Source organism: Malus sylvestris, chromosome 2, assembly GCF_916048215.2.
Source record: "Malus sylvestris chromosome 2, drMalSylv7.2, whole genome shotgun sequence".
In the NCBI taxonomy this organism is placed as follows: domain Eukaryota; kingdom Viridiplantae; phylum Streptophyta; class Magnoliopsida; order Rosales; family Rosaceae; genus Malus; species Malus sylvestris.
The window spans coordinates 25,757,019-25,829,107 of NC_062261.1; the positions used below are offsets into that span (position 1 = coordinate 25,757,019).

The following is a 72,089-nucleotide window of genomic DNA, read 5'->3' on the forward strand; positions in this document are numbered from 1 at the left end:
GTATAGAATTGGGTGGACAACGCGTCTCATGATTTGGCTTTGCATATGTATATAATTTACGTACTCTGGCATTGTGTCCGAGGATGACAATGAATAATTAGGAACATGAAGAATCTAATTTCTTTGTTGGACCTAAAAAAAAAAAATAAAAGTAACATGAGGGGACAAGGAAAAAGACAGTGATTACCCATGACATGAAGAATCTAACGATATTTAAGAGACAGATTAATTATTTCACTAATTAGTTAACCACAAAATCATCAACCAATTGGTTTATGGATATTCACACGTACATTTTTATCTTTTACAAATATTTATTAATTTTGTTGTTATTGCTCTTTTTCAATTTATTGGATTCATGAACTACAAATTAAAAAAATATGTAAAAGTAAAAATATGCTTGTGGATCAGACTACCCTATATATATAGTACGTTTACAAAGAGAAAGGAATCAATCTCATTTCTTTGTTTTGTTGATCAAAAGTTGGAATGAGATGCATAGAATGCTTTTGCTGAATTAATGAGTAGACACTTGTATGCTTTTGATGCATGCATGCTTTCCTCTTTTGTAATGGAGAGATCTAGACTCTGGAGAGAGTAAAAGCTCATCGATTGTACATAAAAGGAATGATGGTGGATGTCACTTCCCCATGTGTGTTATGATATGCATGGGTGCGTGGCATGTTGTGCTCATAAGTAATAAGAAATAACTTCTCTCTATGTTGTAAAACTATACAACGAGCCAATTATAATATAATATGAATAAGATTTTAATATGAATTGTTCGGACTGTTCAATTTAGGGATGAAGATTTATTTTGGTAATTACTATTTATTAAAGGTAATTACTGTTCATTTAGAGAGATCCATTTTGGCAGTTATTAATTATTAAAGGCAATTATTGTTCACTTAGAGGAACTTTTATCTACAATAAGGAGGTAGGAGAGTAGGCTAAGCTATACAATGGGCTAGCAATAATGTGGTTTAAATTTGTCTTTAGCGAGAATCGAATATAAAACCTCACACTTACAAATAAAAAGAAATATCACTTAAATTGTATTACTAAGTGGCGGTGACATGTTAGATTGTGTCACAAGTGACGTCTAAGAAATGTATTGTCTTTACATTTGAATTTGAAATCAATTGTTGAGCTTAAAACATTGAAAATTTAAATTTTTTTGTTTTATAAAAATAATAATTCTAAGAATGAATGACCATAGATTCTTGGTATTAGGTGAAGGAGAGAGAGACTAAGAACGTGTTAATAGCACTGATTCACGAAACATAAAGGATTTCTAAGCACTTATTGGTGTGAAATCATCATACAACCCCACATGCAAAACTTTTTTTGTTTTAGCCAAGAAAATGAAAGGTATCTTTTATGAAACGTGAGCAAACCAAATTAGATAAATTTAATGCAATTTTAGATAGCTAATGTGGTTGATGATAGTGTTTGACGAATTTGTTTTAACCTTAAATAATATACTTTTTTTTTAACAAATGATATTATCTACAGGGAAAGAGTGTGAATTTAGCCTTACAATGAGTTAATTCGCATTTGACAAGAATCGAATCTAAGACTTCTCACTTAACAATAAAGAGAAATACCACTAAACATAGTACTAAGTAACAACTTTAAACGATACACTTTTGTTTTAGATCAATTAGAACTTACAATATTAAAAATACATTATATTTATCCTAATTAATAAAAATTCATTATATGGTTTAGCTAGAATCTCTTACCTGTTAGTGTAAATATCTCGTTATATTAAGCAAGAGGTCAACATATAGCAACTCCTTTCTCAATTTTTTAAATATTTTAAAATAGGTTAACCCAACTTCAAACTCTATTACTGTTTTTTCGTTTTATAATAATGTGGACCATCGATATGATGGAGTATTGGGGTCGATAGAAAATCTCATTGACTGAAGGCTGATTGCATTTGTCGTGTCATTCGTGAAGAATTGTAAAGGGATGAGGATCCCATCCGGATCCAAATGATAGGGATCTTAGGGATCTTCACATTTTAACCGTTTATCGTATATCGTACGATCAGAAATAATTTGAATTTTATTATTTAAAATTAAACATAAATAGTATCTGACGAAAACTAACCGCACAATATACGACGAACGGTTAGGATGTGAGGATCCCTAGGATCCCCACCATTTGGATCCGGATGGGATCCTCATCCATTGTAAAGGTTCTGAATTGTTGAAACGTGGTGGGTAGCAGATCAGGTAAGCCAATTAGTGTCTAATTCAACTAAATGTTGGTCGTGAGATTGAGGAGACAATATTGGACTAAATTGCGTATTGGGCCATACAAAAACGTATGTCAAAAGCATGTGTCCTCGGACCTTAATCATATATATTAAAAACTTGGCTATTTTGGATGACAGATTAAGATAAGTGAGTATAGAATGAATCACAAAATGTTAGATACGAACGACTAAAAATGCACTATATGAGCATTACAAGCAAATTCCTACTTGGAATGAGTGATTTACAAACTCCTCATATTCCAGTGGCGTCATAAAATTGGAAATTTGAAACCCACATGTATGCTGCATCATCAGACTAAGACTTTTTGACAAAATTAAAAGCAAGAACTAATAGCTTACGTTTTGTTAAATCAAGGACCTCAATTAATAGATTTTAGATTCAAAATCTAAACTAGAGCAAAGTTTATGGACTAATTCTCTAAATTCTCAATGCCACAAAGAGGCTTGAGAGGAAGGTTTGCGAGCGTGCTTAAGACCTACTTCAATGGTTGGGTTAAAGTTCATAATTTGAGTTTTAAACAAGCCCCCCCCCCCTGCCCGCCCGCCCGCCCGCGGGAGCCCAAGCACAAAGCTCGCCTGTGTAGGAGACACCAATTTAGTCAGCAAGGGTCTACGGTGAACAGCTGCCTAAAAGAAAAACCGACTAGAAGTCCAAGGACCTGGTACAAAGGCCAAGTAGAAGGTCGTTTTCCTCCATATGGTCAAGCAAAGAACAGATCTTTTCAGCTAGCAAGGCAAAGAAAGGGTAAAAAGCCAGTTTTGTGCCTATAGTCTTTCATTTCTCTGGTAACAATCTGATCTCCAGTCAGTGGTAGTAAAGGAAGGCTTTCTGTCTGATCAGCGTGGGCAAGCAAGTAGGTAATATTCGTACAGGTTTATCATATGAAACCATAGAAGGAATTCAATCACTACTAATTGGTATCTTTATTTATGCATTAATGACGATAGATGCATTCGCCATAGTCATACAATTCTTCATTTTTTTTTCCTTTATATCCCCCTGTGCATTTGTGCTTAAGGATATGGTAGGTTGTGTATTTTTTCATGTTCTTTCATGCGGTGCATATATGTAAAATGAGGTAATTTAGTGATTTGAATTTTTCATTATTTATCAAAATTTAATATTTTTAGGTTAAAATGTTTATTTTAATTTTAATAATCTACATAAAATTTTATTTAAAAAAAATTACCAAAAAAGGCCAAATATCATTAAAGGATAAAAACTGTTTCTAAGCTAAAATCTAAATTTTCTGAACTAAAAATTTAGGTTTTAATCCCAACCACAAGAGTTGGTCTAAGTGACCTCATACATAAAAAAGTGGGGACTAATTTAGAACTCTTTTACCCACACATCAATCACTTCAAGCCCACGCAACTAGACTCGGCTTTTGAGAAGAGTTTCTAATTTGTTCTCAATTGACAAATATTAAAATGCAAGAGCAGGATAGGTAAAATTAGAAAAGTCGGATGTTATATACTGTTTTGTGCAATGTGTTGGATCCAAATCTATCAAACAATAGACGGAAAATTATGCAGTGCAACACATATCAACAAACACCTAAGAGAATTTCACATAAACAATTTAGCCATCTGTACAAGCAGTCAAACGTAATGCGATCGTAGCAGATTGTTTTGAGGATACGTACAATACAGCAATAGTCTAAATGGCAGCATCTTAACTTCCAACGCCAATCTATGACAACGACCGAGTGCATATACGATACCCTGAAATTCCAAAAATTAGATTCAGTACGTTTATAAATAACATGCTGCAGGCGGAAATCCCGCAAAAAATCCAGTTCATAACCAAACAGCAGTCCAGCATCTCTAGATCAGTCTTTTAAAGCATCATATACTATCATTGACGATGCGCCACACAAAGTGTTTTCCTTTGGAGAGTACATTTCCATGAGCAACTTGAAACAGGTAGCGGAACAGACTTATCAATGAACTTTTAAAACCCGACTGGCAAAAATATGTTTTTATAGAAATACTAATATAATAAGTCGTCGACTGCTACACAGTTTAGTGGGAGAACAGTTTGAACAATCCCAGCATTACTTCACTCATACTGGAGAACAATAAAATCCTTTTACTAGTCTAGATTTACCTCTGCAAAGTTGCTAACTGCTGGAGCTGCCGAGATCAAAGTCCATCGTATAATCATATTCGATAGTTGGAATTACAGAGGCAACAAATTTCAAGAATAAGAATAGGTACCTACAACACAGAAATTTACAATGATAAGAATGTTGTCCATTAACTATTCAAGGTACTGGTCCAGTAAAACATGGCATAAGCGTTACTGTACGATGCATATCTGACAACTAATAGGTGGGAATATCCCAACTGGAACATGACATGTAAGGAAACTTATAAAGGTCGTACCCAGTGCACAAGGCTCCCGCTTTACGCAAGGTCTGGGAGAGGTGAATGTCGGCTAGCCTTACCCCCATTTATGGAGAGGCTGCTCCCAAGTCTCGAACCCGAGACCTACCGCTCATGGGCGAAGGCACATGTAAGGAAACTTATAATAGAGAAAAAGATTCCTCCATCAATTAATGTCTCAAAAAATTGATAATTTAGATTAAAACATCGTCAATTGATAAGCCACGTCCCTAGTGATTCAGCTACATCCCAGCATCAATACAGTCAAGGTTTGCAAATGGCTCAAAACACGCACTAGTGAACACGTGTTCATTGACATATTCACGTAACATGGAGGAAAACTCCAAGATTGATGATGCACTACTATAAGACATTTTTATTGGGAAATTAAAATTGCAACTATCCAACAAGCTCAATTTAGCCCTGGGTGATAACCTAATTAAATAAAATCATCATATGATAACAATTAGCCTAAGAGTGTATAAATGCATACAAAATGGGTGAGGCAAGAGAGAAAAGTACTTATCAACTTCTGGTTCCACTCCACGTGACATTAGCACATCAATAATTTTTTTCATCACAGCCCCATGTCGGCATGGATGTACAGATGCATGCTTTCCAGACAAGTGGGGATGATCCTCAATAGTTACCTGTGTCCAAATAATCAACCGTCAAACACAATCATCCGAAGTTTTTCCTTTTCTTCTCACAATTACAATTTACACATAGAAAACTTCTCTGCCTTGAAAGAAGTACAAGAAATAAAAACTAAAACAAGAAAGAAAAACACAACAATCTGGATGAAGCCTTCATCACTTTCCGGAGTTCGAATGGACTATCTAGGGAAGTTGAGGATTAAATAACAAATTCATAGCCTCAAAAATGTAACTTCAATAAATCATGGCTTTACAAGCATAATCAACAAACATTGTGCCTTGTGATGTGAGGTACCACCCCCTCTTGATGTGGCCTCTTCAAGGCACGGTTTCACATTAATGACAATCAAAATAGAGTCAAGTAGAGACGACAAAGAACCATGAAATATACTCCACCCCCTCTCCACCTTTTGAATTTATGTATAGGTATAACTGTATATCCATGAACAAATAATTTGGAATCCATGGAAGACAGATTCTAATTCTACAAGCAAGGAATAATCTGATTCCGAGACATCAACTCACAGTTTTGCGTGCATGATCTTGACTGACATCTTCAAGTACGAGCTCTGCTTGTAAAAGCATCCTTGACTAAGAACATTACAAAGGAGTAATCAGTCCTACAAGTCTATATCAATGAAAATTAAATTTCAGAGAACAAACAACCAGACAAATTCAGATTCCCACACAAATATAAAATGAACTAAGTCTTAAAAACCTGTAACCATAAAAATAAAATAAAAATAAAAATAAAAAATCATCGTACATTTTAACAAGCAATAAGCCAGATCCCAAGGTGAAGGTATGCCCAGGATTGGGGAAACATACAGAATCAGTTACCTCAACACAGCTAGAACAGAAACAAGCCACTGGAACTTTTTTAACATTCATTATTTACTTCTTATCTTTATCTTCTTAGGATGAACTGGATCTTCTTTAATTATTTAAATCTCAACTGTACTAAAAGAGATACCAAGCCTAACCCTATTGATCACCAAGAGCCATAGAAAACAAGGAGAGGAATGAGTTTCTTGCAAAACATGTATATATTATTTACCCACATTTAAAAGCAATATATCCCTTATGGTGTGAGCAAGCAAAAAGGTGAATACAAACCAAAGTGAGCCCATAAAGTTAATATGGGCGTAACTGGCTTTTATGCATCCTTTACTACTCAAGCTTGATGTTGGCTTAGGGACACTCCAGCTAGGCTATCAGCTCATTTAGTTGGCAATTTTGTCTCTCTTCTGGAACAACGTGGTCTCCAACAACTACATTTGCTATATCTGCACTATTTTGCAATATCTACCACTGTTCTTTTTCTTAATTTCCCAGTGGTCTTCTTGACCACTTGTTTTTCTCTTTGTTGTTTTATTGTCATTTTCAATAACATAGTCTCTTTCTCAAACAAAACATAAAAATAAAACAAAAATTCAGGCACATGATCATAGAAAACAGCACTCTGTGTTTATTACATTGGAGTATGTGTTTGGCTCTATAAGTCAAGCTAGGAACCACCATCTGAAATTAAACGTTTTTGTTTCTTGTGAATTGGGTGACTGCTGTTTCTTGAGATGATTGTTCTCCCTTAGTTGTCCCTTAATGTTAGTTGGATGCCAACAATTTTTGTATATTTGGTGATAGCTTATTCACCCCTATTGTAATTTCGACCTCTTTCAGAAGTCTTTCTTATTCACTTATTTTCATAAGCTCAAAATTCAGGCTCCAGCTTGATAAATTGGGATGGAGAATATTCTGAACATGCAAAACTTTAATTGCCTCAAGTTGAATACCAATGACATAAATTCTTGACAATCATAGAACCATTCAGAAAAAATAATTGCTAGTTACTGAAACTAACCTCATCATACCCAGTAAGCCACACTCGAGGAGTCTGGTAATATTTATCATATCTGTAAGTGAGCAACATAAATAAAGTCATTGATGCCAACTTTAAATAAACTACACAGACCAACAAACTGAAGTGATCTTAAATTGCCTTATAATTTAACTATCCTGAAAGCCATACTTCATTATCATAGAATTTGAAATGAAAAACAACTGTTTCTCCAAAAAGAAATCTGCTACTAAGTTTAAAATAAGGAAAATGTTGGGCCTGGTAAAAAGTTAAAAGAGAACAACAATCTTACGTGATGCTGACATCATATGTTCGGGTTCGTAAAATATTGTCATCGTCAGGTTCATGAGCAATAAGATATGTTCCCTGCAATATAACCCCCATACATGATATACTAAATCGATGGAGCATCATTTTCGTGGTCTATACACATCATAGCAATGAGGGTTTAAAGAGATAAGAACTATCTTTTCACACCAACTAAACACTTACAGGATCAATCTCAATGTTGTCAGCTTCTTCAAAGTCAGCCATGTCCGGAATATCATCTTCATCTTCCACTCCAACATGCGAGGGGACCGATTTCACATCCCTATTCTTGCTGATTTCTAAACTTTCAATGGAGGGTAAGTTTTCCACCTCACCACTTGTATCTTAAAAAGACAAGAAACAGTCTGAGTAAACGGTTCTGCGAAATTATTGATGTTCACTTTTAACGGAAGTAACCTACCCTTTGGCTTCCCATGGGTTGCCAACCAGCCATCATTATCTTCATTATCAAGAAGAACTTCCATACCAGCAGCTTCATACTCCTCTTCCAAATATGCAGCCCTTCGTAAGCACGGCACTGAATAAAAATAAACAAATTATCCAAAAAGGTACGGGGAACAAGTAATAGCAGCAGTTTCATAGAGCTTAGATGTGAAGCACAAAAAGAGGCAAGTGTCTTCACACATGCACAAATTGAGAGCAGCACACGAGCGGACACACAATAATGGGCAGTTAGGCCATATGATTCTTAACTCAGTGAAGATTATGAAAACTAATTGGCTTGCTTGAGCTAAGTTTTTAACTTTTTGGAAGACAAAAATTTCCCTTCTTTGGTTTTCTTTCATTTACAAAAACCGTGTAGAGGACCGCTAGATAGGTGACTGTTAATGGTCAACTACGATCAATGCTATATAGGTGACTGTTAATGGTCCATTATGATCAATGATTAAAACGAAAAGGAAAAGAGGGAAAAAGCACACACTATCTTTACCTCTTATGTTTGAACATTATATTCAATGCACGAAAAGGATTGTAAATATATAGCGCAATTTGATGTCACTGTACCATTTCTAGTAATCAAATACTGTTTCTCCGATGGTAAGTACGCCTTCCTCTTGCTCGGCTCGCCAGATTCCCTAACACAACACGAATCGAACACAAAATCCAAACCGGAAAGTAAGATAACAACTTAAAACCTTGTTTTCGAAACAAGAACAAAATGCGAAGAAAAAAACACCAACAAAAAAAATAGAATGAAATTAACAAGAATTATAGACAGAATTTATCATCTTTCTGTAACTTCATCTGATTAAACAATGAATCAAACCTCGAATTTCAGAGAATTTGAGAGAAATAATAAATAAAAAAATGGAAATTGAAAATAAAATTTAAAAAAAAATTGAGAGAAAAAAAAAGGGAATTTGGATACCAGGACCAGGTGGGGCACTTAGAGACGAGGTTATCGCCAGCTGTGACGAACTCGGAGACGCTGAGAACGCCTTTTTCTTTGAAGGCGGAGACGGTGCGGGGACCTGTGATTTTCTCCACCGTTCCTTTGAACGCCTCGTGCAGCTTCTGTGACAGAACCATCTCCGCCCCCTTTTTACTTTCTTTTTCTCTTTTTTCCCTTGGAAAATAATCGAACTCGCTGCTTTGCTCAAGCTTCAGCGTTCGGCGTCCGGCAACAGAGGGAGAGGGAGAGGGAGAGGGAGAGTATTGGGGGAGAAGAAGGAGAAGAGATTGCGTGCGTGGTTGTGCCGTCTATTCGTGCGTGGGAAGTATTTACGACACCGTATATATAGGGGTAGTTTGGGAGTGCGGTGGTTAAAAAAAAAGCATCTATGAAAAAAAGTTGTGAGGGTTTTAGGTGTTTGTTAAACTAAAATAAAATGGCTTATTTTGGAAGCTGCTGTGAGAATAAGCTGAAATCAAAAGAAAAAGCTGAAGCTGCTATTTGCAGCTTTGGAAAACTGGCTTTTTTTCAAAGCACACGGAGATACAGTGCTTCTTTAATGAAAAGACTCACTATCAGACTACTTTTTTTTTCCAAAAGCACTTTTACAAAAAAGTTTACCAAACACTCTACTGATTTATTTCACAGCCGCTTATTCTCACAGCAGTTTTTTTTCAAAGCACAGCAATACCAAACCAGCCCATAATAGAATGGAAGGGATTTCCTCTATTTATATTTTTCTAATTTTAAATTCTGAATCAATACCATCAATTATGCATGTATTCATTTTTTTGAGTACCGCATGTTATTTTTTATACAAACGATTATTGATATATACGCTAATTTGACTTTGCTCGTAACTCAAAAATCATCATTTTATTGTCTGAAACTCAAAGTTCGTTCCACTTTATTCTTGGAAACTCGATTTTGATCTCATTGTGCTCTCCGAAACTTGAAAGCCATTTATATAAAACTCAAAATTCGCTTCATATTACTTTAGATTTGTTAACTTCTTATATAAGTTTAATTTGAATGCGGCAGGCTAATCGATTTCTTTTTTATTTTTTTTATCTCTTCAATTTCTTTTAAATTTAATATTATTTTATTGTTAAATGTTAACGCGTAATGAAGATTTATTATCAAATCTATTGCACATGTGACATAGTATTATTGTGTGTTTGCTCTCATAGATGTTTCAGGAAGGGACCTATAAGTTGCAAGGAGGAGAGAGAATTCATAAGTCAAAGTGGAATGACGAATTTTGAGTTTCAAAAAGTAAAATTATGACTTTTGAGTTACAGAAAGTAAAGTGAAATCAAAATAAAGTTAAGCTTATTCCTAACTAACTGAGCTACTAATCTCTTGCCATGGAGGGATTTTCCAAAGCAAGTGATGTAAGAGACGAGAGATTTTAACCCACCAAACCCTCGCTTATAGTTACTTGAGTTACAAGTGTCTTATATAGATCAGATATAGGTTACAAGTACAATGTAATGACGAGAAATATGAATAAACGAAAAACGTAAATTTAACTGCCAGGAGAAGAATTTAAAGAAAGCAACGTATGAGTAACATAGATATGATCTTTTGTCTTGCCATTTTCACAGAGTTTCTAACATGCCCTTTGAAATAGGGATGTGTTATCCACACACCCCATTTTACTTCTCACACACCCCTTGATAATTAACGTCCGTTGATCTTCTTCAATTCATCCGATCCGACGGCCGAAAATTAAAAAAGTGTGTGAGAAGTAAAGTGGGGTGTGTGGATATCACACCCCTTGAAATATATCTCAAGTGCATAAGCGAATAGAGTAAGGCAACCACAGATTCAACGTTTTATGCTACCGTCCCTTGTGATGAGATTTTTTTTATTTTTTTATTTTTTTAAAGACAAGCTCAGGTGTTGCATTCAATTGGATTTTTTTAGATATTTTAATAGATTTATAAATTCAAGATTTTGATGGAGTTTAATTGATTTTTAGAAATTATATCTAAATTTTTGAGTGAATTCCCTCAAATTCTCATGGAAAGAGATGAGATTTGAGAACGCTTAAAATTCAAATTTCTTCGAATTTTTCAAAATTTTTAAAATCCTTTAAAATCAATTTCTAATTGGATACACCTAGAATGTTATAATTTTTTTTATTAAAAAAAAATCTTGATTGAATACACCTACACTTTCAAAGAATCACTAATCTTGATTGAATATCCCTGAATTTGTGAAAAGAATTTAAATCTCTTAAAATTCTCATTGAATACACCCCCTAGTTTTGTACTAGGGATGAGTTAAAGTGGGCTACCCTAACTACAAGGACAATTGATAACTTGCAATCAGTTTTCTAAAAGGCTTTACTCTAGGCACTATGTAGCTGGTCACTGTCATGATTAATTCCTAGGCGTTTAAAAAAATCAAAAAGGGCGCCACAACTAGCCTATGCCTTACCTAGCATGTCTAGGTGGATATAAGTGTGCTAGGGAGCTACATCAGTCTAGGCAGGCTAGGTGGTTTTTGACTTTTTTGTTTTATTTAAGAAAATGGTTTAGTGTTGTCACTCGTAATCACTTAGAGAAGAAATAGATAATTTTTATTTTATATTTTATGTTGTTAATAAATTGTAAGTGATTTGTTGGATATTTAGATAGATACTCATCATATGTTAGTTCTCCATGTTTTCAATATATTTTAGTACTATACAGTGTTTATATATTATCTTACAAATATATTATATCCTAAATTTAATTAAAATAAAATAACAACGTCTAGACCTCACCTCGTCTCCTAAACGCAAGACCCCTAACCGCCCACCCGACTTGTGCTACCGCCTAGAACCTTGCTTGCAATGCAATCTGAATTTACTAGAGGTTTGTTCAATTTTGTCAACTCATCAGTTTAATCCCTTATATTTCAAACTCAATTTAATTTGCTTTCGTCATTAATGTTGTCCTTGCCGTTCAACTCTGTTAAAAAATCCGTTAATATTAATCTCTGCTAATCGTTCTAAACTTCCGAATGAATTTTCGATTGAAAGTAATTTCCGGACTGCTCTTTTTTCATCTGCATGCCTCCATTGTTGTCCCCTATGTACCATGACCTCCTTTGACTTAGGATGGTGCCATCCGCACACCCCTTGTTAATTTTTATCCCTTGATCATCTTCAATTCATTTGATCTGACGGCAAAAAATTAAGGGATGTATGAAAGATAAAAATGGTGTATGAATAGCACCAGTATTGATTTATTCAATCAAATACCAAGTGCAAAAAGTGCATGGAAAAGAAAATGCAAAAATCACTCCGCTCTCCGAAGGCTTGAGGCTTGAACCGAACGTACAAAGAAGAAATGGTGAACAATAAGAAAATTTAATGAACAAACCCAAGACCGTCATTGCATTTATATAGCCAAATGAACAATCAACCTCAACAACATTTACATACCAACTGCTTTGAGCAAATGTCAAATTCAACTGCAAAAACAAGGCAAGGCTACTTTTGAGACCTCCCAAAACTAAAATCTGTACAGCCAGAGAGCTCGGATTACAGCTGCATCTCTTTTCAGCAGAAACGAAACCCTCGGGTATAAATAAACACCGACCACCGGTACAAATAGGAGGACTTCAATTCCCCGACACAATCTGACGATAAGGTGAAAGATTATAGGGCTCCAACCAGTTAAAAAGGTCAAAACCAAAAAGAGTTTATACTGCACTGAAAAACTGAGTCATATTAACATCCTAGAAGCAGAACCAGCAAAACTAAGGTTGTTTGTACTGATCGATGAGCGGAAGGGCGAGCTACTCTTCTAAACAAGGCTTTTCTAATTTTTACTAATATAAGAATTACATTTGAAGCTGCAGGAATCCATAATTCAAGTCTCGGTTTATTTGCACTGTCTTGCATGCACGATGCACGTCTCATAAAAGTCTCATAGAAGTTTCAACTCTGTCTCCTTTTAGATGTATACGGGTTTTACATCATTAGGCCCAAAGCTCATGAAACACCTCGGGCACTTCCTCTGTCGAGTTTCAAGTACTTTTTTCACACAAGGGTTGCAGAACAAGTGATAGCATTTTGTAATGACAACCTAGCATTGAGATAAAGAAAAGAAACTAAGTGCTGTGCCACAGACACCAAAATAACAATGATGACAATGTTGAATATGGTAACATGAAATTTCTATGACCGACTGACCACTGATAAGCATCTGAATTTTAACAATTCCACTTTCAAAAGATAAGGACGGTGGAAGAGGAAATAAATAGCAAAAATATTTAAAACCACAAATGAAAATTAATGCGTTACATTTTACGTACAAGTTGCCTTCGCTTAAAATTAAATCCACAGTTTGCAATGCTTCATGTATCATTCAACGCCCTTATTCTTTACTTTCTACCAAAATTTTTGAAAATCAATTTTCTATTGTTTGCCATTATGAAATTTCAACCTGAAGTCAGACCGACCTTCACATTTTCCTAGTTGCTCCACATATTAACCTGACTAGGATCTGATATTTGGACATTTTCAGCTCCAAATATTGATATTTAGTCATTTTCACCACCAAAAATCTAAGAATTGTTGAAATGAAAACACTAAATAAAGAATAAATAGAAGATGATTCAGCTAATACCTGTTTTGTCCTGTCAAGGCAGACATCACACTTCAGTATCTCCTTGTATTCTCCAAGTTCCTGTTGAAGCCTTTCAACAATTGATGAACCCTCTGTCTGTGCTCGAAGCCGTGAAGCCTTCCTTTTTAAAACTTCCAATTCCTCCTCTTTTCTTCTCTTTTCAAACCTATTGAACAACAAAATACGAGTTGACACCACCAATATAAAAAGATTGGCAGGAATGGGAGCAGAACATCCACTATACCTTTCCCTCTCAAGTTCCAACTGCAGATCTGACAGACCATTGTGACTTTTCTCAACTTTAGATTGTGATGCGTCTAACGCCTCCCATAACTGCTGAGATTGCCTTCGGACTTCTAACACTCTCTTTCGAGTATTTTCCAACGTAATTTGTTTTTGCAACTTATCTTCTGCTACTTTCTGAATATGATTTTTGCATATTTTCAACTGTAAAGGAAGAATCGAACAATTAGTTTAACTTAACTCCACATGCATTTATACTAAAGTTTTACAGAAGATTAAAATATACCTGTTCTTCAATTCGAGCTGCTTTCATGTTGTAGAAATTAAGAGAATGATTGCCTAGTTGAATCTCCCTCTCCATTTTGCGTTTGTCCATGAGTACAGCATTCTGCTGTTGTCTTGCTCTTACCCCCTCTAAAACAAGCTGCAAGGAGAGCCACAAATAAAACCAAATATTAGAACATATTTATAATCATTCAACAATTTAGCATGCCGCATGTGGACTGATGCCTGTGAGTTTATCTTTTTTCCTTTCAGTATTACAGCATGTAAAATATACACCACCTCAGAAACCTTCAGACATAAGAAAATGGCGAGTCAATCACCTTAATGTTATAGTCATCTCTCTCAGTAATTTGCTGCAGTAGATGTTGGTTTTGAGTTTGCCTATCATCATATGACTGTCCAATAGTCTGAAGAAAAAGCAAAATAAAATGTCAGAACCATCCGATGACAAATGAAAAAAATCTCATCTGCATATAATAATGAAGAGCACTAACCTCAATTTCGGATAAGTATGCCTCATTTTCTTCATTTTTGGATTTCAAAATATCAGAAAGTCTCAAAATATTCCTGATATGCCAAGAGAAGGAAAAATCAAAATTCCTCTAAGTAATAGTCATGTCAAATGGAGAACAAGAAGCAGCCTAAACAATAGTGTACTCGTTACCATAAAAAAACTACACATAATCTATAATTCCTTCATGTTTCAATAACTGTTACAATCTGGTTTTAAGCCCATATGAAGGAGTGTCACACAAGTGTGACAGCAGCAAAAAATTGTTAATCCCATGAGTGGCTTGCAACAATCAATCATTTTTTGAATGAGGGCTGAATTGAATTATGAACAATTATTCCCATGTTTCAAATCAAGTATGATGGTTCAAAGTGAATCATTTTGGCATTTAACAAACATACCAAATCCTTATTTTAGCTCGTTGAGATTCCACTAGTAATAAATATATACAACAACAACAACAACAAAGCCTTTTCCCACTAAGTGGGGTCGGCTATATGAATCCTAGAACGCCATTGCGCTCGGTTTTGTGTCATGTCCTCCGTTAGATCCAAGTACTCTAAGTCTTTTCTTAGAGTCTCTTCCAAAGTTGTCCTAGGTCTTCCTCTACCCCTTCGGCCCTGAACTTCTGTCCCGTAGTCACATCTTCGAACCGGAGCGTCAGTCGGCCTTCTTTGCACATGTTCAAAATCACCGGAGCCGATTTTCTCTCATCTTTCCTACAATTTCGGCTACTCCTACTTTACCTCGGATATCCTCATTCCCAATCTTATCCTTTCTCGTGTGCCCACACATCCCACGAAACATCCTCATCTCCGCTACACCCATTTTGTGTACGTGTTGATGCTTCACCACCCAACATTCTGTGCCATACAACATCGCTAGCCTTATTGCCGTCCTATAAAATTTTCCCTTGAGCTTCAGTGGCCTACGACGGTCACACAACACGCCGGATGCACTCTTTCCATCCAGCTCGTATTCTATGGTTGAGATCTCCATCTAATTCTCCGTTCTCTTGCAAGATAGATCCTAGGTAGCGAAAACGATCGTTTTTTGTGATCTTCGCTAGATTGCTCCGGTCATTAGTGTGGATAAGTATATAAATGGATAGAGATAGGAAAGCAAACACAAGATGTACGTGGTTCACCTAGATTGGCTACGTCCACGGAATAGAAGAGTTCTCATTAATTGTGAAGGGTTTACACAAGTACATAGGTTCAAGCTCTCATTTAGTGAGTACAAGTGAATGATTTAGTACAAATGACATTAGGAAATATTGTGGGAGAATGATCTCGTAATCACGAAACTTCTAAGTATCGGAGTGTGGTGTCGTCTTGACTTGCCTTATCTGTCTCATAGGTAGATGTGGCATCTTCTCTGGAAGTACTCTTCCTCCATCCAGGGGTGGTATCTTTAACTGGTGGAGATGCACAAGGTAATGTATCAATTTCACTTGAAGCTTACTTGTAGTTTCAGGCTTGGTCAAGCGCGATACAAACCATGTAGTAGGAGTCCCCCAAGTCGCCGAGCTAGGGGGTCTGCGGAAAGAGGTGACAGACAAGGTAAGCAATCAGAGCTCCGACTGATTGTTCACCTTCTCCCCATCTTGCAGCAGCATGAAGGATAAAGAGAAGAAAAATGAGAAGAGATGATATGAGATACTTTTGCTTTTGAAGAAGTAACTTTCCACAGGCTTATTCTTGAACTGAGCTGGAGGGTTTTCTGGTTTTCTCCAGAGTATAAGGCCGACTGAAGAATTTGAGGGTCAAAACAAGTCCATCAAATCTAGAGTACGTTCCACCCTGCTGATATGGGATACTTTTGCTTTTGACAGAGTAATGAATGTATCGGCACGTGTGCTGTTACGCTTGTCTCCACATGCTTCCTTGTATCCTTCGCACTTGCCCTATCTGTTCCTCAAGCAGATGCGGAATCTTCCCTGGAAACATAAGATGTTGAAGATGAGTACTCGAGAGCAATGCCAGGTAAGTAATCAGGTAAGGAGTTCCAGGCAGTCAGTTCCTGGCTGGAAGCTTGATTCCAAGTGCTGACTGATTGCTCTCTTTCTCCTTGTCTTGCAGGTAAAAACAAGGCCAAAAGAAAAGACAGGGAAAAAGCATGATATGGGATACTCTTGCTTTTAACCCTGATGATATGAGATATTCTTGCTCTAGTATAGCTTGTTTGCAGAGGTATTATCGGGGGGAAAGAAAGCTGAATATTTCGAAAGGCTTCGTTGGGAGTGCCCTCTCAGATATGATGAAGGGTTGAGCATTTTTGCAGGTCTGCCTGTCCGTTGGGGATGGAGGTCGACATATATAGGAGTCTCCCTAACAACAAGTAGTAATGCTATTCCTTTACCCTGCTTGGTCATAGCACGGTAGTGGGAGCTGCCAGTTTCACATGTTTTAACTCTGTCAGAGCACTTTGAAAAAGTGGTCTGTGGTATCTGGCTCTCGAGATTCGGAGAACGATGCCTTTTCGATTTTTGAGAAAGCAATCATGCTGGGGGTATGACTCTCGAGATTCGGAGAGCAGTGTCTCTTCGATTTTTGAGGAAGTAATCATGTTGGGAGTCTGGCTCTCGAGATTCGGAGGGCGGTGCCTCTTCGATTTTGGAGCAAGCAATCTTGTTGGGAGTGTTGTCTCGAATGTGAGTAAAGGTTGGGCATGTTTGCTAGTCTACCTTGCCACGAAGCACAAAGGTTGACACACAGGGACTTTCCAATTATCCAGCAATGGTACTGTTCCTTTACCCTCTCTTCGATTTTGAGAAAGTAGTCATGTTGGGAGTCTGGCTCTCGAGATTCGGAGGACGGTGCCTCTTCGATTTTGGAGCAAGCAATCTTATTGGGAGTGTTTTCTCGAATGTGAGTAAAGGTTGGGCATGTTTGCTAGTCTACCTTGCCACGAAGCACAGAGGTTGACACACAGGGACTTTCCAATTATCCAGCAGTGGTACTGTTCCTTTACAGTTGTGGGTAATAATATGGTAGCTAGACCTTCAAAATTTATGTGTCTAAACTTTTGTTAGTGCTGTTTCTTTGCTATTCTTTTACCTTTCTTGGTCAGAGCGATGTAGTGGGAGCTGCAAGCTTCACGTGCTCAACTTTGGCAAAGTTATTTGTGGTACCCATGAGCTATTGTTGCGTGTGGGAAGTGGGTGATTGAACAGTAAGATTCATGTGCTTTCTACTTCACCAGAAGTCTTCGACAGAATGCCCATAATTTCTGCAAAGCTGAGTGTGCGTGTGACAGGTGCTGACAAGGCTAGAAAAGTAGGTGCCTCTTCGATTTCTGAGATCGACCCTCGTGGTCTCTGAGCAGCCCAGCTTTTGAGAAAGCGAGCGCCTCTTCGATTGATTCGGAGAACGATGCCTCATCGATTTTTGAAAAAGCAATCATGCTGGGGGTCTGGCTCTCGAGATTCGGGGAGCAGTGTCTCTTCGATTTTTGAGAAAGTAATCATGTTGGGAGTCTGGCTCTCGAGATTCGGAGGGCGGTGCCTCTTCGATTTTGGAGCAAGCAATCTTGTTGGGAGTGTTTTCTCGAATGTGAGTAAAGGTTGGGCATGTTTGCTAGTCTACCTTGCCACGAAGCACAGAGGTTGACACACAGGGACTTTCCAATTATCCAGCAATGGTACTGTTCCTTTACCCTCTCTTCGATTTTTAAGAAAGTAGTCATGTTGGGAGTCTGGCTCTCGAGATTCGGAGGACGGTGCCTCTTCGATTTTGGAGCAAGCAATCTTATTGGGAGTGTTTTCTCGAATGTGAGTAAAGGTTGGGCATGTTTACTAGTCTACCTTGCCACGAAGCACAGAGGTTGACACACAGGGACTTTCCAATTATCCAGCAGTGGTACTGTTCCTTTACCCTTGTGGGTAATAATATGGTAGCTAGACCTTCAAAATTTATGGGTCTAAACTTTGTTAGTGCTGTTTCTTTGCTATTCTTTTACCCTTCTTGGTCAGAGCGATGTAGTGGGAGCTGCAAGCTTCACGTGCTCAACTTTGGCAGAGAACTTTGGCAAAGTTATCTGTGGTACCCATGAGCTATTGTTGCGTGTGGGATGTGGGTAATTGAACAGTAAGATTCATGTGTTTTCTACTTCCCCAGAAGTCTTTGACAGAATGCCCATAATTTCCGCAAAACTGAGTGTGCGTGTGACAGGTGCTGACAAGGCTGGAAAAGGCTGGAAAAGTAGGTGCCTCTTCGATTTCTGATATCGGCCCTCGTGGTCTCTGGGGAGCCCAGCTTTTGAGAAAGCGAGCGCCTCTTCGATTTTTGAGATCGGCCTTCGTGGTCTTTGAGCAGCCCAACTTTTGAGAAAGCAAACGCCTCTTCGATTTCTGAGATCAACCCTCGTGATCTCTAAGCAGCCCAGCTTTTGAGAAAGCAAACGCCTCTTCGATTTCTGAGCAGGCGCCTCTTCGATTTCTGAAGCTTCGTCGAGTGCAGATTTTTATAGGGGCTGGCATTAAGTTCCAAAGCACACTTGAATCTCCACCAGTAGAAGCTTCATTCTTGCACTTCTAAGATCTTGATTTGTCCGACCTCTTCTCTCTTCAACACCTTTGAAAATGTCTGGCCCCTCCGACCGTCGTTTTGACTTGAACCTTGTTGAAGAGGCAGCCCCGCCTTCTCCAGACAACATATGGCGCCCATCCTTCGTCTCCCCTACTGGTCCTCTTACCGTTGGGGATTCCGTGATGAAGAATGATATGACCGCTGCGGTGGTGGCCAGGAACCTTCTCACTCCCAAAGATAACAGACTACTTTCCAAACGGTCTGATGAGTTAGCTGTTAAGGATTCGCTGGCTCTCAGTGTTCAGTGTGCAGGTTCTGTGTCTAATATGGCCCAACGCCTATTTGCTCGAACCCGCCAAGTTGAATCATTGGCGGCTGAAGTGATGAGTCTCAAACAGGAGATTAGAGGGCTCAAGCATGAGAATAAACAGTTGCACCGGCTCGCACATGACTATGCTACAAACATGAAGAGGAAGCTTGACCAGATGAAGGAAACTGATGGTCAGGTTTTACTTGATCATCAGAGATTTGTGGGTTTGTTCCAAAGGCATTTATTGCCTTCGTCTTCTGGGGCTGTACCGCGTAATGAAGCTCCAAATGATCAACCTCTGATGCCTCCTCCTTCTAGGGTTCTGTCCAGTACTGAGGCTCCAAATGATCCCCCTCCGGTGCCTTCTCTTTCTGGGGCTCTACCGACTGCTGAGACTTCTCCTAAGCAACCTTTGTGAAGGCTCCCTCTTGTGTGCTTATTTTGACTCATGTATATGTACATATTTGTAGCTTATCGGGGATATCAATAAATAAGCTTTCCTTCATTTCAACGTATTGTGTTAAATACACCAAAGCCTTCTTCGCTAAGTTCTTTGAATTTTCTTTTGTTAAAGCTTGTATGTTGAAGCTTTCTGAGTGGAGCATGTAGGTTGGGGTAGTGTTCCCTTAATTTCCCGAGTGAGGAAAACTTCTCGGTTGGAGACTTGAAAAATCCAAGTCACTGAGTGGGATCGGCTATATGAATCTTAGAACGCCATTGTGCTCGATCCTGTGTCATGTCCTTCGTTAGATCCAAGTACTCTAAGTCTTTTCTTAGAGTCTCTTCCAAAGTTTTCCTAGGTCTTCCTCTACCCCTTCGGCCCTGAACCTCTGTCCCATAGTCGCATCTTCTAATCGGAACGTCAGTAGGCCTTCTTTGCACATGTCCAAACCACCGTAACCGATTTTCTCTCATCTTTCCTTCAATTTCGGCTACTCCTACTTTATCCCGGATATCCTCATTCCTAATCTTATCCTTTCTCGTGTGCCCACATATCCAACGAAGCATCCTCATCTCCGCTACACCCATTTTGTGTACGTGTTGATGTTTCACCGCCCAACATTCTGTGCCATACAGCATCGCCGGCCTTATTGCCGTCCTATAAAATTTTCCCTTGAGCTTCAGTGGCATACGGCGGTCACACAACACGCCGGATGCACTCTTCCACTTCATCCATCCAGCTTGTATTCTATGGTTGAGATCTCCATCTAATTCTCCGTTCTTTTGCAAGATAGATCCTAGGTAACGAAAACGGTCGCTCTTTGGTATTTCTTGATCTCCGATCCTCACCCCTAACTCGTTTTGGCCTCCATTTGCACTGAACTTGCACTCCATATATTCTGTCTTTGATCGGCTTAGGCGAAGACCTTTAGATTCCAACACTTCTCTCCAAAGGTTAAGCTTTGTATTTACCCCTTCCTGAGTTTCATCTATCAACACTATATCGTCTGCGAAAAGCATACACCAAGGAATATCATCTTGAATATGTCGTGTTAACTCATCCATTACCAACGCAAAAAGGTAAGGACTTAAGGATGAGCCTTGGTGTAATCCTACAGTTATGGGAAAGCTTTCGGTTTGTCCTTCATGAGTTCTTACGGCAGTCTTTGCTCCTTCATACATATCCTTTATAGCTTGGATATATGCTACTCGTACTCCTTTCTTCTCTAAAATCCTCCAAAGAATGTCTCTTGGGACCCTATCATACGCTTTTTCCAAATCTATAAAGACCATGTGTAAATCCTTTTTCCCATCTCTATATCTTTCCATCAATCTTCGTAAGAGATAGATTGCCTCCATGGTTGAGCGCCCTGGCATAAACCCGAATTGGTTGTCCGAAACCCGTGTCTCTTGCCTCAATCTATGCTCAATGACTCTCTCCCAGAGCTTCATTGTATGACTCATTAGCTTAATACCCCTATAGTTCATGCAATTTTGTACGTCGCCCTTATTCTTGTAGATAGGCACCAAAGTGCTCATTCGCCACTCATTTGGCATCTTCTTCGTTTTCAAAATCCTATTGAAAAGGTCAGTGAGCCATGTTATACCTGTCTCTCCCAAAAGTTTCCACACTTCGATTGGTATATCGTCTGGGCCTATTGCTTTTTTATGCTTCATCTTCTTCAAAGCTACAACCACTTCTTCCTTCCGGATTCGACGATAAAAAGAGTAGTTTCTACGCTCTTCTGAGTTACTCAACTCCCCTAAAGAAGCACTCATTTCATGTCCTTCATTGAAAAGATTATGAAAATAACCTCTCCATCTGTCTTTAACCGCGTTCTCTGTAGCAAGAACCTTTCCATCCTCATCCTTGATGCACCTCACTTGGTTTAGGTCCCTTGTCTTCTTTTCCCTTGCTCTAGATAGTTTATAGATATCCAACTCTCCTTCTTTGGTATCTAGTCGTTTATACATATCGTCGTAAGCCGCTAACTTAGCTTCTCTGACAGCTTTCTTCGCCTCTTGCTTCGCTTTTCTATACCTTTCACCATTTTCATCAGTCCTCTCCTTGTATAAGGCTTTACAACATTCCTTCTTAGCCTTCACCTTTGTTTGTACCTCCTCATTCCACCACCAAGATTCCTTTTGGTGTGGGGCAAAGCCCTTGGACTCTCCTAATACCTCTTTTGCTACTTTTCGGATACAACTAGCCATGGAATCCCACATTTGGCTAGCTTCCCCCTCTCTATCCCACACACATTGGGTGATTACCTTCTCTTTGAAAATGGCTTGTTTTTCTTCTTTTAGATTCCACCATCTAGTCCTTGGGCACTTCCAAGTCTTGTTCTTTTGTCTTACTCTTTTGATATGTACATCCATCACCAACAAGCGATGTTGATTAGCCACGCTCTCTCCTGGTATAACTTTGCAATCCTTACAAGTTATACGATCCCCTTTCCTCATTAGAAGAAAATCTATTTGTGTTTTTGACGACCCACTCTTGTAGGTGATCACATGTTCTTCTCTCTTCTTAAAGAAGGTGTTGGCTAAGAAGAGATCATATGCCATTGCAAAATCCAAGATAGCTTCCCCATCCTCGTTTCTCTCCCCAAAACCATGGCCACCATGAAAACCTCCATAGTTGCCTGTCTCCCTGCCCACGTGTCCATTTAAATCTCCTCCTATAAATAACTTCTCCGTCTGAGCAATTCCTTGCACCAAGTCTCCAAGATCTTCCCAAAATTTCTCCTTCGAACTCGTATCCAACCCTACTTGAGGTGCGTACGCACTAATCACATTGATAAGTTCTTGTCCTATTACAATCTTGATTGCCATGATTCTATCTCCTACCCTCTTGACATCTACAACATCTTGTACCAAGGTCTTGTCCACGATTATGCCAACACCGTTTCTCGTTCTATTTGTGCCCGAATACCAAAGTTTAAACCCTGAGTTTTCTAGATCCTTTGCCTTACTACCAACCCACTTAGTTTCTTGTAGGCACATAATATTTATCCTTCTCCTTACCATAACTTCCACTACTTCCATAGATTTTCCCGTTAAGGTTCCTATATTCCACGTTCCTAAACGCATTTTGCTCTCTTGAACTCTACCCTTCTGTCCTAGCTTCTTCACCCTCCCCCGTCTAATAGGATCAAAGTACTTCTTTTGTGTGTCCCGGGTAAAGTTGATAGGAGCATATGCTCCCAAACAACTTTGAGTGGAGTCGTTCGAAAAGAAGTTTCTATGGCCCCCTTGCTCATTTAACACTGCATCCGGGTGCCGATGGAGATACAACGACCCTTGCTCACTTATCACTGTGCTCAGGCCACACAGCGCGCCACTTACGGGTGACGCCCTAGCTTTAGCGCGATTTTGTTCTGGATTCATTTTCATAAGGATTCGACGTGATCATGGAGTGCCGGCTGTCGACTACCTGACGCCCTCCCCCTCCTCCTTTATCCGGGCTTGGGACCGGCCATGTAAGACATAGGCGGAGTTTAGTAATAAATATATAAATAAATAAAAATTAAAGGGAATCATTAGGGAAAGTAACTTAAAGAGAGAGAGCTCTCAAATCGTATTTTGTTAATCAAAATCTTAGAAATTGAAGAGAGATAGAGAGTGGAATTCTTCATCCATGCAACCAGTTAAATTCCAACCATAAGACCAAAGGCTTAGGTTACCTTAGTTACAAAATTAAAAATTAAAAAAAAACCCCTTTAAATATCCTAACATTTCTCTTGTACCAAAAACATGACATTAGCCAAAATTTTATTTTATTTTATTTTATTTTATTTTGAAATTGGGTAATTAACCCAATGCTCCTTTTGCTTGAAGTTGGGTAATTAATCATAAATGCCCATAGCTATTCACAGAGAAGAGAACTATTGTTCTTTTAATGGAGACAAAAAAGATGAGAGTTTTATGGGACTGGTGTAATGGTAATGTTCTGGATGGTTTGTCTAGAAAGAAATATCAGGATGTTTATGCATAAATTTGGAAATTGATTTAAAAAAAAATAAAGGATTGGTTTTGGGAATTGTTTTGGGTCTCGGTTTCTAATGACTTAAAGAGTGCCCTTTCTTGTTGAATGTGACCATTTTCTTTGATTTCTCTAGACTAGAGGGTTATGTGTTTTTTAACTGCATTTCGTATTCTTTGACACATCTTTTAGGTGGAATACTGGTTCAATGTGTCTCTCCTCATTCATACTATCTTTTTTGGCCAGCATCAGAAATAGTGTAACCTTTTGGAAGCTTCAAATTTCTGTCTCAAGTCAGCAATTTTAGCCTCAGCAGCAGCTAGCCTTTGTTGAGAAATGGCCTCAGCTTCATTTGCTGTCTTGACTCGTAATTCCAAGTTGCGTTCATCAAGAGAGGACTTCAAACTTTCAACACGAGCCCATGCCCTGCATTCTGAATCTCTAGATTCCAAGACATCCCTGTGAATAGAAAAAAAAAAAAAAACCACACACAAAGCACATATTACATTTGCACAACAAAAACAACACATGACAAGAAAATCAGCTATCACATTAATTTACGGAACTAAATTAATACAGTTGAGTTATAACACTATTGAATTAAAGACAGCACTATGCGAGTGAACTAGAACATGAGATCTCAAAAATTCACTTGTAATTAATTAAGTAAAACCCCTGCTGCACACTTCACAAAATTTGTAATGATAACAGAAACGATTTAAACCAGAAAATAGAAGCACATTTCAAAAAGCCTTGATACACTGAGTAGATGGTTCAAATGTCATTCTTTGCACCATATGCAAAATTGAAGTTGTGAATAACTAAATAACCAAAAATTAGTAAATGCGCCTCACCTTGAATCAGTCAACTCATTTCTATACATTTCCAAAATCAGATTTAACTCTGAGTCACATTCCTTTAAATCTTGGACCTACACCAAATAAATGAGGGAAATGAAAAATTGATCTAAACAAATCACATGAGAGCGAAAAAGTACAAAGCAAATTTATAATCTGAGAGCCACTGATATTTAATACTATGAACAGATGCAACTATTTCATGCGTGTGGCTGTCTAACATGGACATATGCGTCCATGCAAGGGAAACAGAGTTTATAATATGTTCTGAACAGAAGGATTATAGCCCCTGTACTATGAATAAATGCCAAGCACCTCAACTTTTATTTTTACTTCATTTAAACCGTACATTAGGAACTCAACAAGTTTACCAGACATAACTATATTATATGTGTTCTCATCATCTTCCATAAGCCATTGAATACAAAAATTATAGTTATCAACTATTAGTCTCCGGATTTTGGTCGTAATACTCGGTGAGCATGGATAAACTACTCAATGGGGAGCAGGAAAATAAAATTGTGTGTATGCATATATACATCACTTTTCTATTTGGATAGAAGAACTTTCAATTGAAATAGTTTCCCATAGTTGCTACCCTTTTTCTCAAAGGGTGGCCACAGAATCTGTTGCCTTTCATAATTGCTAAACTTTTCTCTTTGGGATGACAAGGTGGGTTTTTCCAGACATATGCTGCAATTCATATATTGAAGAACTAGGTCTCCATCTTTCTAATAGAAATAACATTAAAGAACAAACAAATTTGATGAGGATTGCCACCAAATGATTCCATTCGACTTTCAAAATTACTCTCTCTCGATACAAGTGGAAGGTACATATTTCTATAATCAGGACTTCTAAACAAGAAATCTACAAAATAAGACGGATATGAAGTCTGCCATGAGCACTCCGTTTTAAAAACACAGAAAGCCCATAATCCAAACAAAAAAATTATTCCCAACAGCAGACTAATCTAGATATATTCAACTTAACATAACAGTCAAAGCGTAAAAAAAAATCTTCAAATGGATTCAAAAAGAAAATAGAGACAGATCCTACACAATTGCTCAGAGATGACTCATTTTGTTTTATTCAATAATATAGGCTACCTAAAAGTGTTCCCCATACATGAAAAAGCTTTACAAAATCCCAGGTCAAGACTTCCACCTGGTGCTCATCTGAACATAAATTCAGTCACAGGATCAAGAAACACATACCACAGCATTCAACTTTTGTATCTCAGTGTCTTGATCTTTGGATCTGGCAGACAAAGTCCCACACTCTCTCACCTGTTTAGAAAGGCAAGAGTTTAACCTCTTTCAATTCAACCAAGAATCTCACTGCATAATAGAAATACCCACCTTCCTATCAAGGATGCTGGAAAGAGACTGCACATCAGCCTTTAAAGAATGAAAGTCAGAAGCAGCCTCTTTGTATTTACGTAATTGACCTTGCATGGAACCCATTTTCTCAGGAAATGAAGAAACCAAGGATTTAAATTCTTTAATGATTTCTTTTCTTCCTGAAATAGAGAACATAATTTCAGCATGTATACTGTGAACAAATGCAAGTCTTCCTCAGTTAAAAGAAAAGAATCAGATATCCTCAAACCTGGTTCTCTTGAAGCCTCTTCCAGCTTGGCTTCAATCAATTTTCTTTCCTCAATCTGTTTCTGTATTTCTATCCCCAAATCAGAAATTCTAGATTCAACAACTGCAGAAGATCTTTGAAAAACATCAGCAATGTCACTCTTGACATTAAGTTCCCTCTCCTTCCACAAAAGATTATCGTTCTCAGTCTATTCCAAGGCAAAAGAAACAATCAGCATTATGACACTAAACTTTCAAAAAAAAAAATTGCAGTTAAAGGTGTAACTGAAACTACCGACCAGTTACCACCTGTAGTTTCTCAAATAACGCCTGGCACTCGAAGACTTCTGACTTTGACTTTTCTATTTGATCTCTCACCAAGAGATAAGCTTGGGAAGAAGAAATACACTCTACATTTTTAAGCATGTTCTGTGAATAAAATTATCCCAATTTTAGTAAAATGACTGAATATGAACTAAAAAAAAATGACAAGAAGTGAAGAGTAAAGTTGGACTTGCATTGACATAGAAAATGACAATAGTAGCACAGTAAAATAACCTGCAAACTAGATAACTTCTGTAATATTTTTATCCTTTCTTCATGAAGGCCTTTGATGTCCATTAGCCGAGATGAAGCTTGGTCCTGCAGAATGTAATCAGTTGATAAGCTTACCCCCACCCAGTATAAGTTTTCAGTAGTCAATCAAGGAGAGAGAAGCCATCACAATACCATTAGATTCTTGAGAGTAGACTCCATATCTTGCAGATCTTTTTGCTTATCTCTGACTCTATCCACATGCTTGTTCCCAATATTTGGAAGTGGGAAAGCTGTGCCTTTTGCAGCATTTTTCTGTGGCTTAATAGTGTCTAGTTGACGATCAATGTCTTTTAATTCACCAGCTGCGGTTTCTAATTCCCCTTCAAAATACAATGAAAACATAACCGACTTTCAGAACATCCCTTGGCCTATCAGACCATGAAAATCTGCCACCATCCAAAGATTCTTCCTTTCTACTGTATTAAGGGCAGGTGATTGAGCGACATTTTTTTTGTGGGAAACATATGTACATTAATAAAGAAGTGCAAGAAAATATGGAGAATTCTGCAGCTTAAGAAAATACACAAGTCAAAACGCTCAGAGAGAGAAACCCTCATTGTAGGGAGGAGAGGATACCAACCCAGGTGGATTATTAGACTCTTACATCCTGAAGAGAGACTACCCACAAGGGACAACATTAATAATCAATGCATAACCCACCCACCCTACCCCTTCTTGATCCAAAATATATATATATATATAAGAAATAGAGCAAACAAGGAAAATATTACAAAAATATCTGGCAAATAATCTAACAAGGTTCATAAAAAGCTATATAACACAATAGATGTAAGAATTTACATTTCAAACGTTTAAGCTCAGCTTTATGTTTTGCTTCCAAGTCACAATCGCTCTGCAATTCCCTTGCCAACATTCTATGCTTGAAAAACACATCGATAAAGGCCAATCTCAAGTTCTTAACTTCATTTTTAAAGTCAGTTGATGTCTTCTGCCTACTTGTGCCTACCAAAAGAAGCAGTATACAGATGTATGAGGAGTAAGTTTGAAAGGAACTGGATCATAACATATGACGTTTGAAAGACATCTAATCTAAAGTCTAACCATCTTCTGGAAGCACTTTTAAAAGTGCATCACGCAATGCATCCTTCACACGCCACTGGTTGTCAATTGCAGCTATGACATTACCTACAATATTCTTAGTCTTTTCAATGGTAGTCCCTCTATCTTCTTCCATCTGATTAAAACTTTTACATGAACATGAACTTTCAGTCGCATCTGCTTGTGAAAGGCGGTCAAGAAAAGCATCCTGCAATGCAGACGGAGCACCATCTAACAAAAAAAATACAAGGCAGCCTTTTCAGCAAGTACATTTGAACAATCATACAACTATTACTAGGTCAAAAGGTATACATTCAAATCCCCATAAACATTCTCAAGCTCAGGGATATCATTGAATTCCAACATATAGATGAAAAGAAGAAATAGAATGGTAAATAACTAAAAACTCAGAGTGGAGCAGGGGACTTTTATGAGCAATAGAGCAAGCAAAACCATCTAGTGCTTTAAAAATTAAATAGATCTGACGGTGTATTAAAATCATATCAACTTGTGGCTTTCAGTTGATGCCTAAAGGGTGGTACAGAAATATTAAAGATGAGCACAGATGAACCAACCCAAAAACATCATACAGAAAAATTGGACAGCAGGATGAAGAACATTTTCATAATTTCTGATGAAAAGAATAACAGTATACAGAATTCAAACATTAACTTAAAATGACGTATCCATGTCGATATGCAACAATCATGAAAAGAACCCATTAGTTAACTCAGAACTTTTGCACCTACTACCAAGTTTAATATATTATATACACACACAAACTTCATGAAGCTAAAGCCAGAATTAACTAAGATTTTTCATCATAACTAGTACCGCGACATTGAACATAAGTTTGATCCTCACCATCCCTGATGGAAATGTCTTCAGCATCTTTCAGATTGTTCGATTCTCTTAAACGGATGGAACAAGATTCCAAGTCATTAACCATCTATTGTAAAAAAGCATATGGTCAATTTCCCACAATCAATATAGAGTACCATAACCATAACACCAAAGAAGACAGGATCATAACAGACAAGAAGAAATAGAGAACAATCAACACAGGATGTCCTACCTCTTCCCAAGACTTATTGACCACTGTTAATGTGGAATCATATGCCTTTTGTTTGTCCTTCATTTGAGAAAATTTATTCTCAAGAATAGAGTGCTCCAGCTTCTGAGTTTCTAAGTTCTGTGATAGCTTCTGAATTTGATATTGCAGGAGTTTAACGTCAAGCTACAAGTCAAAAAATATAACATAAGTTCAAAACAAGAAGATTACATGTGTGTGTGTGTGTGTGTGTGTGTGTATAATACAGCTAGGTGATCATATGTATGCCAGCAAAAATGTCTATAAGTTTTGATATGGGAAGTGAAAGGAAGATATGCATAGATCTTACATCACTTGAATAGCTGATTGACAAGAGCATTTGGCTCATTTGGTAACTTTCTCCCCAAAAGGGGATAGATTTGAAGGGAATTTGACATTCATGTTTCATATGAATTTCAAAGAAATGTCTGAAATTTAGATTATTTTCAAATAAGTACTATATAACTTCTCACTTATTTTCTTCTATCTCGAAGCCTATCATATATCATAGCCCAACCACTTTAACTTAGAAATGATAATTGACAAGGAAAACAAAAGTTAGAACATATGGAGTGCACACATCATCTTTAAAGGAGGATGTATTCAGTCATAGACTCTACCCTAATCTGTGTTTGATGATTTTATATCAAGCCAACCTAATTAACAATCGAATAGTCTTCGAGTCAACACACATTTCATTAACCACCCTCTAAAATCAACTATAATCTCTCCCATATCCTTAACAAAATAAAGATGCACCCAATTCAGATATTAGTAACCAAGAAAATCTTTACAAGGGTTTATTCAATACAGAGAAGGAAAAAAACCTTCAAATGATACCAGCCAAACTTGTCTTTCGCTTAGAGTCTTGCTATTGTGTTTGACACTAGCTCGATTGATCTATTCTGAACATAAATGGGTTACATCCCCGAGATGGAGCCAATAAGAGCAACCTTGACTCGTTAATTTTGTCTAGGGCTCAAACACTATTGTCTACAATTTCCATCCCTAGCTGCATAAACTCTAGGTACAACTGAAATGCATAAAATCACCGCAAATAGTTGGGACAAAAAACCAGAGACTGAAAAACTGCGAAGACTAAGCAGTAAAGTGCCACCCTATTCATATACAAAACAATTCAATCCGACAAAGTAGTAAAATTTCACAATCTAAAATCAATTGATAAGTTTCAATGGTGTACCATAAACCTTCATCAACTATTAGACCACGAATTGTTCAAATCATCAGGCAAACTCAACCAGCAAAACAACAAATACAAATAATCCAAATACGAAACCTCCAATTCAAACTAAGAAGAAACATATGAGCAACTAGAAGCAAATACAAGCACAAAAGACCTCACCTTTTTGTCGTCATAAATGGGCAAAACGGGCTGCTTCTTAGCAGTAGCAGCCATGGGAGATATGGAGCTAAAGTGACGCCTTTTTCGATCAGACTCACCTGTGCTCCCCATTGGAAACCCTAGAAAGAAACTCCCCCCGCAAACACTTCCACCCACATTACATCAGACACACCCCCACAAAACGAAAACGGCCCCAATTCAATCAACCCCTTTTATACAACAGCTAGGCAGGCACACCATCAAACCCTATAAACTCCAGCACAAACCCTAGCTGGAAAAAGCCCTAATAAATTTTCCCAATAAATAAGACAGTTCCTTTTCCTTTTCTGCTCTCTCAATCCCCAAATTCTCAAGCCCTAATTCAAATTCCACAACCCCAACTCAAAACCCTAATATCTTAATCTTAAGATTGTTGAGAAATTTTGATCCATTTGATCTCTCTCGTTCTCGGCTGAGACTGGAATCCCCCAACACACACAGACAGAACAAAAATATAATATAAAATGACTTTTTTATGGTTTTGTAAATCGTGCAAGAATATTTGAGAAGTAGAACGGCAGCGTGGAATTCTGTGAATGTAGAAGGGTGTTTTGGGTATTTAAAATATCAAAGGGAGAATTGGTTCTTTGTGAGAGTGTGAGGGGTGATTGGTTGGGCGTGGGGTTGTAGGTGGTGCGGTAAGCACGGGGGATTATTTGATCGGTTTCACCATCGCTCTGCGTGATGAAACTGAGCAACTCGGAATTGGATTCCATCTAGATCCATTTTATGAGAATTCTAAGATTCTTACATTTTAATCAATTTATTATGTATCGTGTAGTTAGAAATTATTTAATTTTTTTATTTAAAATTAAACACAAACATTATCTGACAAAAACTGATCATATGATGTACGATGAACGCCTAGGATGTGGAGATCCCTAAGATCCCTACAAAATGGATCTGGAGAGGATAGCAACTCCACCCTAAGCACTTCCACCCTTAAAGCCCCCTCGACAAAAGGTAATTCAATCATTTCAAGCGACCACTTAGTATTACGGTCTAGTAATATTTATCTTCAATTGTAAGCGAGAGGTCTTAAGTGCGATTCTCGCCAAAGACGAATTTGAACCCATTATTGCATGCCCTTATGTGGCTTAACCTACTCTCACACCCCTTTAGTGTAGATAATATCATTAGTTTTTGCCACTTAGTACTGCGGTCAAATGGTATTCATCTTCACTTGTAAGTGAGAGGTCTTAAATTCGATTCTCGCCAAAGACGAATTTGAACCACATTATTGCTAGCCCATTGTGAGACTAAGCCCACCCCCCTCCATTTTAGTATAGAAAATATTGTTTGTTCCAAAAAAAAAATCCCTCTAAGTGAACAATAACTGCCTTTAATGAATAGTAACTGTTCAAGTGCATTTCCACCCCTAAACTAAATAACTCAGGCAATTCGTATTAAAATATTATTAATTATTTTTTTTAAATAATTTTTTTTAATTTCGGATAAAATTTTAACCAATCTCGTTACATCACGTGTCATTATCCGAAAGAACAATTTTTATGGATAGATTTTTAATGAATTTCGTAGCCATGTGTCATGGTTGTGTAAGAATTTTGTGGATAGATTTCCAATAAGATGAAACAAGGTGAAGAAACTTAAATCAAGCTTGTGGTGGAAGAAAAAAGCTCTTAGCTTATTTGGTGTTTTTTTTAAAGTTTATCTGACGTGTTTTTGTAATTTTATTTGGTGTAATTTTCTAAGTTTATTTGGTGTGCTTTTGTAATTTATTTAGTTTTTTTTTTAAGTTTATTCGGAGTGTGTTTATAATTTTATTTGGTAAAGTAAATAAATACGAAAAAATATGAAATTACATAAAGTATCAAATTAAATAAAGTACTAAATTAAATAAAGTACTAAATTGAATAAAGTATTAGATTAAATAAATACCAAATTATATAAGTACGAAATTACCACCCAAAGTGAAGGGAAAATTATGGGATCCGATTTTATAACAAATTCCCTAGTAATCACCATAACATTTTGTTGTGCTAGGACCCCCTCCACTTGTTCCATTGTCTCTTGCATGCCTCTTTAGCACGTCCGTTGTTTTCAATGTCCAAACTATTTAGAATTTGGAGACATTCTTTCTAGAGGTTTGTTCATAATTTCACAATCTTGTTAAGCCATCCTTTCTTCTCTAAGCATCCCCTTTCTTGCCTAAGTAGCTCTCTTTGTCTCTCAGTAACCACATCACGTCTCTCAATAGTCGTTTCGCGTCTCTTAATAGCCGCAACTCTAACATGTTCTCTAGCCACATCCCACACCAAGTTCAGTTCACTTTTACGAGCAAGTTCTTCCACATGTTTTGTACAATCACTCCTGGAAGACCTCCCTTTTTTTCTTTGCAACATTGTTACCTTGAGGCCTGAGTGAACAATAAGTCGGTTATGACATTCATGACACTTCAGGCACTTCAAATGTGTTGCCTTCCTAAAATGCAAGTCTACTTCTAGCAGAGAGTGTAGAGGGATGTCATTCATGACAACTTCTGGACTGGCTAGCACAATCCTGAAATTGGGATACTCTTTGACAACATTCCTGCTAGTTGAATAATTTGTTTTTGTATTTTGCATTGTAGGAATCTTGTGCTTGAAGTGTCTATAAAATGTGGGTGAAGACAATATTATAATCAAACTAATAATGTCAATTTGGGTTGGGTGTAATACAAATAAATAAATAAAGTATTGCCGCCCGATCCACTAAATTTTCACCACTTCGAAGATTAGAAGTAGATTGAGCAAGGGCGTCTCTGCAATAAGTAAGCGATTGGTTAAGTGTTTTCCAACGACATTGAAGAGATTGATCTATTCTTATGGGGCCAAGCTTCCCAGAAAACAAGGTATGAACCGTCTTCCAAAGTTCTCGCAAGTGCATCTCATTAGCCGTAATCAGGTCATGAGTGGCTTGAACCCAACATTCCCACAACATAACATCTTCAATGGCCGACCAATTCGAACATGCTTCATTAGCCACTTTTTTGTAAACAAAAGTGTATGAAAACTTTGAGAGAAAGATTAGTCGAAAGTTTTGAAAATATTGAAATGTGGTGTAAGGTGAAAGATAATAGTTAGGTATTTATAAATAAATATATATATATATATTATTTTTCTATATTTTTAGTAATTTTTTATTAACTTAGTTAATCTGGGCTATTGGATTACAAAAAAATTGAAATCCAACAGCCTAGATTTTGACACGGGTCCAACAGTAACATTTTTTTGCCAAAAAACCTAGACCGTTGATTGGTTCACTTGATTTCACAAAATGACTTAACATTAATGTTTGGGTGAGAAACTTTCAAATTTTAAAAAAGTTAGGCATAGTGATGAAAAAATGGATCATAAAAAGTTGGATACAAAGGAATAAAAGTGCACCGCGTAACATTACAAAATGCATATGCCATATAGTACTACGGTCTAATAATATTCCTCTTCACTTGTAAGTGAGAGGTCATCGGTTCGATTATCGCCAAAGGTAAATTTAAACCACATTATTGCTAGCCCATTGTAAGGCCAAGCGCATTCCTCTCTTTTAGACTTTAAGTGTAGCTACTAATGTTTATTAAAAAAAAAAAAAAAAAAAAAGACATTACAAAAGGCATGTGAGAAATGACTTTAAATTTAGAAGTCCCTCGCCCAAACCCTAAATAATATTTTATAGGCACTTCATTAACCAACAAAATATATAATTCTAACAGACTTTAGGGTCTTCAAGTTCGCTACAATATGCAACCAAGCTTTATAACATCCAAAGAAAAGTGATTTGTAATATGAGCTGTGATCTTTAAATTCTACCATTTTGATCGTTGGTAGTTTAATACAAGAGTAAAATAATAAAGCAGTTGAGCACTTTTCAATATCATTTCTTTTTACCACGGTTAAACAGAACAGAACAAAACAAACGAGCATGCGCTTCTACACTGTCTTGTGTTCCTGTCTTGTGTTCCCATGTCCATGCCTAGCAGGCCTTCAACTTTCCTACAATTGAATCAAAAGAATAAGACGGAAAAATGGAAAACCTCGAAAACGATTCGCTGAGCGGCACACAAATTTACACAAAACTGAGCACCATACCCTGCAAGGATATAAAAGCCTCATTCATCTTTCGTCCCATTATCGTGTCTCTTGTTCTGCCCAGCTTTGACAAGCAATGTCAAAAGAGCTTCACAAACTTGAGAAGCATCTGCTTCAGAAGGGTCGTCTGACAACGACGAATACAGGAGCTGAAAGAAAATACAATAACAGAGGCAAGAAATCTCAACATGAAAATGACTCCGGAACAATGAAAAAATTATTTTTCTTTACCGTTGTTTTCGTTAACACCAGATAGTCACATGTACGCACTCACTCCTTACATACCTTAATCACTTGACAGATCACAATCTGCATTAGCTTTCGTAAATTCACATAATATACTACACCTGATATAGTCCTCCATAAATAGTCCTCCATGCACAGATATCTTAAGCAATGCAGTAGAATGTTCCTCTCGTCTACTAAGTATTCTGTTCAGATAATATGTTGGTTAATGGCTACCGCAATCAGTTCAAAAAAGATTCTACATTCACATTAATTTTACAAGGATAGGTCACCAATAAGTAGTATGTTAGGACGAAAAAATACCCTTGAAAGATAGGAATACCACTTTGGCCACCATTAGTAGCTTTGATGAGAGCATTAGAGTTTCGAGATGAATCTCCTGCAGAGCCTCTCGCTTTTCCATCAACTACAGAGGGAGCATCTGTTGCAGTACTAGATGACTCTGTGGTCGATGAATGGTTTCCACTAGACGACATGTCATTGCTAGATGTAGTAAGGGAGGCCAAAGTTGGCCGAGACCAAAATGTCACCAATTCTTGAGCATTTCCATTGGAAACCCCTGAATCACTAGAAGAGGGTTCCACTGCAAAACAGCAGAAACATTTACCTCAATCAATCAAAGATCCATACCTTATGACAACTCAGAAAAAGAGCACCCCCAAGTAAAATATAAATTTCACTATAATAATAACTGTTAAGGAAAAATGTAAAAGCAAATACGAAAGGTACATTCGACAAGCTTATTCCAAACGTGTTGCATTATTGAATTATTCTCAGACATGACAGAAGGTTGAAAGGGTCATGGATCAACTACAATATTTGATCAAACGCCAAATTAGAACTCTGCTCTACTTCAAGTTTCAAGGAGTGACTAAGATGTAAGGAAAGGTAAAAAAGGGCGACCCCAAGCCAACACAGCTCCCCGCTTTGCGAATAAAAAAGAGCCATGCTAAGGCCTGAACATAAACACAGACTCAGCGAGTCAAGTGTCTTATCTGCATGTATTTGTACAAAATATAATTCCATATTCCAGAAGAATTATAAGAACATGGTAGTTTGCTTGATTTTCCATGATATATATTTTCAAATATTGGCATGGTGCAGCACATGTAACACTAAGAACTGTACTCACGACAAGACCAAAAGAAAAAGAAAATCCAACTAATGGAAATGTAGAGGGAAGCTATTGCAGCAAATGAACAAGTACTCCAGGTATATACAGTAATAGCACCACAGTTCATAACCAACTACCCACCTCCACCTTCTCCACTCCCACTATAGGTTGAGAAAACTTAAAGAAGGATAAACTAGAGAATATGTCGTTATGGAAGAAGCATGATTACCAGAATCATCAGTGAAACAGCGTGTGAATAATGAAGTTGTCTGAGAAAGATAAGAGGCAGCATCATTGAGAGTTGGTACTGAAGTAAACAGCTGAGGGATGACCCCGTCATTTCTTAAAGTATAATTGTGAGGCTGAAAGAAAGAGAGTTGTTAATATATTAAAGAAAATGATCAAGGACTGAAATTCTGAAGTTTTTCTCTTATGGAGCAATGCGATATAAAGAGTGCAGTTAACAGAGGACAACACCAAAAGTGGAATACACAACCAGATCCCGGCCACAAAAGCCAACCGGTTGCACTTGTGTCATCCAAAATTGTCATTTCTAAATACATAACAAGAGGGCTTAAAGAATAGAGACTCTCAACAAGCAGCAACTGGTGCCCTAGTTGCCAATAACCGAGCTTGCTGGAAACTAATATTGAACTGAGAAACAATACTATATTTTCTGCGAAAGCATGTGCGCCGAAAAAGTTGATTGAAACCTCGCAATCTAATCATCATTATCATTTTATACCTTGAGCAACACCTTAATAATCTCGAGAAAAATCCGATGCAATGCGATATCAATACTCCTTTTTTAACTACTAATTAGAAAGCAACTACATTCACCGCATAAAATTCATTAGGCACTTAATACTATATTTTCTGCAAAACCATGTGCGCCAAAATAGTTGATCGAAACCTCACAATCTAATCATCACTATCGTTTTATACCTTGAGCAACACCTTAATAATAGAAAAACCGATATCAATACTCCGTTTTTAACTACTAATTAGAAAGCAACTACATTCACCTCATAAAATTCATTACCTAAGTGGCTAAGCACAAAAAACATGCCCTAATATTTCAAAATTTAAGTTTTTGAACGTTAAGTGTTAATTAATTAATTAAATCAGCTGCAAGAGGAATCAGGTTGAATGATAGATAGGTTACCATCAATGGCGTCGTTTCGGTGGGTTTGGACTTTCCATCTTGCATTGGATACCTCAATTTCTGAAAAATTCAAGCAAAAACCATATAGATTCATGTGCCTGAAAGGAAAAGACAAGAAAAACCCCTAAATTTGAATCATATTATTGCTAGCCTATTATGAGGTTACCATCCCTTATGCTTAGTATAGATAATATTATTATTTGTTAAAAAAAATAAAATTACTTGAAGAACAGTAGTAAAAAAATTATTATATATATTCAAGTATTAAGTACTGTGGAACCATGATTTTCCACAGCCAGAGTAAGTCTGATCCGAATAATGTTATCTCAGAAGTCCGATCATGCACTTACCAGCTCCAGGCGGAGCTGTATCAGACAAAGTAGGGTGCCACCATCATTCTACTATAAGATTACACCACAAGTAATCACAACTTCTAAGATGATGCAATATCTATTTACTAAATATCATCTAGGATTCTCATCGCTTAAAACGAGGATTCTATCCTAAAAAGGTTTTTCTCCCAAGGTATAAATACACCCACCTAAGGTTCATCTATGGTAACGCAATACATACACTTCAATTCTCTTGCTCAATGCTTGAATCTAAAATCATTCACTAGCTTGACCGTTAAAGAGCCTTTGGCCGACACCTCCCCTTAATCTAAGGCTTGCTATGTTGTTTTACTGTTTTGTATGTTGCTCAGGTTTACTCGGATATGTGCTCAACCCCCACTCATGGAGGTGCGCGAATTTGGTTCTAACAATGGTGCTTTCATTGAGAGAGAACCCATATTCCTCGACCAGATCAGTTTATCGGTTCGGATGTCAGAAAGCTCAGTGAACAATGTTAACCCAACCATCTTCCCAAACGATACCCACCAGGGGCACAATGGTGTCGCTGCATGGACGAGATGTGGGAAGACGTCATGAATATTTGTTTGTCTTTAGAAGGCGTTCTGCAGAGCCCACTAGCTAAAAAACCCACCTAACTAGCCGATATACATGAAAGATCTAAAAGAAGTTGTTTCTTGCTTCAAAGAACTGGCTACCCAAACAAAGGAAGTGATTGATTTGACGTCAGGAGGGTCATCCTAGCGTTCCATCCAAAAAAAAAAACAAAGTAGAAAATCTAGGAGGTTTCTGGGGCTCCATCCAGTCTAACCTCCATAACTAACGGTGTCATCCAGGATTAACTGCATATATAGGGAACAATAATACCTGGGAAACACCAGGAGAGAAGGGAAGGCTGCTTGCAAGAAACTAAAGCTGGTGGCCAACATCAACAAGCCGCTGGCTATCGACTCCTACATCTTGATGTTTTCTAATTGAGATTTGGAAGACGTCCACTCACCTGATAACGATGCCCTCGTCGCCAAGGTCTAGATTTCAAACGCCTTAGTAAGCCGCGTCCTAGTTGACAACAGCTCAAGAGTTAGCATCCTCTTCAAAGATGCCACAGAAAAAATGAGGATTCTTGATAGTATCAACAAAGGGAAGACAACCTTCACACCTCCAACAAGGCACTATTGTGCTAATTAGGAACTGTAAAGCTGGCTGTCCAGGCCGAGCCCTACAACAACCTTGCAACCTTCCATATGATGGATTGCCTAACCCCTCACAACGCCATTGTTGGCCGGAACTGGTTACACAAGATGAAGGTCATCTTTTCCAACTACTACCATTTACTCTGTTATCTGAGGCTCGCTGAAGTAAAAGAGATAAAAGGGAACCAGTGGCGGTGTGTTGTTGCGCTGTCGAAAGCATGAATATGATTAGAAAAGAAGAATGAAGCTCTAGCACACGTGTGGACAAATTAACATAACAATCACAGTCAAGAGGTTAACATGCGAGCTACAAAGAATTCGACTTGGATCTTGACCCCTAAGATGACATTACTCCAAAGTTAAAGGTGGACAAAGATGCAGTCTGCATCAGTCTCGACCCAGAAAACCAAAACGAAAGGCCTGGATCGACTCAAAACTAACCGATCGTGAAAATGAGCTGTTTACCGACTTCCTGCAAGCTAATAGAGACGTGTTCATACGTTCAGCAGAAGACATACCCTGAATCAATCCCTATGTAGTCTGTCACCGTTTCCACCTCGACCCAGTTGCCAAACCAATTATCTAGCCTAAACGAAACCACAATATAGAACGTAGTAAGATCATAGAGGCATAAATAGACAAACTTATGAACGCTTGACTTATCATTGAAGTCAACCATCCAGATTGGCTAGCGAATGTTGTGCTAGTACAAAAAAAGAATAATGAAAAGTGAAGAGTGTGCGTGGATTTCACAGACCTGAATAAAGCTTGCCCAAAAGACTCGTATGCTCTTCTACGAATTAACCTTCTAGTGGATTCAACAACGGGGCACGAACTATTAAGCTTTATGGATGCTTACTCCGGCTATAATCAGATAAGGATGTACGAGCCAGACATGGAAGCAACATCTTTTGTCATTGATTGAGGTACCTACTGTTACAAGGTCATGCCCTTCAGACTCAAGAAAGCAGATGCAACATACTAGTGACTTGTTAACCAAATTTTCAAGGAAAAGATCAGAGACATGGTGCAAGTTTATGCAAATGATATGGTTGTCAAGAGCAAAGAAAAGAAGGACCACATAACGCCCCTCCAAGAATCGTTTGACTTGCTCCAAAAGTACACATGAAGTTGAATATGGAAAAATGCACCTTCAGAGTAGCATCGGGAAAATTCTTGGGATACATAGTGACTAAGCGAGGAATCGAAACTAACCCAGATCAGATCAAGGCCATCATAGAGAGGAGGTCACCCCGAACCATGAAGGAAATATAAAGTTTGATCGGATGAGTGACAACCCTTAATAGATTCTTTTCAAGGCCTATCAACAAGTGCAAACCATTCTTTACAGCATCAAGAAAAGTAAGGGCCTTCTATGGGCAAATGAGTGTGAAGAAGCCTTCGTAAAACTCAAAGAGTACCTCTCCAAACCCCCGTTGTTATCCAAACCTATGGACGGGGAAGGCATGTACTCATACATAGTTGTATCTGACTGCGCAGTAAGTGCAGCTTTGATCCGAGAAGACTCAAGGGAGCAGAAACTGGTATACTACATATCAAAAGCTTTTCTCGAACCAGAGACAAGATATCAGAAGATGGAAAAACTTATCTTAGCGCTAGTAACAACAGCTAGGAAGCTTCGACCATATTTCCAATCATTTAGAGTGGTCTGAATGATACAGTACCTGCTCAGGTCCATCCTGCATAACCTTGACGCTTCATCTAGAGTCACGAAGTGGACTATTGAACTAGGGCAGCACAAAATAATCTATTGTCCCAAGACATCAATAAAAGCCCAAGCCTTAGCAGACTTCGTGGTAGAATTCACTTTTGCACCGCAAAGTACCATAGAGGCAACAAGTTCTCAAAGCCCCCAGAAAACCCTCGCATCTGGAAACTCTATGTGGACGAGTCGTCCAAAATTAACGGAGCAAGTACAGGAATGGTGATGCAAACACCGAATATATCTATGCTAAAAAAGCTCTAAAATTAGGATTCAAAGCAAGCAACAATGAAGCAGAGTACGAAGCCCTCCTAGCTAGACTCAAAGTCGTAAAGGAACTCCAGATAAAAACATTGTTATTCATTGTGACTCGATGCTCATAGTTAATTAGGTTATGGGAACTATGTCGTTCATTACCCTACCATGAGACTCTACCTAAACAAGGCTAAGACACTTCTCAAGAAGTCGAGAAGTATGAGATCATGAAAATACCCAGATGAGAGAACAATCATGCCAACGCATTCGCAGGTTTTATCGTCTTCGTGTTGACTCACATGTTGATTATGACACACCCTAACCTGGAATGTCCACCTAGACACTAGAATCACGATGTGTTGGCCGACACCTGGAAGGCGACGAAGCCATAAAGTGTAATGATGTGAAAAATGTGAATAAATTAAAACCTAAAAGTGAATAATCTAAAGTGCGCATATGAGCGGAATTGAATTCATATCACACAAGTAATGTCAGAGCATAGATAAATTGCAGTAAAAGAAGAGTAAAGATATTTACACCGAAATGAGAAGTCTCTTACATAACAATTTTTACCAACAATCCTCGTCGTCACAAAACATCTGCCACTAAAATCTTGGAGGGGCAAAAAACAAGGGTGAGTGGGTCTGAAAATAAAGTTTTGTAAAACCTTTTCGAAAAGTGTAACCCCTCGCTGTAAAACAAGTATATGGTTTCCAAAAAATATTATAATAATAGTATGTAGTAGGTACCCTGTAGCAGAAGTGAGTCAAGATGTAGGGTACGACAATAAAGTATCACAACATTAAATCTCAAACCGTTTTTATAAGAATTCAATGCTCATTAATTTATGTAGGCACACAAGTCCATTGCAGAGATATTCAAACAATGGAACAAGCTGGGTGTAGGTTTTACATTCGAGTACTACATCACGTGAGTTACGCTAGTCACATCACATATGAGTCCAAAACATCACACAAAAGGACAGGCTGACACCTAACTCTAGATCTAAAGCGAATGTAAACGATGCATGTGAACTACATGTGAAGCTGGTTCTTGGCCCAAGACAGTACAAATAACTAAGTGACACCGTGCAAACATGTAATAATGAGCAGGTAAAGCACAAGGATGTCATGCCACAAGTTTATGCTCATAAATAATATTAAAAACATAAAGTGTATGAAAATTCTATTTGTAAAGCTATACATGGCATGTCACATCATAGTATATAAAAACAGTTGTTGGGAAAATCACATATACATATACATATATATATATATATATATATAAAGACCCACTCACATAACCAAAGCGTGCACGCCCTTGGTGAACCTTGTCGTTTGTCGATCCAAATAAGCTTGTACCTATACCAAGTCACTTTGACTTTAGCAAAGTACTTAAACATAAATCATACCCAAAATGGACATATTAACTATAATCTGTCCAAATTTCATATTTTACAGAATTTCTCCTAAAACTAGAGGTAACTGCAAAAATTCCCCTAACTTCTTTGAATTACCAAACAGCCCTAAAGTTTCAACAATTCTTGCAGTTTGGTCCCTGTTGTAAAAACAGTACAGCAACATCATTTTTTTTTCTAAAATTTCCCACCAAACAAGCATACGATATGAATTTGAAGTGGGAAACAATGGGAATAGAAGCATACCAAAATTAAAGCCCTAGGTGGCTAGGAAAGTCGAATTTCGTCGGATTCTCACGGACTTGAAAAGGATTTTCATTGGAAATTTCTAAAGTAACACAACATAGTCATTTCTCAACTATTTTTCACACAAGAGGTATCAAAATGAAGCTTAGGACAAGGAGAACGTTTCTATACCTCTATGGGAACCAAAAGTTGGGCGAAGGTGAACAGAAAATGGCCAAGGGCTCTCGACCATACTTGAGTTTCGCCCCAACTTAGAAGATTCGAACATGCAATACTCGAACTTAGTACTCTGGACCTCAGGAAGGAATTTTTAATTTCAAACTCGACCAAATCAACGTGATTTGGTCGGGTTCCACCCAAGGACCTACGAAACTCGTCGGAAAGATGGTGGTTAGTTAAACACACTTCTAAACGCACAGAAACTTGCATGCAAGCTTTTAAAACGCACTAGAAAAGTCCATAAATTAAGTTTTAGAGGGGGGAGGTTCACCTTATTGAGATGAAGGACTTCGGTTCACTGGGTTTCGATCTTAGAATTTCTTCATTTTCTCTAGATTTCTTGTTTTTTCGAGTATAGGGTCGAGTTCTAGAAGCTTAGGTGATTTTTCATTGAGTTTGGGTTGTGTTTGGAGGTGGTATGGTGGCTGCCTGGGTTGAGCCAAGAGGGAGAAGATAAGTTGCAGAGGGAGTTACGGGAGAAAGTTTGAAAGGTGAGGAAAAGTTGAATGGGTAAAGAGAGAGAGGGAGATATGTGAATGAGTGAAAAAGGTGAAAAGAGTGAGAAAGAGAAAGGGGGGAATGACTGAAAATGGGAAAAAAAAAGGTGAGGCGTGGAAGAGAATCGGTTGACATGGGGAGAAGAAACAAGATAAAATTGGGGGGATGAGACATGAGAGAGGAAGTGAGAGAGATTTAACAAAAAGTAATGGTGGTGTCTGATGGAGTAGGAAAGTAGGGTGAAACCCAAACAAAATAATATTAAATCTTCCACTTGCCTGTAATGAAGCCAATAAGTTCTCATGCAACTCACCCATGTACGAAACCCACCACTAGAATTTCATTCCAGTTATTGGGGCATAAGCGGTTACCCAACCATGCCGCATAGCACGCAGCTAGATCATCCAGTGAAGTGTTACTGCAATTTCCAAAATTACTGGTATCATTGAGAAGTGTAGGAACAATAGTCGGAAAGAGACAACATCTCAATTGTCAGAACTTAATCACCTTAACATCTCAAGTGAAACAAATTTCTTTCCTGGTCAACTTGTAAGGAATAAGGCTAAGGTGGAGTAAGTTAGCACAGAATGTCAATGGTAATCGACGAGACCAAGGATACCTCATATTTCGCAAAATCGTGTAATAGTTCTAATTTTTCTTCAACTACAACATTTTTGGGGATTGACAAGAATGTCGTTTGCTGAGCTTACGTCTCCAAAAAGAAATATGATCTAAACAAAACTGGCATTTAAGGAATTTAGTTAAAGCTGATTTGCTTGAAATTGCTAGGATCAAATCATCAGTGTCTAGAAAGTTTGACTTCATTATTGGAGTAAACAAGTTCTCAATATGGTTATTATGAATCTTTCGGGACATGGACAGAATGCAGGGTTCGTCAGGTTCATAAATGATATTGGAGCATTTGCCAACCTGCATGACATCACGAGGAACTCATAATGAACATGTCGAGTCCTGAACGCAGTCTTAGGAACATCATCATTTCTGATTTTCAGCTGATCGCAACCAAACTTCAGATCAATCTCGAAGAAAGCTCGGGCTCCATAGAGTTGGTCAGAGAGATCTTCAATTCAAGACATGGATTAATGATTTTTAATCGTCACCCAATTGAATTGCTAGTAAACAATGTACAATCTTAAGGTTCGGTCTTTGCTCTTCAAGAATAGAAGCAGAGGTCTTTACGATGAAGGTTCAAGGAAAATAGGTGTTATATTTGAACATAGATCAATGGTGCCTCACACATCTCACTTTAGTGGTATCATAGGTAGATATTTAGGAATGACGTCAGGAATTCAGTTTAATCTGGTTCACAATTTCAAGCTGTACCAGATTGTCGTCTTCCTCTACAACATGTGCTAATAAGCCTTCAAAACCTTTCTCAATAAATGTTCTGCCTTTACAGCAGGGATTAATTTGTTCTTCAATTTCTGAGGTTTGCTAGTAGGGCTGATAATAGGGATGGTAGGTTGTCAAAAAATGATTACTTTCGATCAATGCTCTACCAAAGGAATAATAATAATGTAGTTGATCCATCTCTTGGATTACATGGAAATCCATGAAATCCAACGAAATAAGATTAATTGGCATTATTGGATTGGTAATGAAAACAGTGCAATCATTGCACTCATGCAGGACATAATAGACTTGCCTAGTGGCATTGGAATTCTCGAGACATACCCAACTAAGGTACCATGTGATTGAAGTATTTGAACAAACATGAATAAAATGACTAATTAGTGGTTAATGTCGTTGTCATTACTATGGGTTTACTATTCTCCTACAAGGCTTGCCCCCAAGTTTCCACGATTTTAATTTCTTCGGCTAAGGTAGTCACTGTTAATCAATCTATTAGTCGTGCCACTAATTAACGCATTTATAATATTTTGATATTGTTCATTACCCTGAAATTGTGAACATGCGTTCTAGCACAAAGGTATCATTCCCAGATATTAGCATTTGTTCGGTATCAGAAATCATACCGCCTGAATATTGGTTTATAGTTCCGAGGTATCAAACAACATCATCAATAAGTAGCGCTACCGTAGGCTGATTACCAGTTAGAGCTCACTCAGCTGAGTTGATTGTATATAAAAGCTAATCGGTAATCAGCTGAGCGATAGATTGTGAGTCATGTTAACGCGTTACGTTTAAAATTGTCAAATTAAAAGACAAAGTAGAATTAAAACATAAAATGATTAGGGATGAGGTATTCTTTTTTCATTTCTTGCTTTTATAAATTGCAGAAGAATTCATAAACTTCATGCCATAGCCAATGGATTTGGACACAAATTCCTTTTCTCCATAGCCAAAAAAAAGAAAAAAACATAAAAACAGAGTTTAAGGAAAAAAGCATCACTAATCTTCATTATACTTCGAACAACCCCATTTCATTGAAATGACCAAATTAACTTAAATTCAAACAACCCCATTTCATTAACCAAATTCTAACAGCGTATCATATTTCTGTATCCGTAGTGTCCCGTTCAACATGCACAACACTCCTAGCATTTTGAGACAATTCACACCACTAGAGGCTGCGAAGGAGAATGCCTTCAAACGTGATCCCAGGTCCAAATGCCAAGGCAAGTCTACATTCCTCTTCCCTCCCCCCCTTTTTCTTCAACTTCAACTCCTCCCTCATATTTTCCATCACATAAAAAATGGTGTTGCTGCTCACATTCCCATAGTCCGTCAATGCCCTCCTGCTGCTCTCAAGCTTATCACTGCTCCGCTTTAGCGTGCTCTCCAGCTTGTTCAGAATTGCCGGTCCGCCCGGGTGCACTGCCCAAAACAGCTCATTGAAGTCCCTCAGCTCCGCATTGGCCGCCACAACCAGCTTCTTGCAAAACACCTCTATGTTTTCGTCGATTTTCTGAGGCAGGTCCCTCCCAAGCTTGAAGTTAATACCTTCCTCGAACAGCCTGCCGTCGATCACATTGTGTGTCTCCGGGAGGAACTGCTGGACGGCATAGTTGAGCTCCATGAAAGGAGACTCTTGCCCTGCTATTGGGTTGCTACCAATGATCACAGCTGCAGCCCCGTCCCCGAATAGCGCTGCCCCTACAAGGTCGTAAGGGCACGCCTTGTTGGGGGGCCAGGAACCAAGGATTGTGGTCTCGGAAGTGGTTAGCAAGACGCGACTTCCTGGGTAGTTTTCAGCTATGTCTTTGGAAATGCGGAGGCCAGTGACACCACCGTAAAATCCTAGGAAGTAGAGCATGACGCGGCCAACGTCGGTCCTTAGGCCGAGCTTGCTTGAGAGTTATAGGTTGCCGCCAGGTAGTCTGATTTCACTTGAGGATACGTAGACAATGTGAATGATATCTTCAACAGGCCTTCCCCATTCCTTGATGCAAGCAAGGCTGGCTTCCAAAGCCATCTCAACCACCGCAGGGTTTGCTATTTTGAGGCGCTGTTTGATGGTGGCTGTGCCCTCTGTTGCTAGCTCAGGGTATTTGTCTAGGATTTCCTTGGACATCACTGTGTATCCAGTCTTCAAAGTAGTGGTTTTGCCTTAAAAAACAGATAAATACATAATCACATAACGCTTCTAATCTGTACATATTATGTATACCACATTTATTTAACCATATCTCTGGCAGAGGTGCAAAATGAAGCCATCAATGAAATTGATAAATATGGTACAAATAGTTCTATGATTTAGTCAAAAAAGTAATTTAGACACAAGCAAGTACAGAAAGAAACTTAAAACATATATAACATAAGGAAGTTTGCTTACACAGGAGCTCCAGTTTTTCCTTGATGGGGACGTCTTCACATTTCATGTCACGAATGTAGCCCTCGACCAAGCAATCCTATGGGATGCGTTGGCTCGGGAAAGCCTTGCCCAATGCAAGGACAGTTGCCTTCCCCGGTGTAGGAGCATACCTAGTTGGGGCATGGTGTTGCTCGGAAGAACCATTAGTACCCTTTCTCTTGACTTTCGATATCTTTTACGAGGATGAGGAGGCTCAGAAAAGGAAGCTTTGTGAGTTTGGGGAGAGCTCAAAGGCAATGTGCATATAAGAGGGGAGATTTTGGTGGGTGTTGGACAAGAGTTGGTTTCAAAGGGAGAGTCGCATGAAAAGAAAGAGATGTCTATTTTATTGTGGTTTGGTGATTTTATCTGTGACTGTTCCAAGGGGGGAACAGAACAATCTTTTACTCTTCTTTTGTTTGGTAAAAGGGTGAAACAATACAATTAGTAAAGAGCATTTTGTCCTTTTTGTTTTTGTTTTTTGCCATCCAGGCATTGGCTAGCTGTTAAGGATTGGGTACCTTCTTGTTAGAGCCTTGACAATCAAAATAGAATGATCTGAAAAAAGCATTTTCGTGTGCCCCTGACAAGTGAGAAATTCTTCAGTCCCTAACACGGTTAGCCGTATTCTGAAACACGAAAAAAATCATTGGCTTATCAAATTATCTATCCAGCCAGACACTCATACATTAGCACCAAACACAAGGGGGTGGGATTGTGTGTGCGATTAAATGGTGAACTTGCCCAATCGTCCAACTGCACACACGAATAAGAACTTATAATAAGGTAATGCAAAGTTGAAATATATTAACCACCTGTAACAAAGATAGGATTAAGAGTTTCTCCTGACAAACGTAAGGTGGCGGATTATAGAGATTTTACAAAGTAATGCAACACCAAGAATATTGGGTCTTACAGCCTGCTTTCTGGTTAGTAAAGCAAGGGCATGCTTCACCCTCTCAATCTGTGTGATTTCACTCCACAATTCTTGGCCATGTCCATTTTGTATGCACTGCACTTTCCGTTGAGGGGCCAACTGTTTGTGGGTTTTTATTTTCAAGCAGGTGCAGTTCTAACTGGGCATGAGTTTTGTTCAATGCAATTTGGAGTGTGGATGGACGGTATATGTCTATGTGAGCTGATGGTTGAGACGGGGGGTCTGGATGAAATTGAGAAAGAATGGTTAGCTGAATGCTGAGAAGATGTTTTAGGACGAGGGTGGTAACAAGTGTATTTACAAGTTTGTGACATGATCGAGATGATCTTAAAAACCCACCAGTTAGCAGTAACAAAAATGTTCCACCTAAACACACAATGAAAACGAAGGAAAGTTGGATTCTGCATGTCAAGTTATTGTTGCTTCTACATACCGTGTCGACAACAGCCAATATGAAGAAACTAAACAATCACTAATTAGGAGATTATGTCTCAGACATATTATTGCTGAGAGGCTTATTCACCAGCTGTCAACGGCCTGGCGGTAAATTTTTTGTAGGGGAATGCGATCAACAATTTCAATTTTTACAAAAAAAGCTTCCTTCAATGACTGAGTTTTGTTCAATGTCGACAACGAAGTGTAATCCTGACAAAGAGAGATGTCGTTGATACAGCGAGAAAGAAAGAAAGCAATTGTTTAAAAGAAGGGCTTCAAATTAGGTGCATAGGTTCTCTGGAAGGTGAAAGTTAAAGAGGAAAGGATTCGAATCGGTAGGGGAGCATAAAGGATTTAGGATAGAGATACTAGAAATTCATTTTCTAGTTACTGGAAACTTAGATGAAGTTAAACTCTGACAAAACAATAATTCTTGAGATTTAAATTTCTCAGAAAATGAACAGGCTCTAAAATCAGTGAGTTGCAAACCTTGTTAGTTAGGATGCTTCATCCTTGGGAGCTCAAAGGAGAGAAATCCATTAAGTTTAAATGATTAAGCAATCTATTACAGGATTTTATAAGTTTCCAAAAGATGGAAGATGAAATAAACATTTAGTATAGACATTGGTGGAAGAAGTAGTTCCGGGAAAGGAATAGTAATTACCAGAATCTTCGAGCCACTCAGAACGATGGGCTTGATAAGCAGTTTAACTCGTGTACCATGCCAAGAACACAACTTTCGATGCGAAGGAATTTTTCTGGAAACTCCACAAGACTATACAACCATGTGATGGCCCATTCCATATATTGAGAACAATAACATTCATTCTGTTCAGCATGCTCCTCTGCACAACAAAAGAATAGGGTGAATTCATAGAATATGAAACATTAAGTATGGACTGCATATGGGTACTAAACTCTAAACTTATACAGGACACTAGTGCATGATATGAGGATGCATAGAGACCACCAAACGTTTGAGATCCTTGGATATTTGTTTTTTGAAGGCATTACACGCACATACACCAAGCTTAAATCTGCCTAAAGGGTCAAGATACAAAGCCCTGAATTCGGAAAATTACATTCCATGCATGATAGAGTATTCTGGTGTTCTTTTGGGCTCAGTCTAACTTTAATGGGTAATAAGTACAATGGACTTACAGTTGAGGTCTCGACCTCTGGGATTTGTCTAGCGACTGCTCTCCTGGCATCCCTTTAGATAGAAACTCAGCTTCCACTGATTGTCCTGCAATCTCTAGTGCAGATTTTAAGGATCCTAAGCAGGGAAATTGCTGATAGCCTGCATTCTCAACCAGTTCATAGTACAAGCCAAATGCTTCTGAAGGTTTATTGATATTACAAAGCCCTTCGATGACTTGGTTGAAAATATCAATACTGACACTTTGATGCTTCTGCAGACTGAATTGCAACATTTTGCATGCGTCTAACAGCTTTCTTCTCTGGCAAAGAAAATGAACCACTTCTTCCATTTTAATTGAGTATCCATTCTCATGGAGCATCCCTACAATCTCAAATGCTTTGTCACGCAACCCACTGCTGAAAAGTAGCCTTACAAGATGTGTTGAGAGATTAATATTTTGTCTAATTTTTCTCTCCAGCATTAAAATAACACAATTGGCAGATTCAAGGGCACAATTCTTTTCTAAAAGTTCTGCAAGTATACAATGGAATGTACACGTTTTTGGGAGATGAGAGCTTTTCAGCATCTTCTCTAGCGTCTGTTGAGCAAGAAGGGCCTTACCCTTCTGCAAGAGACCACCAATCAAGGATTCATAAATTTCGACATCAGGCACAAAATCCCTTCTAAGCATCCAGACTAGGAGTTCATACCCGGTTTCAAATGTACCTTCCTTACAATGGCCCATGATCAAAGTCTTATAGGACACAGGGTCTTGCGTTCCTCTTCTCATTAGCTGCCTAAACACTGCCTCGGCCTTTTTAATTTTCCCCTTACTACACAAATACTCAAAAATAGGGTTATAAGAGGCAACAAGAGGCTTACAACCGTCATCACTTAACAGTATTTCTTTCTTTGATAGCTCATCGAACAACTCCTCTGCTCTACTGTAATCCCCTCGTTGACACAAACTGCGTATCAAAACACTGTATGTAGCTGAATCTGGTGGGACCTTTAGCTCTGACATCTTTGCAAAAACCTTCAATGCTTCATCCAAGTTTCCTGCATTGCAATGCGAATGCATCAGTGTGTTAAACGTACAAGTATCAGGAGTAAATTCTCCACCGCTCATCGTTCCTTCCAAAATGTCTTTTATCTTATCTAGCTTATGCGCTTCACAAAGCCCCTTCATTAGAGTATTGTAGGTAATTCCATTTGGTTTCAACCCTTGGCTAGTCATCTCCTCCAAAACACACAAAGCCTCATCAATCTCTTGTTTCATACAATAACCTCTAATCAAGGTCGTATAAGTAACAATATTTGGATTCAAATCTGCACTTCTCTTACTCATGCCCTTCACCACATTATGGGCAATACCAACCTTCCCTGCTCTACACAACCCATCAACAAGAGTATTATAGGTAATGACATCCGGATCACATTTGAAACGCGACATTTCTTTGAAAAAGCGAAAACCTTCATCAACCATGGAGTTCATACAAAACCCTCTAATCAAAGTATTAAACGTACAAGTATCTGGTGTAGCTCCATACATACTAACCATTTCATCATACACATTCTTGGCCATATTGGTCCGCCCCTTTCTAAGCAAAATCGACAGCAGACTATTGAACGAAACAACAGAAGGCGAAACACCAATCGACTTCATTGTACTAAAAAGCTTTATAGATTCTTGGAACAGCCCAGCTCGACCGTAGTTCCTTATCAAGCTATTAAAGAACCGGTCCTCGAGCTTAACTGCCCCATTAGACTTCTTTTCAATCGAAAACAAGAAATTTCGAGCAGCATTGAGATTTCGATTGCGACCCAAGATTTCAAGCATCAAGGAGTAGGATTGGTCATTGTGAGAGAAACCCATTACCTCCGCCCACTTGAAAAATTGAAGGGCTTTGCTGGGGGCTTTGATAAGGTGGAGAGTTTGGTGCACTGTCGTTTTGGAGAGAGAGGAAGCGATTGTAGAGAGAGAAGATTCGAGCTCAGTTGACCACGGCATGGAGTCGATAAGCTTGGCCATGTCCTTAGCCCTTTTGGTTTTGGGGGTTGACAATTTGGGTCGTTGGGTATTGTTCTGCAGTTGTTCATCGTCTTTGTGGTTCTGGGTTTTCTGAGAGGAACGGCACCTGGGTTTTGCAGAAAGATGTTAAGTTTGTGTTTGGCTGGTGAGAAAATCGGGAAAGAAAATAAAGTAGAAGTTTTGAGATGACGTACCTGAGAAGAGAAGCTGGCTGAGAGTTGAGGGTAGGGCTGGAGAATTGCTGTCTAAGGAGTGCCAATGCTCGTCTCTGAGAAATGGGATTGGCGGCCATGAATAGCTTCTGGTTTCAATTTCCTCTCTCTCCCACTCCTACTTGAACTACATGGGACCCAGGGATTCTCCGCTGTCACCAATCCCGATCTATCAGCCGTTGAGGCCGTCGGCGTCTTCTTATTCTGGCGCAAGAAAGAGAAGAAATAAAAAGGGAAGAGAGACAGAGAAGGAAGGAGAAAGGGAGAGAGAGCTGAGGGGGAATGGCAAAATCGGTGGGGGATGGGGGGATGGAAAAGGGTCTCGGGATCCGTGATTGTGACTGTTCGTTCTACATTCTACCTGTCAGTTCTATTTATATTTAATTTTAAATTTTAAATTTTGAAATAATTTTTAAACGATTATGATTATGAGATCCTAGGATCCACAAGAAAAGGATCTGGCAAGAATCTTTTTCATTCCATATCACCATATGTGACCGGTTAAAATTTCTCAAAATTCACACCCTCATTTTTACTTTTTAGAAATTCTTATTAAATTTTTATTGTTGATCTTCTTCAGTTTATTCGGTCCCAAACATTGTAAAGAGTGTGTATTAGAAATCTAGAAGTAAAAGGGGTGTGATTCATACCCCTTTTTACTTCTCACACACTCTTCTAATTTTCGGCCGTCGGATCAGATGAATTGAAGAAGATCAAATGACAAAAATTAATAAGGGGTGTAAGAAGTAAAAATAAGTGTGTGAATAGTACAACCCGAAGTAAAAATAGGTGTGTTAATAACGCTACCCTCACGTTATTTTGTGTGTTTATTACTTAAATTCGACCAATCCAACTCGACAACTCTGTACATGCTCAATTCAATTTTAAATTTGATTGGACATGTAAGATTAAGTAAACCCCATACCGAGCCCAGTCCCACCTCAACCCTAATATTTATTAATTTGGGTTGATGCATTGTCCATCCAACAACCCAAACTCAATTTAAATTCTACTTGAATTCAATCATCCACATAATATTAGTCCCACATAATATCGTATAAGTTACATATTATTGGGGCTAAAAAATGTCACGCAAGGCCCAAGAGGATTGAAGGCCTAAATGTTCTATACGGTCCATGCAATTTCATGCCAAATCCAATTTATGTGACACACTAATCAAGGTTTTATTTAATTAACATGCCACGCCAAGCACATTCCTTTAAACCCAACATTTACCAAGCTCACATGGACCCTAGACATGTGGCTTAATGGGGCTTGCTTGAGGGTTTTAGTGTGGAAGGTTACAAAGGCTCACATGGCCCATGGAATACTTTTCAATATTTGAGACTTTGGCCTACTTAGTCCAAGCCTTTAGAATGATCCCATGATGAGTAAGTAATGTGGTATTTCTTTGCGCGTTACTTCAGCCATGCATTGTCATTAGCCTAACTCCACAACAACTTATATTTCCAAAGCATTTCACTATTTCCCTCACCAAAGTATGTCACCCTTTCCTAGCACCAAAACTTGTCTTCCTGTTAACCAATCTTTGCACCAAACTGTTTCACTTTTTAGCTCAATGAAAAAGTAAGCACAACTTGGCTTTCACCATTAGGGAAATATCTAATGATTTCCTACCAAAAGTGTATTTATCATTTTTGACCTTTACATCCCTTTATCTGCTGGAAATAAGCTACTTTCAGTGCCCCATTTTGTTTGCTGGACATAATGCAACTTCAGTTCGTTGTTTTACCTGTTGGGACAAGTTGTTTCTAGCACATCCTTTTACTCAACAGAAAATAGGGATAACCATCACCTAATATAAATTGGAAACCCATATCAGAAAGAATGGAAGAGACCAATTCAATTACAGTCAGGAGAGACACACTATGCTTAATTGCAAGCAATGCGGGCGAACATCTCCCTTAACTACTGGAAATCACTCTTACCTGCTGCAAGCTTCCTGCACCAGCCACAAGCCTAGCCCTAAGTTTTCCATTCTCTTTCCTTTAATGTCTTCCTTCATTTACTGCAAGAATGCCAAATCTACAGACCAAACCTTTTCCAACATGTCTCTTCAACCTCATGCTTAGGGAAGAAGAGATTCATTTTGCCACAGGAAATCCTTTTTCCTGCTGTAGAAACCTCTTCTTGACTACTGCAAGTCTTCTAGTAAGCTAACTCCAGCTCTAAGCTTTCACCTTTCGCCACTCATCTTCTACCTTAAAAGCTTCAACCTGCCACCATGACTAGAAGCTCAACCACTATGAGATATCTCTTATGAATCCTTTTCCAAAATGACAGTCTAACTACACCATAATGAATCATACTATCTCATTCGCTAAGAGATATCATACTATCTTATAAAATTTTGGCGTGCTAACTTGAGACTAAGCTCAATTGTGCGAATAGAACAAATATGGTGGCAATGTCCAATGCATTGCTAACTTCTGCAATTAAGCGACTACGACCAAGGAAAGAACATCTCTTGGCCTAGGGTTATGCCAACCTGAAGACAAGGTTGCTTTTTACTAAGAAGTTTGGTAAATGGTTTAGCTTTCAATGTCCCAAACACGAAGTAACCTGTTAACATCTCACTTTGCCGGAAAGCTAATGAAGTGACCTTTTTAGGCGAAAGAATAGAGAATTCTTCGCCAGCCAATCCTTAGATAGATAACCAACTGACCAGAAGCAATGTTGTTTACTTCTCCAAACTGAAGGTTCTCTTGAATCGTCTAGTTTTATGGCTTTAGTGCTGTTTACTTATCCAAACTGAAGATGTTGCCAATTGTCAATACAATGGTGCTTACTTATTCAAATTGAAGGTATGTTGATAGGAGGGTTAGGATAGTTAGTATTTGCTTAGGAGTGTGAGAAAGATTTCACATAGAGCGAGGGTTTTCGCGTAGAGCGTTTTGATTTTTCTGTTGAGTTGAATGGGGGCTTTCACATTTCAAAACCTTGTGTATAAATAATGTATTCATAGGACAAGCCTAGGATAATCAATTGTAGAAGCAATTTCGATCACACGATGTCTTTGAAACTTTATCTCACTTCCAGCATGCTAATCACCCCATGCTAATAAGGGAACACGTGCAAACCTTTTGATGTAATCCCATCCTTACTTTATTAACCAAACAAAACAATCTTTATTGCATAGAATCTTTAATTTTTTTTTTTTTTGGAAAACATCTTCATTTAAATAATAAGCAACGGAATGTTGGCATGCAATCCCAATTAGGCTCCCAATTAGGTGGCCTAGGCATATTATGTTTTGTTCCAACCACAACTCAATGTAGATTGTGTCAATATCCTAAATTAAATGTGATTGTATTCAAAATATCAGTACAATTCCAATTATTTGAATGATAATTTTTATAGTTATCACAACTATACTAATTGTTGACCCTAAAAACTACCAAGCCTATGTGGTGCGTAGACCGAGTAATTAATAATCTAACTACGTCATTCGGTTATGTGCAGGGCATGCCAACTTGACGGTCGAGCTCGGCCAGGGAGTAAAATTTGTTGATGTTGCGTTGAGTGAGCTGCTAACTTCTTGATCTTGCGACTATGGACGAGGAAGGAACACGTCTCGGCTTTTGGGTTCTAGAGCCTGAAGATAAGGTTGCTAGCCTTGCGAAGTTCACGGATCGTTGGCACCGGGTTCGATCACAGTGATTATATTCGTGAGAGTATAAGCACACCGAATTGGCACCAAACTATACGGACACAAGTACTCAAAAGAGATGTATGTCTTGATAGTAAGTGTCGTTCGCCGTCAGAATGCCGAACTCTAAAACTTACTTGTGAATATCCAATCATAAACAACTTGGCTTTTAATGTGCTGAGCCCAATAATCTGTAACACCTCACTTTGCTGAGAAGGCTAATGAGATAACCTCTGCCAACAAGAACTTGAAAATCCTTCTTGGCCGAGACTTGGATAGGTAACCAGTTGGCCTCGACACAGTGCTGTTTATCTAAACTGAAGGTGCTCCGGGGTCAGTTGATTCTACAACAACAGTGCTGTTTATCCAAACTGAAGATGTCGCCGGTTGCCTTCATAGTGCTGTTTATCCAAACTGAAGATATGTTGGCGAAAAAGAAAATAAAAATCTCAAGATGTTTGAGAGGTTTCGCGTAGAGCGAGGGTTTGCGCAGGGTAGTTTGTGTGTTGAATTAGAGGTGGCTTGAATGATGCACCCCCTTCTTATTTATAGTAGCCAATCTTATCATGGCCGAACCAGAACTATACTCGGATTAGGATTCCTTAACCTAATCCAACCAGGTCTCGGCCAATCTTGCCTCCATTAGGGCTTTGAACCAACCACTTTATCTAGCCACATTCACTTCTCAAATCTCAGCATCCTCATCCCATTGAAACTTCTTGTTATACTAGGATTCGACTTACCCCATCAATCCACCTCATACTAGGACTCGGATGAACTTAACCAAGCGACCCATAATAACTAAAATTCACGATGATTTTAGAAACATACTGCTGGGCCGAGAATAACTCCTATCTTGGCCCACACCAATATTTTGGGCCCAAACATTACCCCCTCACTTCTGAGGTCATTGGCTTTCACTCCTAAGCCTAGTCTTGACCTTGAAGAAGCGAAATCGACTCTTATACTTCTTCAAAAACTGAAACACCTTAAATAACCCAAACACGTGCATTTATGAGGCATGATCACACGTTCCTGGTTCTTTTAACATCCTGCCACGGGTTAATCTTCTACTCGCTTGTCCTTTAATGATGACATTTGAAATGTGCAGACGCTAAACATCCCTTAATCATTAATCTTGCTGTTACACATACCCGTGCTACCTTAAATCACGAACTGCTAGGTCATCGAATCGTCCCTTCATCATAAAAACCGCCGCCACATGTCACCACATCGCCTCAATCCATGAGTTCTCCGGTCCCTTTATACAGATTTCCCAAATCTCCATGATGATTGTAAAACTATTCGACTGGTCTTACCTTTTTTTTTTTTTTAAATCAAACGATTAGCTTTCTTCCAAAACCCCTATAAATATCCAAAGTCTTTCATTTTCCCTTTACGCTTTCAGAACTCTCAAACCTTTTACTCCCAGATCAACCTTCAAAGCTTATTTTCTAACCAGAAAAACTTTTGAGTCCAGAAATTTCTTCGAGTTCTCAACAATGGCTCCCAACACCTTTATCTCTAAACTTTCAGACGAATATGCCAAGTGCCGGGACTTCATTGACCGGAGCGCCATTAAAACCCTGCGATTTGAATGTGACTCGAGCACTTCTCACCAGATCCTTTAAAGACAATGTCCCAACATCCATTACCAACCTCTTCAAAGATCACTGCTTGGAACTTTTGCTTCAAGGATATGACTGGTCGAAGTGGGAATTGACCAAACCCCAAGGGGCCTGGCTTTCAATTACTGCGGCCTGGGTAACGTGGGTTGAAAGGATGGAGAAGTTCTTCAGTAAGGAATGGAAGATTCTTGGCATTTATGATGCCATCAAGCTTTCGACCATCGAGATCTCCATGGATGAAGAACTTCTCATGGCAGCTCTAGGCTTTTGGTACTCGGCCACCAATACTATGGTCCTCCCGCTTGGCCCTATTAGCCTCACTATTCTCAACATCTCAGCCATCTTCAGGACATTCCCTTCAGGTCTCTCGATTGATGTCTACCTCCCTAGGTGTCCATCCAACCTCGACCTTAAGATACTTTTCGATGAACACGCTGTCGAGTCCATGAGGAAGAAAAACCAAGAGCCATTGAAAGAAGAAGTTCAAATGTTGCACAAGAACTTCTTCAACTAATTTTTCAACTACAACACCCTTATTCAACACTTCGTTGGCCGAGGGGAAGAAACCCTTAGGTAGGGAGAACACAAAGCCTTCATTTTCTACTGGTACAACAAATTTATTTGTTGTACCAAGTCAAATAAATGTTTGGTCGAGAACATGCTGGTCGTTGAAGCCTTAGCTAGTGGTTATATCCTAGCTCTTAGCTCGACTATTATCACCAACCTCACACATTGCCTAGCCGAGACGACGGTCAACAAGATTGACCCACACCAGACTGGCCAATTCTGGGTTCTTCAACTCTGGCTGCAAGTCTATTTTGCCACCCTTAGGCCAGAAGCCCCAAATTCAGACCCTCTGAAGCGTTAGGCCTTCAATTGGGCTATAGACCTGCTCCTCCTCACTCGGCCGAAAAAGTTTTTAAATACATTTTCGGCTTAGAAGACCTTTCCGATGACGAGTTTTTAATATGCCGTCGTCAAGAATACCCTTCTTCCATCAAGCTCTCATTCTCGACATAGAATGAAGCTGAAGACGCTGCCCTCTGAAAGAACTGGGGATTGTTTATGTTATCTCGTGACCTTCCTCTCGGCTGCGATGCTAAGCGTGCAAGTTGGGAAGTCTACCAACCCCACTTCACTGCACGACAACTTGGCTACCTCCAAGGCTGCCCATTACCTCTATTTACCTCATGTTCTCTTCTAGGTCGAGGACACCTCTTTGGTTTTTCAGAAAGAGAATGTAGGGAGGCCGAGCAGGAATTTCAAGAAAGGTGCAAGAAATTTTGCCTCTGGCCGAATGTTCCTGAGACTCTCAATATTGCCACATTTGTTGATTGGTGGGCCTTATATACTCAAGACTTTTTTGGTGCACCAGTTGAAAACATTATCAATAAAATTTTCAGCCACCGCCCGAAGAAGACTCCCGCCCCAAAATCCAATGAAACGGCTCAAGGTATTTATTTGCGTCTATCATTTCACTTTGGCCACTTGTTCAAACTCCCTTTTGATTTGATTTGAGCATTTTAGGCAGTTATACGGACGTGGCAGCTGCAATCGTGGCTAAGAAAAAACTTGCCATTTCGCAACAGAAAACAGCGATCGCTTTGCCGACCTTGCCAGGCAAACGGTCTAGCCTAGAAGCTGTGGTGGCTGGCGACGCTTCCTGTTCTAAAAAATGCATTAAGAAGTTGGTAAAAAAAAGGGAGCATGAGATTCATGTCATCTCCAGCCAAACTACAAGAGCAACTGCTGAGTCTCCTCGTGCTCCTGCCGTTCAAGCCTCAGCGGACATGTAACCAAACCCTTCCACCGGTCAAGCACCTAAGGTTTGTCCGGTTCAACAAGTTATGGTTGAGCAAACTGTTGATCCGATAATCAAGGAACCTGTAGCTCTAGGGCTGACCGATGCTCTTCTCTTGAAGGAAGTGGCCACGTTGGCCGAGAAAAATCTCCCCTCGAATCCAAAAACAAAAACAGCGGTCGTTCTGGAGGAAGAGATTCTCTCTAGATTATGTTGCCGGTAACTTTTTCCTTCGACTAGATTCTGAATACTAACAACCCTTATTTCAGGATGATGACAGCAAAGACATCCAACTAATGAGTCACATTTGACCAATTAAACCCCTTACCACTAACTCTCCAGTTGTGGTTGAGGCGACTGACCAGGTCGATTATTCTACAATCGATCGTGGAAAAATACCATTTGTTGAGCCTGCAGTGACGACAGAGACACAAATCCATCCACAAGATCGACCTTGACATTCTTTCTCAAGAAGTTACTTCGGCCTTTGTAAGGCTTGATCCTTTTTTTTTGTTAATTTTACTATAACAAGTCTGAATCGAGAAAAATATTAAATGCACGTGCCCGATTATTCATTTCACCAAAAATTCTATACGTCGAAGGGTGTTATTTATATTTCCTGGCCACCTTAGTGGTCGTCGAACATAGATAACCTTCATCGGTTGTGTGAATTGAGAAGCAGTCTTAAACACTAGGCTCGGCCATTAAACTCTTTAGGTTCAAGCAATAAACCAAAAGACGTAGCCGAAGTCTTCTCTCGGCAGGTCTAAAACAAATTCTCTCTGCTATATTCTTTACGATTTTCCTTTTGCCTAAAATCTTTTCATGTGTAGCCTTCATGAGAAGTCGAGCTCGACGCTTTCCTCTCGAATACTTTTGGAGTAGCCGGGTTATCTGCCGCGTCGGTCGAGCCTTCGACGACCGTGGTCGAACTAATGCCTTCGCCAAGTTGCAGGAACTCCTATCCTTTTTTGCCTCACAAGTTCTTCAATGTAAAGGCCTCAACTCTATAGGAGAGTGCCACCGAAAATGTAGTCCACTTATCCAATCTTTTGGAGCAAACTCAGCAGTACTTTACTATTTTTGAACGGGCTCTCCGGGCCGAGGACGACCTAAAGGCTGCAAAGATTGCTCATGAAGCCAGTCGGTCGGAGGTTGAGGCCATAAAAGCAAAGAAAACGTGGCTAGTCGGCCTTGATTATCAAATTGCTGAATTTCAACGTTAAATTGCCAAACTTCAACGACAAAGGTTGGCTGTTGCTTCACAACTCGAAAAAGATTTTGAAGTGAATAAGGCTCGACTGATGGACTTTGTGGCTGGTGTAAAACAGATCCAGTAACTTTAACTTAATAAAAGGACAAGGCAACCTTAAGTCACAATGGGCGAAGTAAGGTGGTTGGAACTGAAGGCCGCTTTTAAGCCTTCATTCCTTCAACCCCTTAGGATTTTGGCCTTAGGAATCTTTTGTAACTTCACTTGTACGCACTTTTGCAAAATTAATGAAATGATCTTTTATTCTCGCGTCTCCCAAGTGATTGGATAATATTTCTTTAAAAATTTCCCGTTGATGGGCAATTTGTGAATTAAACTAGTCTAATCCTTAAGGTGGTATACCCCATTCCCAATTCGATGACCATTGTCGAACCTGGGGTCTTTAATCCCCACGGGTAGCACAGTTTGCCAAACCAACTCTCCCCCTCCGAATGTTGTTTGTCTGACTCGTTGATTATAGGCTCGCTCGACAATCTTCTTCTGTGCCACTAATAAATTATAAGCGTCAAATAGAATTTCTTCTAAGTTTTCTAACTTTTGTCTCATGGCTTGACTGTACTCGGGACTGAACAAACTACTTTGTTCAATCACTCACAATGAGTTTATACTTAGCTCGACCGGTAACATCGCGTCATGTCTATAGGTTAAAATGTATAGAGTCGTTCCGATGGCTGATCGGAATGAAGTTCGATAAGCCTATAACGTATCGTTTAACCTTAAATGCCACATACCGAGCCTCTCTTTTACCATTTTTTTCGAGAATATCGATAAAAACCTTATTACTTGCTTCGGCCTGTCCATTCGCGTGCGAGTAATATGGCGTAGACTACTCGAGTCGAATTTTTAGATTTGCCGTATACTCCTTAAACCTGTTGGATATAAAGATCGTTCCATTATCTGTTATGATTATTTCTGGTACGGTAAATCTAGTCACGATGTTTTCTTTTACAAAATTACAGACTTCTTTAGACTTTGACTCGACATATGACTTGGTTTCGACCCATTTGGTGAAGTAATCCGTCGCGATGAGTATCCACACATTCTTTGATGACCTAGAATATGGTGCAATTTTGCCGATTACATTCATGGCCCATCCTCTGAACGACCATGGTTTGTTGACCAAATGGACTGATTCGGCCGAGACTCTCTGTATAGGCCTATGAATTTGACATTGTACACATCCTCGTGCGAACTCAATACAATCCTTCAATATACTCAGCCAGAAATAATCGTGTCGACGAAGCAATCATTGCATCTTTCGTTTGGACTGATGAGCTCCTCAAATTCCTTCATGGACCTTTATGATTACTTGAGCAGCCTCCTGAGGGCCGACGTATAACATTAATAGATTGTCCTCACCCATTCGGTACAATTCATTTTGGTATGTTACATAGTTCGTGGCACGAACCTTTGTCTTACAATCATGTTTGCCATTGGGATTGTCAAGATATCGTATAATTGACTTTCTCCAGTCATCTGGCATTGCCTCGACTGCGCAAAGCTCTATAGGGTTCTTCCGCTCTAATAACGAAGGTAAGGACATGACTCATGTACAGATCACGGAATCGTGTTGGAGAACTTGCTGATTAACCAAGGCCATCGTGTTGGAGAACTTGCTAATTAACCAAGGCCGAGTGTGCTCATCGTGACATAAGTATTTCTGGGCCTAGTTTGCCCCATAGGAGTTGTGCTCCGAAGGATATTTGAGCTAATTCATCTGTGTCAGTGTTTCAAACTCGTGAAATGTGTTTGAAAGTAACGTTGTCAAAATACTCGGCCAAATAGCTGGCAACCATGTGATAGGGCGCCAGAGTACAACTCATGCAATGAAAAGTCCCATTAAGTTGGTTAATCACAAGTTCGGAATCACCGAGAATAAGGACACGAGTTGCCCGTAAATCGTGTAGGACACCAAGGCCGATGTTAAAGGCTTCATATTCAGCCTAATTATTCATACAATCGAAATCGAGCTTGAGAGAAAAATACCAGTGGCTGTGATTTAGGGATTGAATAATGATCCCAACACCAACTAAGACTGAAGTACTAGAGCCATCAAAGTACATCGTTTAGTAATTATCACGTGTTTCCACCATGTCGATTTCAACGTCATTGCCCCCAAAATCGTATGGTGAGGGATGTTAGGCAAAGAAATCGGCCAATGCTTGGTCTTTGACAGCTTTCTGGGGCACATATTGCAAACTGAATTAAAATAGTGCCATTGTCCACTTTTCGATTCGGCCTTTTACTATCGGCTTCGATGGGTTTAGATTTCGGCTAAGATAAAAAATGGGTTGTTCTTACCCAACATCATTGTCTTGTGCAAGAAGACATCTGATGGATTCTTTGGCCACTGAGATGTACAACTTGAGAGGTCTGCCACGTCGCGGTGGGACCAGGACGGGTGGAGTCATGAGGGAGACCTTGATATGTGTAAACGCCTTTTGTTGTTCTGCACGTCATTCGAAGATGTCAAAATCCTTAAGTTTCAAGAGTGTGGAGAAGGCTTTCATTTTTCCCGTCGAATTGGCAATTAATCGACGGAGAAAGTTAATTTTGCCAAGCAACGACTGTAGTTGTTTCTTAGTTATTGGGGGTGGAGCGATTGCTCGGGTCTTATTTTCATCTACCTCAATACCACGATGATGTACAAGGAGTCCTAAAAAATTACCGGCTGATACGCCGAAAGCACATTTGGCGGGATTCATTTTAAGGTTGTGTTGGTGCATACGCAGGAAAGCCTGACGGAGATCATCCAAATGTGTCTGCCGACGTTGTGATTTGATTACAACATCGTCAATGTAGACTTCGACGGTGGTACCAATTAAATCATGGAAAATAGTATTCTTGGCTCATTGGCATGTGGCACTTGCATTCGTAAGGCTGAATGGCATGATGACCCATTTGTATGTGCCGAGTGCCCCCAGGCAATGAAAAACGATCTTATGGACATCAGTCTTGATGATGAAAATCTGGTTATAACTAGCATGTCCATCCATAAAGGATAAGATCTCGTGGTTTGCTGCCACGTTGATTAATAAATCTGAAATTGGCATTGGATACCTATCTTTAGGAGTTGCTAGGTTTAAATTTCGAAAATCAATACAGATACACAAAGCACCATTTTTCTTTAAAACTGGGACAATGTTTGCCAAGACCGATCGAGCTGTACGAATAAACCCAGCTTTTAAAAGTCGAACTAGTTTGTCTTTTATGCCGAGTTGTACTTCGGCTGAGAATCATCGAGGTGGTTGGCGGAATGGTTTACACCCAGGTTTGATGCGTAATTCATGTTCAACTAGTGTTTGATTTAAATCAGGCATCTCATGGTAGCTCCAAGTAAAATAATCCTTAAATTCTCTGAGCAAATTACAAAGCTTGGTTTTTACATGTTGGGGTAACAAAGCACTAATGAACAAAGGTTGTGGGTCTTCGGCCATTCCAACATTTATTTCCTCTAAAGGATCATTGACTTGAGGTTGACTATCATCGAGCTCGGCTGGTGCAGCCTAAACTTTGTCTAGTGAAAGTACTAGGCCGTTGTCTCATTCGGCAAAAAATTTGAGTAAGTTTATGCCCAAATTTGGTTGCTTAGAAATAGCATACCAATGGGCTAGCAGTCATTCCATGGTAGATGAAACCGCGGCCCAGCGTCTGTCATGGTCGTCTTTAGACATCAATGTCTGCGATCAGATTAGCCAACCCAAGTCTCACTGATTCTTGATGGACAATCTCGGTGCCTGCCTTGATTGCTTTCTGTATTGAAATTCGAGTCGACCGTCCTTCCTCGTTCAAACTTTGTAGAGCAATATAGCCGACGTGATCATCGTAATACTGTGCCTGAATCATATTGGTTTCAAAAGGCTGATTGTCGGCCGGATGAACCACAACTGATTTGACATCCCAAAAGATAAGAACCTGATATAATGAAGAGTAAATGCAATTTGTTTGATGGATCCAATCCTGACCGAGCAATGCATTATACTCAGTCTTGGAGTCGACGATAAAGAATGCGGTTATGTGATTGCAACCTGCAATGCTTACCTCCAAAGGAAGCACTCATTTGGTTTGAGACTTGTCGCTGACAAAGCTGCTCATGGTTATTCCTGATGGAATGAGTTCGTCATTAGATAGTCATAATTCCTTCATGACGGATACGGGTATGATATTAACCGTAGTCTCATAATTGATGAAGATTTTGGATATTAGATAACCTTCAATGTGAGCCGTGACATACAATAGCCTCAAATGTTAAAGATTAACTGAAGAAGAGTGGGGAAATAGTACGGCCAAAGCTGCTTTAAGTTTGTCGGCTTTACTCGCTTGCTCATCTTCTTCGGTGGCGATGAAATCAACTTGTGTTGCTTCCTTGGCAACCATGTCCCCATCCGAGGAATCTGGTTGGTGTATGGTTGGTTGAAATTCAGCAGGTAGGACATGGACCTTGATGATTTCCATATTTTTTAGGACTGAAGGACCCATCGGGTCTTGGTCGTCGTTCTCCTGGTTATCGAGTGTGGTATCATGCTTTGGAGCATCCTCGACTTGATCATTTTTCACCTAATCGGGTACGTGCTTTTGTGGTATGTCAACTGAACCTGTTTCATTCTGCCTGTCATCCTCGAGTTTGTTCGTTACGGGGTTTGATTTTGTCCCTGCAGTGTTTTACGGGCTTATTCTTCATAGGAAATTCGGGCGTCCCTTGTGTCTAGGTAGGCATCCAAACACGCCACACGATCATTCTCATTGGCCGTAATGCCGAAAAGAGATACAGCTAAGAAAACTTCGAACTGATGTTGTAAATACTGAAGGTCTTCAAAAGAAAAAATGAGATCAACAGTGTCTAAGTCTGTGTACGGGTTGACCTCAAAGCTGAGGACCCGAGCTTCACGTATGTGTTAGAACCTGGCCTTAATTGCAGGATCAATGGTTTTCTGGATAATCTATTCAGCATCAGGGCAACTTAGTGCCAGGTCGAGGGCTTCTTGACACGCCTTGGGTAGGCCGTACAAGTCATTAACAGAATGTTTCTTGTGAAATTCTCGCATGTACTCCAAGGATTTTTTAAGGAATGGATGATGTAGATTATGTCAGACTCTTATTAACGGCTCTTGTGGGGGTAAATGGGGAAGCTTGCTTTCGGCTTCTTTTCTGAAATGCTCGAAATGAGCTTTCATTTTCCTGGGCTGAATGAGGAGTTTGATGTGCTTCTTGGACTTTTCAATGATGGTTTCAAAGTCACAATCAATTACCTTTTTTCTTTGAAGTAATTCGGCCATGATTGTCGTGGGTTATCGATCATCTCCACTTCCTGTTGCTTCTTTCGGCTACCATTTAGTAGCTGAAGTAGCCTGTGTTGCCTGTCATCGAGCCATGCAGTCTATTCGCTGGTGGCGACGTTTCTTAGATTTGGATAATGCAGTATACATGCCTGTAGGAGAATTGTAACTATACCAACGTTAGTCGCGTGGCTCAGGTGGCTTGAAGGTTTTTTGATTCGCTTATGAACTCGAGCTGTTGGAGTTATACGAGTAATACTCCTCATTATAAAACGGCGCGTCAAAATTAAGACGCCGTCTAGCTGAGGTTGGGCTATCGTATTTGAGGGCCGAGCCTATCAAACACCTTATGGCATTGGCCTGCGCTGAGTACCTTTGGAGGTGTTGCCGCGGTCGTGGATGGTTGCTGTGGTGTTGAAGCCTGAGGTGGTTTCTCCTTTGATTCAGTTAGGATGACGCGTGTTTTACAACAGCTGCACAAAACTATCGGTCCATAAGTTTCTTTTGCACTAGAGTTTGACATAGATTCGACTATGGCGGTCCCGAAAACTTTGTAGGTGGTTCATTTGAAAATAGATCAATCTTGAGTCGCGGCCGAGAGTTCTGCTTTGGGACATGTTGTATTGGAACAAACTTGACCTTTCTCTTCCCTTTGGTCTTAGGAAAATAAGCATCTACCATGCCAACTGTCATTGAAGGGAAGGAGTCAACGTCGACAATCATCTGTTTTTCAGGAAATTTTAGCTTGCCTTTATCAATCCTACTTTGAATAGCATCATGGAATACGATGCAATTATTTGTGGTATGCTTATTCAAGTTATGGTACTTACAATATGTGTTGCCTTTCAGCTCTTCGGCCTTAGGAATGTTATGTCCTGGGCAAAGTTTGATGATCTTTGCCAGCAACAACTGGTCAAAAATTGCATCGGCCTTGGTGATATCAAAAGTGTAAACTTTTGATGTTTTAATTGTCTCTTCAGAGGCCGAGCAGGTTTTGGCATCCTTGGAATTAATTTGAGCCAATGCCTTGTATATGTATGATTCATTTATCATTATCTTGCCCGTGTCCATACTGACGTATTGCGAGTCCTCGTCTTCGGTCGATACATAGCTAACCGTGGGATTCTTGTAAGTCGTTCCCTGGAATGAGGACTTCAAGATCTTTTCTTGTCGGAGGAAATAATCATATTGCTCGACATGATGGGCTAGTTCTTACATATCTCGGAAGTTTACCCCAGTTTGTACAATCATTGCCTTTCATATCCAGGCCGTTCAGAGTGATTTTGACGAATTCAACTTCAGGGAGAGGTACTCGGCACCAATTTCTGGCCGACTTGAACCTCGTTAAGTATTCCATTGGCGACTCATTAGATGCTTGAGCCATCCTAGCCAGTGATGAAACTAACATTTCCATCCCCGGCCGGTAGAATTGTTCATGGAACTTTTTGACCAGTTCCTCCCAACTTTGGATGGAATTGGGCGGGAGATTTATGTACCAAGCAAATGCTGAACCTGTTAGTGAGAAGTTGAATAGTTGTAATATATGGAAGTCACTATTAACATCTCCGCATTGTGCAGTGAACCGAGCCACATGTTCTAACGAAGACAAGGACAATTCGCCAGCAAAAAGGATGAAATCTGGAATTTTAAAACCTTTAGGATATTTGAACTTTTACATAAGCTAGGTATGGATGGATGAACTTTGGGAACTTCGACCCCTTTTTCAAGGCCGAATCGATCATTCTTTGGACCTCGATCACATCAACATGTGCTGTTTCTTCTCTCTGGTCGGATCCGTCTGATTTGCTGCTTGATCCTTCTCTTTTTTCCAAATCGATCATTTTGACTCGAGCAGATTTTGTCTCGGCCTGTAGCGTTGATACTGGATTACCCTTAGGTGGAAGTTGTCGGGAACGATCGGTGGGTCCGCTATCGTAAACTTTACTAACCAACAATTCGAGTATTTTGTTATGTGTCTCACCATTATTGCGTATTACTTCAAGTATGCTTCTTACTTCTCGACTGAAAATATGAGATTGCTCTTCTAGTCTTTTCTGAAGAAAAGATCTAGTCGGTGGATCAGAACCTTCACCACCATTCTCATCGCAATCTTTTATTGAAACGCCCTTGGTTCTGTTAGGGGTTTCTGCATTGAGGGGCTGGCTGCCGAGGCCAACTTCATTTTCTCAGTGTGTCACACTTGTGGCCTCAGGCGTTACGGCAATAGGAGGATTATGTGCCTGTGACGAGTCTTCTTGTCCTGGGTTTTGGATTGAAAGGTTGGTCGTGGACTTTCCCATCAATCCGCCTCATACTAGGACTCGGAGGAACTTAACCAAGCGGCCCATAATAGCTAAAATTCGCGATGATTCTAGAAACATATTGCCGGGCCGAGAATAACTCCTAGCTCGGCCCACACCAATATTTTGGGCCCAAACACTATTATAAAATAATTGAAAATCACCTTAATATTTTACTCATGCAACGGCCTAAAATTCTATTCATTTAATGACCTTGACTTCACAAGTCGACGATGCTGTATTGGATCCAAACATTGCTTCCCAATTTTCTTGAGCTTTGGTACATAAGCTGAATGGCAAGGGAAATTAAATTTTTTCAACCGAGCTCGTTGAAACTTTCTCGACTCAAACAATATTCCCCAGCCAATAAAATTTACACAAACTATAACCCTCGACTTCCGTCTTACAGTCGACTAAAAAAATAGTCATGAATTATGGGCCCAATTTGTAAATCGCAACGGCAAGTAAAACAAATGCAACGCCCATGGCCAAGCAATTTACGTGTGCCTACCATGCTTTCAATTCCACCGAAAAAATTCCAAATATCTCAGGTCGGTCACGTGGGCCAATTAGGTAAGAGGGGCCCTACATTACCTTCCCACATTCCCACCGAATGCTCAATATCATCCTCTCTTTTTCTCTCCACTCCTTATTTCCTCCAGTATCAGCTTGTACTACTGAATGGTTGAGGAAATAAAAATATTATTTTTCCCCAACAAATGAAAATAAAAGTGGCGAAGCATAATGACGAGAAGGTCAATGATGTTTTATTCCACACATATTGTTTTTCGTATAACTATCACCAACCCGATTTTGTTTCAAGTTTGGAATGAAATCACAATGGCCTTCGACAAATATTCTTGATATTTGGCTGCAAAATAGGCCAAGTTATTATGCCTCCCGAGCTAAATCACTGACACGCCCTGATCCCGATATTCCTTGAATACCAGGATAGGCACGTGCTGGCCGACACCCGAGGGTGACGAAAGCCATTAATTGATACCAAAGCTAAGAATATGAAATAAATAAGGGTTATGAATTTAAAATACAATGAGTTAATAATTTAGGAATGTGTTCAGAGCATACAACTAACTAGAGTTCTAAAAGAATTAATATAAAATTGAATAAATTAGAGGATCTAGGTCCTACTCCGAGAGGACTCGAATATGCCAATGTGAAAGCGTTGACGTTGAGATTGTATGCCTCGAATTCTAAATCCTGAAAGGGGGAGCAAAACAAGGGTGAGTGGACCACGTTCATATATATATATATATATACATAATACGAAAACAGTTATAAACATACTAACCCCTATAGTTTATATATAATGAAAACTACTAGCATAATAAATGACAGGTTTTCTGAAACTTTAGCCTGCCATAAAACATCTTAATAGGTATAACGCGGAAAAACATCATATAAATCATCGCGTGTATCATCTCGTAAACACGGTGTGCTGCCAGTAAGATCACTGAATAAATAAAGCTCATAGCCCTATGCCAGCACCGTGGTCTTTGCGCCCGTAGCCAGAGATTACCAACTCCCGGCCCAATGCCTGCTCCGTGTCCCTCAGCCCATAGCTAGGGATTATTTCTCCCGGCCTATTTGCCAACACCAGATCCTCGCCCCATGCGACATAGTGTCCACTAGGTACACACAAATAGTTACGCCTCTCATAAATAACCACTTCATAGTATAAAGTCATCCATCGTCTATACTATAAAGAGGGGTTTCTAAAACATGTTCTAGCATCCTATCGTCATTCATCAAATAGTCTACCATTTCATGGTTTTTATAGAAAATACGATATCTCAAACCACAGTTCAATATAGGCTAACAATTAATTCCTCACCAAAAACACGAGACGAAAATCAACATATTCAATAAATATGCTTAACATAAAATCAATTCATAAACTCGTACGACATGCAATTCATTTATGCAATTAAACCATAAAGTCATATAATTTTAGAAGGGGTCCACTCACTATGTATTCCAATATTGGAGAGCCACTTGAATTAGTATGGATTGGATCACCTCCCACAGTTGCACCTAAACACCAATAAGATTAGGTTTAAATAATTGGCTTAAGAGTTTAATTATTACAACCCAAAGTTTGGGCCGGGTACCAATAAAGTTATTGGACTTAATCCAACAACCAAAGCCAATCAAATGAGCTGGGATTTTAGCATGTGGGTTGGGTTCTTAAAGATTTTGGGCTTAAATAGTTTAGGAACAAAAGGGGGTGGTTTGGGCTTGAGCCCAAACCCACACAACACACATACACACATGCACAGCATGCATGCACTCACATACGCACACAGCCACACCATACATACACATATACACTTACACGGGCACACACACACATACACACGTGCACCATACACACTCACACGCACTCACCATACACGTACACACCCACACACACACACACACACACACACACACACACACACACACTGTACACGCATACACACCCAGCACAACACATACCCATGAACTCGTCGAAGTTCGTCGTCGGAACCAGACATGCATGCACATAGGATGGCAGGGGTTAGGACTTGAATAAAGGGTTCTAAAACCTCACAAATAAACATAAGAACTCACCTAGATGCACTGCAGCAGGTTTAGGGAAGAGATGAACCTCGAACTCGCCGGAGTTTGTCCTTCTTCTCTTGTCGGGGACTGGAAACAGAGATGAGAAAGCATGCATGAGTTAGAGTTGGATTAGTGAACCAAAACCTTCTCATATTTATAAATGTCGAGATAGAGGAAGATTAGAGGCATTGCAGACTCATCGCCGACTTAGAACTCAACGGTGATTGCCAGAATTCGTTACCGGGGATAAACATGCATGCTCAAATGAATTATAAAGATTAGAACCCTCAAATTTATGTTCAAAACAACAGAAACTCATCCTAACAAGATGGACAACTAAGATTCAAGAAATAATGAAGAAACTTACTTGATTTTAAGGTTAGAGCTTAGAGCTCTCAAATTTAATGGAACTGCACCTCACAGTGCACCAATGGCGTATGCAAGTTCATCATCAGGTTCCTTGAGTCCCATTGACCTCGAAAATCCAGGTTTGCAGTTCGTTTGTGAAGAAATTTGGGTGGTAGTGAGGGTTCTCTCTTTCGGTGCTAGGGAGAGAGTGAGAGTGCATGGAGAATTGAGAGAAAATGTTTTCAGTTGAGGGAAAGAGAGACGGGAGTGAGTGCAGAGGGATTCAGGGAGAGAAGGGAAAAGAGAAGAGAAAGGGAGGAGAGAGAGAAAGATGAGGTTTGTTAGAGTGCTGCCACGTGGCAGTTTGAGGGAGTTTAGGAATTTGGATAAAGGGTCCAGATTTAGTCAAGTTAGGGGACCAAAATGATAAATTCAATAAAACTTTGGGAAATTATAAAATTACATATAAATTCAGGGGTGGGATTTAACAATCACTTAACCAATTTTGATTTTTAATTCAAACAACTCAACCGAATGAGATCATCTTTATCTTTAATGACCATATCCATTGACATGATTTTTGCATTTGAGGTCGTGTTTCGGCCTTGTTTATTATTGTAAAATTCCTCTGGAAAATAATCGAAAACGTTTTCTTCTAAGCCAATCAAATTTTCAGTCTTGACCAAAAAAATAAGTGGCTTATAGCTTTCTCTTCTAGGCCGCTGTTTCAGCGGAGCGAATAGGTATTTGAACTTTTTCTTTGGCCAAATTGACTTTTCTTAGGTCGAAGCTTTATTGTGGTTGAGCGAAAAATGTCCCCCCCAGTCTTTTGATCCAACCACAGTTCAAATGGAACTGATTTGAACCTAAGAACAAAAGGAAATGTTTGCTCATTTAGCCACACATTAAATCGGGCTCTATCTTCTTTTATCCTTTGTTCTTGTAGGGTGCTACGAGCTTTCCCTTTCATTTCACGCTCTCTTTATGTGCATCACTTTTTGGTCTCATGTTGAATTCGGGGCTTGTCTAATCAGTCGAATAAGGCTGGACTAGAATATTGAAATATCATATGAACTTCGTAGTTTTTTTTGCACTTGGTCCCATTGAGCGTGCCAAGATGTTGACCCTAAGATTCCAAAGTCTATGTGGTGCGCATACCAAGTAACTATGAGCTAACTATGTCCTTCTAGTGAATGCGGACGTGCCAACTCGAGACTGAGCTCGGTCGAGCGAGTAGAATAGATGTGGTGGTCGTGTCAAATGTGTTGTTGACTTCTGCACTTGATCGACTATTGCCAAGGAAGGGACACTTCTCAGCCTAGTGTTCTACCAACCTGAAGACAAGGTTGCTTCTCACGAGAAGCTCTATAAATGGTTCGGGTTTCAATGTGTTGAACATGATGCCACTCTTCCAAAATAAACAACAAAATCTATCCAAACAACAATAAACCTTGAGAGAACACATTAGCACATTAGCATTGAATGCAGTGCTACTCTTTCCAAAGTTTATTTCTTGCCCTAACGCTTGAGAGAACACATCCAAGATATTTTGTATCACTACACACTCTTCCAGATTAGCTTTACCAAATAATAAACTATCGTTCGCAAATAATAAGTGATGAATACTTGGTGTTCCTTCATAAATCCGAATTGCGCTAAGGCCTGGTTTGGTACTGAGGTGATTCTGAAAAAAGCTGGTATAAAAAAAAGCTGG

At 39.1% G+C, this 72,089-nt stretch overlaps 3 protein-coding genes, 1 long non-coding RNA gene and 1 pseudogene across 13 annotated transcripts; all 5 read right to left on the reverse strand.

Moving 5' to 3' along the window:
* Positions 1-3,741: 3,741 nt before the first annotated feature.
* LOC126634455 (autophagy-related protein 3) lies at positions 3,742-9,242 on the reverse strand. The gene is made up of 10 exons (XM_050304985.1): positions 8,889-9,242; positions 8,525-8,595; positions 7,920-8,036; positions 7,682-7,842; positions 7,482-7,555; positions 7,193-7,244; positions 5,857-5,922; positions 5,198-5,325; positions 4,398-4,507; positions 3,742-4,012 (listed from the first exon to the last, which is right to left on the reverse strand). The coding sequence occupies exons 1-9, from the start codon at positions 9,047-9,049 to the stop codon at positions 4,411-4,413; spliced, it is 927 nt and encodes a 308-aa protein (XP_050160942.1). The 5' UTR covers positions 9,050-9,242; the 3' UTR covers positions 3,742-4,012; positions 4,398-4,410.
* A 3,030-nt stretch (positions 9,243-12,272) lies between these two features.
* LOC126634383 (E3 ubiquitin-protein ligase BRE1-like 1) lies at positions 12,273-30,924 on the reverse strand. Of its 2 annotated transcripts, none has more exons than XM_050304896.1 (19): positions 30,397-30,924; positions 29,019-29,180; positions 28,778-28,892; positions 27,947-28,174; positions 27,686-27,847; positions 27,017-27,204; positions 26,846-26,929; positions 26,597-26,716; positions 26,310-26,496; positions 26,060-26,220; positions 25,916-25,987; positions 24,696-24,772; positions 24,106-24,300; positions 14,560-14,632; positions 14,386-14,472; positions 14,067-14,204; positions 13,782-13,984; positions 13,538-13,703; positions 12,273-12,994 (listed from the first exon to the last, which is right to left on the reverse strand). In XM_050304896.1, exons 1-19 carry the CDS (start codon positions 30,505-30,507, stop codon positions 12,863-12,865), a joined length of 2,661 nt encoding a protein of 886 aa, XP_050160853.1. In that variant the 5' UTR covers positions 30,508-30,924; the 3' UTR covers positions 12,273-12,862. The 2 variants fall into 2 exon arrangements, with proteins under 2 accessions (XP_050160853.1, XP_050160856.1); XM_050304899.1 differs by having other exon boundaries at positions 28,808-28,892; positions 30,397-30,923.
* A 3,237-nt stretch (positions 30,925-34,161) lies between these two features.
* Positions 34,162-34,632, reverse strand: LOC126634492 (uncharacterized). Its single transcript, XR_007627357.1, has 2 exons — positions 34,521-34,632; positions 34,162-34,424 (listed from the first exon to the last, which is right to left on the reverse strand). It is a non-coding gene; the product is annotated as an uncharacterized LOC126634492 (long non-coding RNA).
* Positions 34,633-45,329: 10,697 nt separating this feature from the next.
* On the reverse strand, positions 45,330-46,442 carry LOC126634447 (type III polyketide synthase A-like; annotated as a pseudogene).
* Positions 45,330-51,826, reverse strand: LOC126634398 (pentatricopeptide repeat-containing protein At1g02060, chloroplastic). 9 transcript variants are annotated; one of them, XR_007627335.1, is made up of 6 exons: positions 51,461-51,826; positions 49,255-51,372; positions 48,758-48,938; positions 47,638-48,024; positions 46,704-47,477; positions 45,330-46,477 (listed from the first exon to the last, which is right to left on the reverse strand). XR_007627335.1 is itself a non-coding variant. In XM_050304930.1 (3 exons), exons 1-3 carry the CDS (start codon positions 51,556-51,558, stop codon positions 48,926-48,928), a joined length of 2,229 nt encoding a protein of 742 aa, XP_050160887.1. In that variant the 5' UTR covers positions 51,559-51,826; the 3' UTR covers positions 48,607-48,925. The 9 variants fall into 9 exon arrangements, 1 of the variants encoding a protein (XP_050160887.1); XR_007627334.1 differs by having other exon boundaries at positions 46,704-47,350; positions 47,537-48,024; XR_007627337.1 differs by lacking the exon at positions 47,638-48,024 and having other exon boundaries at positions 46,704-47,304.
* Positions 51,827-72,089: the final 20,263 nt, after the last annotated feature.

Bases quoted from the DNA above. Each gene is read 5' to 3' on its own strand.
- LOC126634455 (XM_050304985.1), bottom strand. From the start codon at position 9,049: ATGGTTCTGTCACAGAAGCTGCACGAGGCGTTCAAAGGAACGGTGGAG. The intron at 8,596-8,888 runs GTATCCAAATTC...GTGTTGTGTTAG, and splicing joins AAGTGCCCCACCTGGTCCTG to GGAATCTGGCGAGCCGAGCA. The intron at 8,037-8,524 runs GTACAGTGACAT...ATTTTTATTCAG, and splicing joins GTATTTGATTACTAGAAATG to TGCCGTGCTTACGAAGGGCT.
- LOC126634383 (XM_050304896.1), bottom strand. From the start codon at position 30,507: ATGGGGAGCACAGGTGAGTCTGATCGAAAAAGGCGTCACTTTAGCTCC. The intron at 29,181-30,396 runs GTGAGGTCTTTT...TTTGACTTGTAG, and splicing joins CCATTTATGACGACAAAAAG to CTTGACGTTAAACTCCTGCA. The intron at 14,205-14,385 runs GTGATTGACTCG...CTCTCCTTGCAG, and splicing joins GAGATGACTATAACATTAAG to CTTGTTTTAGAGGGGGTAAG.
- LOC126634398 (XM_050304930.1), bottom strand. From the start codon at position 51,558: ATGGCCGCCAATCCCATTTCTCAGAGACGAGCATTGGCACTCCTTAGA. The intron at 51,373-51,460 runs GTACGTCATCTC...TGCAAAACCCAG, and splicing joins CAGCCAGCTTCTCTTCTCAG to GTGCCGTTCCTCTCAGAAAA.